The sequence below is a fragment of the Hypanus sabinus genome, chromosome 17, assembly GCF_030144855.1.
Source record: "Hypanus sabinus isolate sHypSab1 chromosome 17, sHypSab1.hap1, whole genome shotgun sequence".
NCBI lineage: Eukaryota > Metazoa > Chordata > Chondrichthyes > Myliobatiformes > Dasyatidae > Hypanus > Hypanus sabinus.
The window spans coordinates 44,316,081-44,388,169 of NC_082722.1; the positions used below are offsets into that span (position 1 = coordinate 44,316,081).

At 41.3% G+C, this 72,089-nt stretch overlaps 1 protein-coding gene across 1 annotated transcript; it reads left to right on the forward strand.

The window, feature by feature from the left end:
* The first annotated feature begins 18,466 nt into the window (after positions 1–18,466).
* vstm2b (V-set and transmembrane domain containing 2B) lies at positions 18,467–46,480 on the forward strand. Its single transcript, XM_059993402.1, has 9 exons — positions 18,467–18,484; positions 22,789–22,941; positions 23,786–23,886; positions 32,430–32,512; positions 33,127–33,314; positions 34,813–34,845; positions 35,552–35,918; positions 45,718–45,747; positions 46,473–46,480. The coding sequence occupies exons 1-9, from the start codon at positions 18,467–18,469 to the stop codon at positions 46,478–46,480; spliced, it is 981 nt and encodes a 326-aa protein (XP_059849385.1).
* Positions 46,481–72,089: the final 25,609 nt, after the last annotated feature.

The window sequence follows — 72,089 nt, forward strand, 5'->3', positions numbered from 1 at the left end:
GAAAGAGCTCAGGCAGAGTCTGAAGCTGAAGAAGTAGATTATGGGGTAAGGAGGTCCCAAAGAGTCAGGAAACCCCCAGACAGACTGGCCCATGTCACACCCAGGGAACAGAGTGTGGCACCAATCCCCTTGGTGAGCTATGTCACTGCCACTTACACCTGGGCTGGACATTATGCTTTGTATGAAGGGGTGACAAATTACCTCAACGTCATGAGGACATGACTAATTTTGGTGGGGGGGGAGGTAGAGTGTAACACCCTGGGAAAGGCTTCACTGCTAATGTAATGTCCTTTCTGCAGAAGCAGTGCTCGGGTTATGGTTAGAGATAGCGGGTGCTTTGGAATGTGAGCCGTCCAATCAGGGGAGTGGGTTTTTTGATGCGTGCCGAACACCGGTGTGAGCTGTGACCTTTGTTTGGTGGGAAGAGGCAAGTCGCTGAAGAGAACCACTCATAGGATTCAACCTGGTGGGGGACCGTGATTTGATGGAGCAAGGTGCCACAGTCGACTGAAGATCAGTGAATACGTATGACTTTTGGAAGAGTTGAGCTCCAACATGTGCACTTTTGACTGTTTAATAATAATGGGCCCTTTTTGTTTTTTTCTTTCTTTTCTTTACTAACCCTTAAGTTAAGATTCATAAATATAATTCCTTTCACAGTGTGCTGTCTGTTATTTCTTGCCACTGAGTTGTAACAGGGTAACAAATTACACAGCCTCCACAAAAACCGGGGTTTGGGGTGGAAGAGTCGTCTCAATCTCTCGGGCTTGGCAGGACAGGAGTGTGTCTTCCCTAGACTTACACAGCCAGGGAAACCAGGTGGGTTAATTGGTCATTGTAATTCATCCCATGATTAGAGTTAGTCGGAGTTGTGGGGTTACTGGGGTGGTATGGCTTGAAGGGACAGAATGGCCTACCTCGTGCTGTATCAAAGAAAGAAAGAAAGAAGCAGTTGACTCGGTTTAGGGTATGGCCCTAAGGATTTCCAGATTTCTGATATTGAAATGGTTGAGCTCTATCAAAGGCAAACATCTTCCTTTATGTGGAGTATGTTTTCTCCTTGATACTTGACTTCAGTTTCACTATAACTGCCTGGTGCTGCACCTGATCAAATTCTGCCAGGGGCAGTCACTCTCCCCTCACTTCTGGAATTTGGCACTTTGGTCCGAGTTTGGAATTAACTTTGGAATGGCCCTTGAAAACACTAAAACACAATATTGGTGAGTACACATTATTTGGACAGTCATTAGTTTGAATGAGTTATCCTACTTTGTGTGGGCAAAACAAATCTGGATAAGTTTACACATGTTTTTATCAATGCCAATATTGTGGCTACATAAAAACGGGTTGCCACAAGAAATGATGAGTTCTAAAGTACAAATTTGTAATACCACAGCACAGGTCATGCTATTGTTTAATTAGACATTAGCCTTGACTGTAAAGAATGAGAGGTCTGAGAGTAAGTGGTAATGCTGAATCCAAGAGAATATCGGCTTTAGGACTGTCAGGATAAAATAATTAATTGCTATTAGGGATGTGGTTCTGACTAATCCATTATCAAATCCTCTCAGGCAATGAAAACAAATAGAATTTATCAGAAGTAACCAATTGCTTGGCTTTTTGCAATTTTTCCATTATTGAATCCTCTGAACAAGGTTTCATTATTTGCTCTGTCTTGAACGAGGGTTGGTTATTGGCCTGCTGTAAGTATAACAGAGTCCTTGTTATCCCACAGATTGTGTACAGTACCAACTCAATTTTCTGCCCAAATATTTATTGAATGAGTACCTGGTTCATCATTAAGGGGTTTTTTTTAAGAATATTGTGATGGCCAATATTTTGGAGCACTCAGGATCAAGTGGGTTCATAACCTGGAAAACCAAACCTGAAGCACTCCCTTTCTCCCACATCCATTCTCCTCTCCTATAACATTCCTTCTTCAGCCTTTTAACTTTTCCACCCATCATCTCCCACCCTCTCAGGTCAAACCACTTCCCCCCCCTCACCCAACCTTCTTCCCCTTTCTTTCCAGTCCTAATGTAGGGTCTCAGCCCAAAACATTGGCTGTTTATTGCTCATCATAGATGCTGCCTGACCAGCATTTTATGTGTGGTACTCTGAAGCATTGGGTAGAGTGGGGTAGAGGGAGGTCGTTGTTTAATCATACTAGAAGGTGATCAAGAAGACTTTGAATTATGGCTATTTTCTTTTAATCTCATACGATTTACTAATGGAGAGAAAACCTTGGCATGAACACGACTGAACTGTTAGCGATTAACAATTAGTGTTGCTTTTGCCAGCACCATCCAGATCTCAAAAATTAAATATTAAAATAGAGTGAGATTGCCCTTTAAAAAAATTCATTACATCACATACCCAATCCTGACAGCTTTCTGAAAGTGTTGATGAATTTATTGTACAAAGTTTAAAAGCCTGAGTCAAGGCTTGATGCCAAAGGAAGAAAATGGAATTGTATCATTTGAAATTGATTTTTATTAAAGATGATGGATAGGTTTCTTACTTTAGGGGAGAACTACTATCAGTGTATGAAATATTGGAGTTAACAAACTAGAACCAAGGACTAAAACTACCATTCTGCAGAAATCCTATATTGTGTATAATAACTGTATAGACTTTGATGTCAAAAGCTGTTTAATACAACTGATGTCTAGCTTTTATCCTGTATAAAGAAATGTGAGGACAGCAAAAATCAGGCAGATATGCTGGAACATGTTGACATTAAGAGGGAAGAAGTGCTGAAACTTTTAAAGAACATTAGGATAGATAAGTTCCCCACAGCCAGGTGGGATATACAACAGCCTACAAGAGAGGAGACTGTGCTGGGAAAATGTAAAGTGATATGCTTTGGAAGGTCAAACCTGAGGGAGTGTACAGGGTTAATGCCAGGATTCATAGCTGTATGGAGAAACAGAGGGATCTTGGACTCCACATCCATAGATGACACAAAGTTGATAGGCTGGTTAAGAAGGCATGCGGTGCATTTGTTTTCATTAGCTGATGGACAAATTTCAAGAGCTGAGAGATAATGTTGCAGCTCCTTAAAACTCTGGTTAGACCACACTGTGTGTAGTGTGTTCACTTCTGGTCACCTAACTATAAGAAGGATGTGGAAGATTTAAAGAGGGTGCCGAGGAAACTTTCCAGGATGCTGCCTGGATTAGAGAGCATGACTTATCGGGAAAGGTTGTGCACCCTAAGGCCTTTCTCTTTGGAGAGAAGGAGGATGAGGAGCGGCTTGATAGGAGTGTATAAGAGGCTAAGAGTCTTTGATAGAGTGTAAAGCTACCGCCTTTTTCCAGGGTAAAAATGACAAGTACAAGAGGGCATAATTTTAAGGTGATTATTGGGGATGATGTCAGAGGTAGGTTTTTTTTCACACAGAGAATGTACAGCCAGGGGTGGTGGTAGGAAGGCAGATATGTTAGTGACATACTGTATAAGAGACTCTTAGGCACCTGGATGAAAGAAAAATGTGGGAGGAAGGGGTTTCACTGATCTTGGAGTAGGAGCACAACATCATGGTCCAAAGGACCTGTACTGTGCTGTACTGTTCTTTGTTCTTATGGGAATCAGTCTAATTTGATTATTTTTAACTTCCTAGAAAAACTCTGTAAGATTTGTTAGAAACAACTTACCACACAAAAAGCCATGCTGACCATCACTAATCAGTCCCTGTCTAACAAAATACTTATATATCTGGGCCTTAGAATACCTTCCAGTAACTTTCCCACTACTGATATCAGGCTCATTGGCCTATCATTTCCTGGCTAATTTGTAGAGCCTTTCTTAAACAATGGAACAACATTAGCTATCCTGCTCATCTGACTCCTCATTGTGGCTAAGGATGTTTTAAGTATCTCTGAGGGAACACACTGTCAGACCCTGGGGATTTACACCCCCCCCCCCCGCCTCATTTGCCTCAAGGCAGCAAACACCTCCTTCTCTGTAATCTGTACAGGGTCCATGATCTCACTGCTGCATTGGCTCCATAGTTATAGGCTTTGTCTATGACTCTCGAGTAAATACAGATGCAAAAAATCTAGTTAATACCTGCCCCAGCTCTTTCAACTCCACACGTAGACTATCACACTGACATTCCTGTGGGCCAATTATGCCCCTTGTGATCATTTTGCTCTTATTGTATCTGTAAAAGCCCTTAGGATTCTCCTTCACTCTGTCTGCTAGAGCAACCTCGTGTCTTCTTTTAGCCTTCCTGATTTTCTTCTTGTGTTCTCTTGCATGTTTATTCCTCAAGTACCTCGTGTTTTCCTTGCCTGCTATACACACCTTCTTTTTCTTAACCAGAGCCTCAATATCTCTTGAAAACCAAGGTTCCCTAAACTTGTTAACCTTGCCTTTTATTGTGAAAGGAACATGCATACTCCATACTCCTCAAAATTTCATAATTCTGCATGTTGATCCATGCCCTGCGCTCATCCATCGTTCCTACAAACGTTCCTTGCATTGCTCCGAATATTAGTCCCACCATGCTTGTCTTCTCAATTGCTGACTTAGTAACATATTTTTCCACAACCACCCCATGGTCTGTTCGGACTGTTTTAGTTCCCACCCCCTGAAAATCTAATTTAAATCCCCCGATAACCCCACTGTTCAGGTGCAAACCATCCCTTCTCTACACGTCCCACCTTCCCCGGAAGAGAGCTCAATGATCCAAAAATCGTGAAGCCATCCCTCCTGCACCAACTCTTTAGCCATGTGATAAACTGTGTGACCTTCCTATTTCTGGCCTCACTAGCACGTGGCACGGGTAGCAATCCTGACATCACAACCCTGGAGTTTGAGCGCTTTAGGTCAGATCAGATGTAGACTTGATAAGTTTAATAAAGAGCAGCATTTCAGCGGTGAACAGAATAAATTTGTGTAACACGCTGTAAGGATTCACTGCTAATGTAATGTTCACTGCTGAAGTAACAGTTTCTCTGTAGAAGTAATGTTTGGGTTATGGCTGGAGATAACAGAACTGTGGATGCATGTTAGCCAATCAGGATTTTGTTGTGATTCTGGAAGCAGTTGTTTTTGTGGGCTTTTGCAAGAGGGAGAGAGAGAGAGAGAGACAAAGAGCGAAGACACGAATGGAGAGGTTTGGCAGACAGCCGGATGGGGTGGACTCGGAGTGGAGGTCTGAAGGTCGGCAACGCTCAGAGGAGACTGAAGGTGGAAGAAGGACTACTGAATGAGCTCCAACTTTGTGCATAGACTGCATATTATTAAATCTTATGATTTGGGCCCTTTTTTTTTATATTTTGTTTCTCTAGTAACCATATAGTCAAAGTAAGAGCTACAAAGCTTAATCCTTTAATCGGGATACTGATTTGAAACAGGGCACACATTGTGCAACATCAACCCAAACTAGATTTCTTAAGTTTGGCCAGGCAGGGGTTATCACCCCCTGTAGTAAGCCACTAGGCGAAGCGATTGTTATATTTGTATTCCTGAACTACCACATAAGCAAAGCGAACTTTCTTCATAAATCTTCCAAGTGGTAAGGAGGGGAACTTACACTGAGGGTGCTGAAGATATAGAGCTTCATAAATTTTTGCACGATAATATGTCTACAAAGACAGCGTCAACTGCATGTGTGTGTGACAGAGAGATTCATGAGATGCCACAGGCACTATAGAGAGAATGAAAGAAATGTGTCACCTGTTACAGGAGCAACAGCACACAATGCAGTAAAATTAGCCCTTGTTTCAACATTTATGCAATTGGAAACATATCAGGGGCTTTTATTTGCATTACACCATTAATGAGATTACTGTATCCCAGCAATCTCACGCATTCCACTACTTATATTTACTGGATCCCTTTGGTATAGGACATGTTTAACTTACATCTATTCATGCATGACACTAATTATTTGATGAGGTATTTGGCTATTCAGGTTTAGCAATACACTGCCAGATATGGGGTGAGTTTCAATACAGTTTATCAACAGTGATTATTCACATAACATTAAATAAAAGCAGTAAAACAAGAAAGTAAGTAAATCAACCAGAAGCCCATCATCAAGTAGATTCAGTCTAGACTGTTTGATTAGTTATGGTGTCACAAAGAAGTTGATGTTTTTAAAAAATAAGTAAAAGTTATTACGAAGACAACACCTAAAAGATAAACTATATATCTGCATCAATTTTAATAAAAACCAAGCTGTACTAATAAATAGTTAAACCAACACCACATCTGAAGTCCATAAACAAATCTAAAGCTATCAGGAGCTTCTAAAAGGTCAACATTTGAAACTTGTACAGTGAAAGATGTAAAGTTAGTGATGCCTTGAAAGGTTATGACTAAACCATTTTCTGGGAACATTTTCTGCCACACCAATAACAATATTAAAAATCACCAACTTGCAATGCATCTGTCCCTAATGGCTTTCTCCAGCTGACAGAATGTGCTGACTTTAAAGTGTTGGCTGTACCCTATGATCGCAGGTTATCTTTGTGTCTAATAGAAACATCAACTACAGTGTTCCTTTTCTGCTGGATGACAATGACATCTTAACAGCAGCATCCAGGAAAGCTCAGCTCCTTGAAATCACTAAGGTTGGCAAGGGAAGCCTTCCTGTTTAACTCTGGTTGTGGCACTTCATCTTTGGCTGTTGAACAGACTGGTATCTGTCTGACACATGTCCTGTTCCCACATCTCACTGACACACATTCCCTACACCTTCTGCTTTTGTCAGATCTGGTGAGTACAATGCTATTTGACTAAGTATGTATTCGATCTTTAAACACAAGCTAATAATAAAATTAGATTGCCTAACCCTTTATCTAACTGCTTGATGGGGTACTGTTCTGAAAATCGCTAACCCTCACACCCTGAGGCATTCAGATCTCCATCTCAAGTTGCCTTGACAATTGCTTGTTTATGCTGATGTCAGATGCAGTAAACTCAAGCATGTCATCCTAGCTTTCAAACATGATTAATTCTTATACCTTAAGATCTAACAATCCAACTTGATTCTAGAAAATTTGAAAAGAAGAGATGGCAACTGTATTAAAACCATTTTATTCCTTTAGAATCATTATTGGGATCACAATTTTACCAGGAATTCAGACATCCCACCTCTCCTGGAAGTTCCAGGAGTCTCCTGCATATTGATGGCAGCTCCCTGATGCCCGCAAGTTATATACAATATCCTGGAAATCGATTTCTTTTGAGAGCAAGTGAGCTGGGGGGTGGGGGTGAGAGCGAGAGAGAGTGAGTGACAGACATAGCGAGAGATCAGTCTATCTTTGTGCTAAGTAGACCTATCAGTTTTCTCTGTGGGTGGGATTTACAGTCGACCTCTCTCTCTCTTTCATTGTCCTTCAGTCAGTTCAGTGTCCTGCAGCACCATGGCAGAGTGTTCCAAAAAATATATAAAACGTACTTCACCCCAGACTACACTAAAGAGTACCTAATAGGGGTCAAAAATAATGACAGTGTTGCTTGCTGCACTGTTTGCAACAGTGACTTTTCTATTGCCCATGGTGGGTTAAATGACTGTAAAAGACATGTTGAGGTGAGTTTAACAGGTGTCATTCATTCATTAGCATAGCTAATGTTATTTAAAGAAATGGAAAAGATATTTACATTAGCATTTCGCTATTAGCGACAAAATACTCAACATGGAACATATATGTGTGTGTGTGTGTGTGTGTAAATAGTTTCAATATGTGATCAAATAAATTGTTGTGTTCTTTCATAATCAAATGTCCTGTATACATACACCCTTGGAGGTCGACCGGGGGAGGGGGGGAGGGGGGGAATACGGGGTTATGAGGGGTGAGGGTGCTGGTGCTACCTCCCTGAAATGAGTTTTTGCAGGGTGGGATGTCTGAGAAACTGCTAAACCACCATCCCTCATCCTTGAGAACAAAAGTCACACAACAAGATAGGTGTAAAATATCATTAACATTATTTATAATTTTTGTCTATGTAATGTAATCTGACATACCTCAGTTAAATAATAAAAACATTGGAACAAAATAATGATTAAGTATATCAATTTATGGGTTGCCTTCAACCTAGCCTTGATAAATTCTTTGAACCCACCCTCCCTGCAGAGCAGCCTATCCATTGGCCAATGCTGGTGTTTAAATATTTTTTAAAGTATCTGGGATAATAAAACTGAGCTCTATGCCATTTCAAATCCATTTCTTGGCAGAGTTTTATCTTTAAAAACTGTATAAAAACCCAGTGTTTTATTGGCATTGACTTCAAGGTCAGTCTTACTACAAAATATTTCTCAGACCTTGAGATTTTTAGACATGTTCTTGTGAAAATCACTCACAAAGGCAGTATCAGCAATAGAAGCCAATGCAATACAGTAATATAATCGTCTTTCCCTAAATAAAAACCACAGCCATCTCAAATGAGTGAACATAGTAAAATGTCCATTATGATGTTAAATTTAATAATGGGGGGAAGCAGGGAGCAAGTTATCCCACTCATGATGGTGATGTGTCTCGTTTTGGCCTTAATGTTCTCTATAAAACTAGTCAGGGTGGAATTTCAGTCAGAGGTAAGAATGATAAAATGGATGTGTACACCTAGCCAGCCTAATGCTTTAATAAGTCGTCTATGGCTGATGAAGTAAAAGGCTTTGCCTAGATCTAAAAAAACAACTGCAAGGTCCAACTTGTTTTTCTTGGTCCATGTCATAAGATCTTTTAATATAGCAGTGTTTTAATTACAACTGAGTATGACTACTACAAATGTTTTTGGCGTATTTCAGTGTGATGGCATCAGCCAATCTTTGCCAGGACTTTTCTGAAACCCTTAATGCTATTGACCTGAATGATAATGAAGCTCCATTTATCAATATTTTCAGGTTTAATTGCATCGGGGGACTGGTGAATGAAGACTGTGCCACTGTTCTTAATATTAGACAGAATGCTGCCATATTTTACCCGAGGAATATAGAAACAGACTAAAACATTGAAGTCCACCTTAATAACCTCACCCAAAGACTTCCTGCCTACCATTCATTTTTTTCAAAGTTCAACGTTTGAATTTCAATTTATTATCAGAATACATACATGTCACCACATACAACCCTGAGATTCCATTTCTGCAGGCATACTTAGAAACAGTAAACATAAACTATGAACATCAGGAACTGTTAACTGTAAATAAACTGTGCAAATACAGATATAAATAAATAGCAATAAATAATGAGCATGAGCTAACAATGTAACAGAGTCCTTAGGACACACACAAAATGCTGGAGGAACTCAGCAGGCCAGACAACAACTATGGAAAAAATACAGTCGACATTTCAGGCCGAAACCCTTCGGCAGGACTGGAGGAAAAAAGCTGAGGAGTAAACTTAAAGGTGAAGGGAGGAGAGAGAGAAGCGCCAGGTGATAGGTGAAACTTGGAGGGAGAGGGATGAAGCAAAGAGCTAGGAAGTTGATTGGAAGACCGTGGAAGAAAGAAGGGGGGAGAAGCACCAGAGGGAGGTGATGGGCAGGCAAGGAGATAACATGAGAGATGGACAAGGGGATGGGAAGTAGTGAAGGGGGCAGGGTGAAGGCATTTTTGGAAGTTTGAGAAATCATGGTTCATGCCATCAGCTTGGAGGTTTCTCTTGTTTGTAACAGAGTCCTAAATGAGTGTAGCTATCCCCTTTTGTTCAAGAGCACGATGTTTGAGGGGTAGAAACTGTTCTTAGACCTGGTGGTGTGAGTCCTGAGGCACCTCTACCTTCTACCTGATGGCAGCAGCAAGTAAAGAGCCACATTTAGGTTGGAGGAACAACACCTTATATACCGGCTGGGTAGCCTCCAACCTGATGGTATGAACATTAACTTTTCTAACTTCCATTAATGCCCCTCCTCCCCTTCTTACCCCATCCCTGACATAGTTACTTGTTTGTTTTTTTCTCTCTCCCTGCCCATCACTCTGCCTGTTCTCCATCTCCCTCTGGTGCTCCCCCCCCCCCTTTCTTTCTGCCAAGGCCTCCCGTCCCATGATCCTTTCCCTTCTCCAACTCTGTATCACTTTCGCCAATCACCTTTCCAGCTCTTAGCTTCACCCCACCCCCTCTGGTCTTCTCCTATCATTTTGCATTTCCCCCTCCCCCCACTACTTTCAAATCTCTTAGTATCTTTCCCTTCAGTTAGTCCTGACGAAGGGTCTCGGGCTGAAACATCGACAGTGCTTCTCTTTATAGATGCTGCCTGGCCTGCTGTGTTCCACCAGCATTTTGTGTGTGTTGCTTGAATTTCCATCATCTGCAGATTTCCTCGTGTTTGCTTTGTAGATTCGAAATTGGCTTGTCCATAAGAAGGCAGTTAATGATAATAGATGGGGAATATTCTGCCTGAAGGTCAGTGACCAGTGGTGTTCCATAGGGATATGTTCGGACCCCTACTCTTTGTGATTTTTATAAATGACTTGGATGAGGAAAAGGAAAGATAGGTTACTAAGACACAAAGGTTGGTGATGCTGTGGATATTGTAGATGGTTGTTGTAGCGAACAAAAGGACATTGATTGGATACTGAGAAGTGGCAGATGGAGCTCAATCCAGAAAGGACTTTGGAAGGTCAAACATGAAGACAGAATGCAAGGATAATTGCAAGATTCTTACCAGTGTGGAGGGATAGAGAGATGTTGAGGTACACATTCCTCAAAGTTGCAGCCAAGTTGATAAGGTGATTAAGAAGATGTATGATGTGTTAGCTTTCATTAGTCAGGGGATTAAAGTCAAGAGCCTCAGGCTATTGCAGCTCTATAAAACTTAGGTTTGTCAGACATTATTTATATATAACATTTCTTTGTTTTCCTGTAAATGCCTGCAAGAAAATACCTCAAAGTAGTATATGGTGACAGTCAGCATATGTACTTTAATAATGAAAAAACTGATCAAAAAGGATGGATCTGTCCTTGGCTACAGCCCAGACTCTTCTGAGCTAGTGGTGGAGAGGAGGTCACTAAACAAACTGTTATCCATTATGAACAATCAGGCACATCCTTTCCATGACCTATTGAACAGAGCACCCTTTCGAACACACTCATTTAGCTCCACTGCCACCAGGATCATTACAGAAAATCCTTCCTACCAAATGCAATAAACATATACAACAGTTCATTCTGTGCGACAGGAGAACACACATCACAGTACAGTAGTCTCTGTTTGATTAATTTGTACACTATTACTTTATTACTTTATTGTCGCCAAACAATTGATACTAGAGCATACAATCATCATCAATCATCTTTATTGCACATTATTGAAAATTATTGTTCATTGGTAAATTATTATTGTGAATATTATTCCGTACTTTATTATTAGTTAAGTCTGCACACTGCTAAGGGTTTTTTTAATGTTGTTGCTGTAACGAAAGAATTTCCCACTCAGGATTCATAAAGTATTTATTATTATTGTTGTTGTTGCTATTATTATTATTATTATTAGAATTTGACTCTGGCTAGACACAGTTGGGTATTGTGTTCAATTCCAGTCACTTAACTAAAGAAACACTGCAAAAGCTTTGCAGAGGAGATTTACCAGGATGCTGCCTGGATTAGAAAGTACGTTTTATGAGGAGAGGATGAGCAAGCTGGAGCTTTTCCCTTTGGAACAAGGGAGGATACAAAGTGACTTGACAAAGATGTACAGTATAGGACGATCAGAGGCATATAGTCCGTGAGCCAGTAGGGTTGGCCGGTACCATTTAAGAGAAATAATGCTCATAGTGATTTTTGGCAAAGTATACATCTCTAGAGTTAGAAAATATGTGATAGCATTGCACCAGTGGTAGCTTAATGTGGGCTGTCATGCATTTTATTACACCACCATAAAATAAGCATTTCTGAAAAGTGGCCAATATAAAGTACAACATATATATTCAACCTAGTGGTATTTTGTCATCAGTGATCCCTCAACATTGAAATTTGTCGCAATGATAGCTGAGTTCAAGCACTTTTCATCAAATGTTGTTATAAAATTCTACATTGAAAAATAACCATGTCATTGGTGGCACTCGCAGTACAGTGCCCAACTTCAGTAGAGTGAATCATTTCATTTTTAGAAAAATATTTGTCTGTTGTTTATTTTGGAAAAGTCAATAAAAACCCTAGGACACATATAATCACATGGATTTGTAGAGAATTTATTCAGGAATTCAAATAAGTAATCACTTTTTGTATATATTCCATATTAACATCAGTACAGCAGAAAATGTTACCCCACCCCCCCAAAAGGTAAAAAATTTCATTTAGAGAGATTTCTGGAGTTTTATCAATGTCATGATATTTTCCACATTGTTGTATCAAATCAAAACAATCTTAAGCTTTTGTCATAGCGTATAGAATTACAGTACAATGATTCAAATGTGGGGTTCCACACGGCTATAACCTAGGCGCCATTTGGTTGTAAAATTAATATATTTAATCAAAGACTGCTTTCCATAATTTGTTTTCCACACTTTCATAACCTATTAATAATCATGATAATTTTCCAAGACTTCTACATCTTCCACATCTTCATCTGAACTTTCCACACTCTGAGGTGGTTGCCTGGTTCTCACAGTCTGCCAGTCTACACATGTCAGTACACCTGAGGCCATTTACAACACACATACATCTTGGGAGTGAACATTTTTTTGGACAGTTACAGGCCAGTAGATCCAAGACGGCATTGGGTGCTAGCTGGCCTTCCATCCAGTGCACCACCAACTGTTCAGCTTCCTCTTCTCTCTCCATCTTCCATCCTCTGCCTTCAGGGCTTGGCACTTGGGGGTCCTTCTCCAAACATCTTCTCCATATACCAGCCTGGTAGTTGGCTCACTGTGCATGTTTTGTTAAGCAGTCCTTGCATGATTGGAGTTGATGACTTTCGATTTCACCTTTTTTGGCAGAGAAAAATTGATACCTGAGCTCATTGACTTTTGTGGTCGATGCTTTTGGGGCATACAGGAGACATGTAAATGCCTGCAGTTTGTCCATCAGTTCTGGGGAGAGGTCCCATTCCTGACCCAACTCTAAGAATGTGTCCTGTTTCCCCGTTGCTGGTCAGAAGTTTTAGGGCACTTGTCTTCCCTTTGCCTGCAAAAGCACTTACAGTGCCACATCCTGTATATACATGCAACCTGATGAGAGCTTTACAAACCTCTGTGCCAACAGTGGCAGCAACCTTTCTGATGTCTACAAGCCTTGTACAGGTTCTAGTGCCACACTTCTGGAACAATGGGGCCTCAATCTTGTCACAAAAGACTAAAGACATGATAAAGACATCATTGCCTTTTGAGCAGATCACTTCAGACTGGTATCCCTCTCTTGTGGCATGGGCAGCATGGAGAAGTAGGCGGCCATCTGCTTCTTGTTGAAACTGAAGAACTGACACCTCCTCACTGTCTTGAGCTGTGATTCTGTAACATCTGTCATTCACAGTTGCATACAGAATCTTCTCCTGTAGCTTTGCTCTGTACTCCACCTTCCTCCATTCATGGACTATGAAGCTAATGAGATGATTTTTGTTACTAACTTTGGTCAGGAAGCTCCTTCACTGCCTCACCATCTGTGTGCCTGTGATACCTTACAACTCATGCCCAGTCTCTTCACCCCGTAGAGATCTTTCACTATTCTTGATAGAGTTCTCCTTGTATGTGTCGAACACAACATCTATTCTGCTACTCTGACTGTTCTCCCTCAGAGCCATACCCAGAACTGTTGTGGCAACATCTCTGAAAGTACCTTGATCACCTTTCACTCTTTGAACCGAATTCATTCCATCAACCACTGTAGCAGAGTTTCCTGGGAGTTGCTTTTCTACTTCTACATTTTTCTGCATGGTTGTGGCTAAAGTAGCTTTATTTGTCTTTCTCAACAATGCTTCTGGTGTGGACAGGGCGCAGGACGATGGTCCAAAGGGATGAGAAAGGATATCCTCCATACATAGACTGCACCCTTGTGCCATCACTATGATGCGTCCAAACAAAGACCTGTCTGCTTTCAAGATGATTGCCCTCCCATTTGATTTCACTTCTCTCTTCTTACACATATCACTGAATGTTTTCAGCTTGTCGGTTTTCATTGGGTCATGCAATTTCTTTGCTGATGGTCTTCCTCTAGTATCTCATCCTTGAAGGTTGCACAGCTTTGCACACTAATCTCAGATGCCTTCATCAGGTCGGAGGCAATGTCCTTGGGGGCTGCCTTTGCCATAGAGATGCTAATGAGGTCCCACTTCTCTGCAAATGGGTTGACCCATTCATATATGAGATGTATGAGGCAAACCACTGCTAAAACTGCTTCTTCATCTTTCTGGATTCTTGGCCGCTGTAGCTCCGCATGACGAAGCTCTGATTTGTTGCCTTGCACCATCTCCCTTAACTGTCCCAGGAATGCGCTGCGGTGCTCAGCCGTTATGTAGTAATGCTCGATAGCCCCAGTATTCAGGCTGAACCGTGATGTGCCTCTAGCAGTCCGTGTGTCTTTGTTCACTGTGGCTTCATTAGCCTGGTCCACAGGGATCTCCCCAAAGGGGTTGTTACTTGACAGCTGCACTGGGATTTGGCCTGTCTTGAAGGCCTCATACACAGAAGGATTCTTCTCTGGGAGGATCATCATTTGAGCAAAGTAAGGGGACAGGTACCTAGCAAAATTCATCTTATCATAGGCAAAGCACCATGGGATCATGTTTCTTATCGCATGGAGGTTACCATGCAAGTTACCACTGCTGCAATGCTATCACATATTTTCTAGCTCTAGGGGTGTGTACCTTGCCAAAAATCACTATAAGAATTGTTCCCCCCAGATGGTGTCAGTGGCCCAAATTTGGGGTCCTGGCTCATGGACTAGTAGTGAGAGCAGTCGGCTCCTTTTTTGTCAGGATAATCATGGCTCATATAAGAGGGCATAATTAAAGGTGATTGAAGGAAAGTATGGGCAGTGGGGGGTGGGTGCGGATTAGGTGTCAGAAATAGTTTTTTTACACAGGCAGTGGTAAGATCATGGAACACACTGCCAGCTTGATGGCAAAGGCAGATTTATTAGGGAGATTTAAGAGACTCTTAGATAGGCACATGGACGTCTCGACCCGAAATGTCGACAGTACTCTTTTCCACAGATGCTGCCTGGCCTGCTGAGTTCCTCCAGCATTTTGTGTATGTTGCATGGATTTCCAGCATCAGCAGACATTCTTGTGTTTGTGATGGAAATCAGAGATTATTGACAGGTCTGGCAGCCAGAGTCCTGGACCATTGATCTAACAGCATAAGTTTGAATTTCAACATGGAGGCTGGGGAATTTAAATTCAAATATTTTTTTTAAGTCTGGAATTTTGAAAGGAACCTAGCAGTTGCAATTGTTAAGTTGCCAGACTGTTACATAAACCCACTGGGAAAGGGCACCACCTTAGCATAGTGGTCAGCACAATTCTCTTACAGCATGGGTGTTGGAATTTTTAGTTAAATTCTGGCATCATATGTAAGGAGGTTACATGTTCTCCCCAGGACTGTGTGGGTTTCATTTGGGTGCTCCACTTTCCTCCCACAGTTCAAAGATGTAGCAGGTGTTAGGTTAATTGGTTAATGTAAATTGTCCTGTGATTAGGCTCGGGTTAAATCAGTGGGCTGCAGGGTGGTGCGGCTCATTGGGCCAAAAGGGCCTGTTCCACGCTGTATCTCTAAATAAAACAAAATAAAATCATTTTTACCTGGTCCAAGATATATGTGACTCCAGGCCAACCAGCAGATTGGACAACTGCATCCTCAGTTCAGGGGCAATTAAGGATGAATAATAACTGCCCTCAATGTCAATGATGTTGGTATCACGTCAACAAATAAATAAGCTGCATCTCCACCAGTTGTACGCATATTTCCAGCCTTCTCTTTTATTTCAGATTTCCAGAATGTACAGTGGTTCTGCATCACTAATTTACTTCACTTCTGTTCTTATCCATTCCCTTTCATTTGTACTTTCTCCAGCCTGACTGTCATCATCAAACTTTCACCGCCTCTCTGTATTCTCCTGGTCTCTATCCTGTGATGGAAACCCTTCTCCGCAAGTTACTGTGTAGACCCAGCAATTTAAAACTTCCGTGCCAGTTCTGTTGAAATGTCCTTGACCTGAAATGTCAAACCCATTTCTCTCTCCAAAACATTGCCTGATTTGCTGAGCTTTCCCCAGCATTTCTGCTTTTATTTCAATACCTGCAAAGCTTTGTTTATTGAATGAAAATAAAATTGTCAGTGGCAGAAGCCTCAGCAGGTGGTTGAAAGGAGAACCAGAACAAAAGTTAGCTGCAGTGAAGTGGTTACAGCAGGCAGAGGATCGGGAAGTGACGGCTGAAATCCAATGGTCCATTATTCTCTATTGGCCACATCACACAGTGACTATTTGCTTTTGTGGTTTGTGTTTTGTTAAAACCTGAACATTTTCCAATAAATTTACTTCCAATATCTAGCAGTCTCCTTGGTGCACAGGGGAAGCATTACACATTGCAATATTTATTAGAAATGAAAGGTCTTTACATGTTTCATTGCCTTGGTGTACTTGTTTAATCTATTTCTGCAATAGAGTTGCCCTTTGTGTTATGTGAACTCCTGCATCAATCGCAAACTACTGCAGATCCTGAAAAGCTGAAATCAAAACAAAATAATAATGTAAGTGCTCAGCAAATCAGGAAGCTGCTGTGGAGACAAAATAGCTGAGTTGTTTTTAGAACAATTCTTGTTAATTGTTCTTTGTATATTCTGCATATTCACTAAGTAAACATTATCTGAGGGAACTGCTCCAGCAAGCGATGGACAGTGTGTGACACGGGCATTTTGCTACTATTATTTGTAACTAATATGTCCAAGCGTACAATCTGTTTTGTTTACAGTGGTTCACTCATTTCAGACAGCTCCCACAGACCTTAATATAATCCATATAATAACACAGAAGAGGCATTGAAAAGTAATAACTGATTGCTGTCAGGGATCATCACACATTGCAATCCTTATTTCTGATTTACTACTGGCCTGCTTGAACATTGAATATGGGACATCCATAAATTTCCAAATGCTTCCTTTATTGTTACAAGCACAATTCTCCCAGCACATAGACATAGACATGACAACAATTAGAGCTAAAATTGTGATGAGAGAACTAGGTGAGGATGCTTAGGGCCCAAGTGCTGGAGTATCCGTGACTGGAATCAAAACACAATAGAGACTGAAACAAGGACAGGGTTCTGAACTAGTTGCTAGATGAGAATCCAAAGTAGAGCCGAGGATTGAGCCCCAAGCCTCAGTTCAAATGCTCTTTAAATATTAAAATCCTGTTGCCAAAACATGGCTGTCAATTAGTGGGATGGACCTAAATCTTTAAAGGAGCCACACTAGCTGTCCATATTCCAAAGAGTCAGAACATCTAAACCCTGGAAGCTGGCACAGTCAGGTTCATATCGTAACAGGATCCCTTCTCCTACAACCAAATCCTGACAACCCTGGCTGCTCAGAGTGATGATGATGGTAGAGTGGCTGCGAATCGAATCCAAGATGTCCCTTTCAGGAACTCAGCACTGTTCCTTGGGTCCAAATCCTTCCCAGTCCGTGACGAACAGCTGAAGACCCCAAACTGATTTGAATCCAGAATTCCTTTCACTGTAAAGACCTGTTCCCCATCGACAAACCTGGGTGGTGTCGAGACTGATGGTGGTGAGGCTAAAGGACTGGTGCTTACAGGATTTAATTTGGAAAGGTGGAAAGTGGAATTGATCTTGAGGGTCTTGGGGAGCTGCAAAGAGTAAGCCTTGGGTTTACTTTCCTGAGAACGTTGAAGGGTCCAATGAACTTGGGTGTTAATTTCCTGGACTCCACTTGGAGTGGCAAACTCTGAGTAGACAACCAAACCTGTTGAAAACTGGGCTCTGTCTTCTCTTGTGATTGGCCTCATTTCACCCTTTTAGCCCTAGTTCATTTTACCTTGCAGCACTGGGCAAGATCATTGGCTGCAGGAAAACGAACCTTGGCCTCCTACTCAGGGGAAGAGTGGCAGAGAATACCCAAATTGGAATTTGAACGGGGGCATCCCATGCACAGAATGCTGTAAAGTGTTGCGGCAACCTCTGCCCGCATCACCTGTCTGGTTTTGCTGAGGCCAGGCATCTGAGGGTTCATTCCATATACTGATTCATCCACTCCATCTGGCCATCGGACTGCAGGAAAAAACCCAGAGGAAGACTCATTGTAGCCCCGATCAGCATACAGAACACCTTCCAAAAACGTGACGTGAATTGTGGATCCCAGTCTGATACAATGTCCACTGGAACCCTGTGGGTCTTGAAAACTTGATGTAGGTCAACCTCAGCCATCTACACCACTGACAGTAGCTTGTCCAATGCAATGTATTTGAAAGCTTTTGAAAAATGATCTACAATTACCATGATGATGGCCTTCCCCTTGGAAGGCAGAAGAGCTGTGACAAGGTCCATGAATGTGTGCGCCGATGGTCTCTCCAGAACAGGTAGAGGGTGAGTGAGCCTTTGAAGTTGGGCATGAGGCTGTTTGTTCTGAGCGTACACCTCACATACCTGCACCTATTGTCAGACCTCATAGCCATTCCAGGCCACCAGTATCTTCTCTTAATTAACTCAAAGGTTCAAAGGTTCATTTATTAACAAAGTATACAACCCTGAAATTCTTCTTCTCCAGATAGCCATGAAACAAAGAAAGAAAAGAAAAGCAGCACAGTCTTCAACCCCTAAGTTCCCTCTCCATGCACAAAAAGAACAAACAAAAATGGAACAGGTACACCAACCCCCAAATCCACCTTCCTGCATAATAAAACAAACAAAATGAAATGGAGCAGACACATCAACATCCAAGTGTACACCCCCCCCCCACACAAAAAAATTGAGAAAGATCAAGCGAGAAACAGAGAATGAAAATAAGCTGTAAGATTGAGAAAAGTCTATAGTCCAAGTCCACATTCAAAATGCAAAATACCTGGGCAACATTCTCCGGGCACAGCAGCAAGCTCTCCCCTCTCCAGTAGTGTAGCAGAGTGATCCTCAACAATCAAAATGCAGACAGCCGGTGCCTACTTTCCACACCTATCTTGATGCTTCAATCTTCCTCATAGCTTTAACTGGCAAAATAGAGTCAAACATCAGCTTATGCCCCAATCTGCCATGAGGTTTACGTACACTGCCTCTGTCTCATGGAATCCTTTCAGAATTTGCAAAGCGCTGGAACACCCAAACGATCTCCAAACTTCCACATTCGCCTCGATGTTTCAATCTTCCTCATCGCTTTAATCAGCGAAATAGAGTCAAACATTGGCTCGTGCCCTGCAGCCATCCTGCCTCTGCCTCCAGGAATTCTCTCGGAGACTGCAGAGTGCTAGAACACCCAAACAATCTCCAGACAGCAAATCACAGACTCCAGCAGTTCCAGAATCACAGTCAAGATGAAAAACAAACATAAGAAACATAAAGAAGTGAAATATACAGGTTCATGATTTATCCTGAAGATGTCAACTGATACAGTGTTGTATGCAGAAGCCATCGTGACCGGAAGATGTCAAACACTCGAAGGGCCTGGCAACCCCTAGGTGAGCAGTCATTCAAATGTATGTCTTCAACGAATTTGGGACGAACTGATGACTCAGAAGTCAGTTCTTGAGAATCGCGCTTGTTCTTGGGACATGGGAATAAGTATGTCGATTCCCCAACTAATGAATGCTATCACCTAAGCTTTGCCCAAGACGCTGGCAGGCTGCTCCTCTCTTTCGAGTTCATCAAACTGATGAGACAAAACAATCGGTTTTTGATTCCTTGATCCCAGTTGACAGCTCAGAACAAAATTGAACTGGTTTAAGAAAAGAGACCACCTGGCCTACCTGGAATTCAGTCTTTTGGCTTCCTGAATATAAGCTAGGTTCTTGTGATCTGTCCATGCATTAAAAGTGTTCTTGGCCCCCTCATGTCAGTGATGTCATTCTTCCAATGCCAACTTAACCACAAGCAGCTCTCTATTTCCAATTCATCTGTCACCTCTTGCAGCGATAGCTGCTTGGAGAGGAGTACACACACATGCATTTTATTGTCTGAAGGTTGAGACACACTGCACTTACTCTGATATCTGAAGCATCCACCTCCAAGGTGAAGGGAAGGAAAAGATTAGCAGAAACCAAAATGGGAGCTTTCGTGAACCATTGTTTGAGTCCTACAAAGCAGCTTCCACTATGGTAATTCACACAAAAGGACCAATGGCTCTCCTAATTAGTGCTGTCAGCAGAGCCGCCACTGTGATGAAGTTCCTGATGAACTTTCTGTAAAAGTTGACAAATCCCAGGAATCATTGGACTTGTTTCGCACTGTATGATTGTGGCCAATCTCTGACTGCCTGTGCCTGAGTAGGGTCCATCCTGAGATTGCCATTAAAGATGATAAAACCCAAAAATGAAACAGTGGTTACATGAAATTCAGATTTCTCCAGCTTGACATAAAGTGCATGATCTAGAAACGTCTTTAAGATATCTCTGACGTGAGTAACTAGGCAGAGACTAGGTTCTAAAGGTCTAAGAGCCTTTCCGTTAGATGAGACTTGCTTAGCTGCAAGGGTTCCAGACTCCTTGGCCATTCCTCAACAGACCTGTTGATTTGTTCCTGAACTAGACACCCTCTCTCTCACTAGTTCCAGCATACCCCTAACTAGACAGGGTCAGGATTCACACTGTCCTGTTGACCGGAGCTGGTCTGTCTGCCCTTGGAGGCAAGACTGAGTCTCCCAAAGGCTCGAGGTTACCCTGAGCAAAAGTCTACCTCAGGATCAGGGGCATGCAGGGTGAATAGATGATATGAAAGCAAATGCTGTCTGCATGTTTCTCTATCTATCCTCATTCGCAAAACTGTTGCCTTCTGCAGGATCTGCCCGGACCAAAAGGTCGTTCATACAGGGTAGTTACAGGCATGGGCTGGCTTAACCCCTGCAGGGGTATGTTGAGTTGGCAGGCGGACTCCAAGACCACGAATTACCAGCTGCCCCAGAGCCCACAAAGGCATTCACCTCTCACTGGTTCTTGCCCCAGGAGATCACCACCCTCAGTGTGACACCAGAATTAGCGAATTAGTAGGGTTGGGAGCAGAGGCTGCTACCATCACAGTCCTCCCAACATTAGACAATCTTAGTAGTTTCCCTGACTGTTACAGCTTCAGATGTTCAGCCCACAGGTGACCTGCTTCCCTTCAGTAATAGCAGCAACCTCCACTCCGATGCTGGGACCTCTCAATGGCAGAGAGTCTAGTGCTGCCAATTAACATTGGCTCAACAGAATCTGGTGCAGGAAATGGTCTGGCCATTGTCCATGGTTGGGAAGTGGAACTGTGATGCATTGAGGCTGAGCTTGGGCTAACCCTCTTTGAGCTCCTGAGATTATCCCATTTACTCTCCTCCAGGCGATTATCAAGGCAGATGGACTGATCAGTCAGAGCCTCTAAGAGCTCTACTGGCTCTCCCAAGGCAAGAGCGTCCTTGAATTCATCTCAAGTCCATGGCAATACAGAGTCCAGCCACTCTCTTTGGCCAAAGTCAGAAACTCAATTGCAAAGTGGGCTGCCAACCGACTACCCTGACACACCTTCATCAGAAGGTCCACGGCTCTGTTTGCTCCACCCTCTTCATGGCATTCATGAATTCCTCCGAATCAGAGCAAATCTCCAACCTCCACTCCCAATGTGCAATGGCCCAGGCCGGTGTTCTCCTGCTCAGGAGAGAGATCATGAAGTCCACCTTTCTGTGCTCCATAGGAACCAGGACAGCTGGAGTTCAAACACCAACAAATAATAAGTGAGGAGGCCATGGCAAGAACCTGAGTCATGATTGAATCTCTTCAGGTCAGAAGATGGACCAACTCTGCAGAGCAACCAACAGACTCACCGGAGTGACTCTGGCTTCCTCCTAACGACATTTGGCACAAAGCAACCTGGAGGTCATGTAGCTCCTGGGATCTGTCTTGAAACTTTCTCACTGTGGCTGCCCACAGCTGGTGAGAGGTTCCAATACCCGGTTGGGTCCATGTAAGCCTCAATCGTACTGCGTTGAAAAACCAAGGCCAAGATGGTGAGAACTCAAGTTCTGGAGTATCCGAGACCAGAATCGAGACACTATATGAGACTAACAACATGTATTGTAATAAAAACAATAACAGTAAGAAAGATGTTCCAACTCTGAAAAGGATTACGTTACCAAGAACGTATTGGGCTCAGCCATGACTCCCTTCCAAGTCCATGAAGGATTATTAACCTTTGACTGGGATTCTAATGACAAGAAAGGCCAAAAGTTTACCTGACCCCAGTATATTCACAGTATGCGTAAATCCTAGTCCTGCCAAATGATACAATTCATGAATGAGGGGACATTCTGAGGGCCCTCAAGCTTACAACTTTTGCCACATACTGACATATTCAAGTCTTCCACACTGGGTCTAATTGGGTAGAGTGGCCTCAACTCACAGCACTCCTTAATTTTCCTTTATTTGTGCAGCTGCTTTGATGCTTAAGCAATGTCATATGGGTAGCAGTCATAAGCATGTTATGACTGACCGTTCTATTCTACTTGCTTTCAAACATTCAACCAAATTACAGATTTCAGTGCTGTGCTTCTATTTTACTGTGGAACCATCAATAAAATGGAATACTTAATTAGTTTTGAATGAGAAAACATGGTTTAGGTACAGTAGTTTAACTACAGTCGGGTGTTCTTAAAATTCTTAAAAGCTGATTTCAGGTATGATGTGCAGTATTTATATTTGGCTTTCTATTCTAGGTAATAAGGAATATCAACACGTATGCCAGGACAAAAACTATTGCCCAAGGCTTTCTGGACATAGCCTTATTTACTGCAAATGCATCACAAATGAAACATCTCCTGGAACAAGGTTCAGGAATTCGGTTTTACTATTTCCTTTTGGTTCTGTTGGTGCGTATACAAAATGCCTTTTACTTTGTGGTGTTGTTAATGTGGGCTCGGTTAGAAAGAATTGGATATAATGATATGAATAATGAAAATAATGCATGATTTTGATTATGCAACCACAACACATAAACTTAACACCACAACACAGAAAGCTGTACTTACTTAGAAGTATGTGCTATATTTGAGTTTTTGTAAACCAGCAGTATAGCTTCAAATTACACCTTTTCTAGCTGATCCAGTAAAATGTGGTCACTTGAGAAACAGGATTTTATTTTTGAAAGTAACCATCAAATGTGCCACATTGTTATAAAGGCAAAAACAATCCAGCACAATTCTCAAGGGAAAGGAAATTTCCAATCTTATCATCATGTGGCCTCTAAAATCCTCATCATCTCTGTGTTGCTAGAACACATCACTCAGTTATAAACTTATAAAGAGTGGCTGTTATTATCACCCATATGCCAAGGACCAATTTCAATAGCATTTAGTTTGGTTCTAATTATGTAAGTCATTTTACAACTAAAAGTCTCTATATCTATAACAGATTAATATAGTTTAGGTTCAACCATTCTATATTTGAATAAACTTTTTTTTTAAAACCAGCAGATAAGCAATTCATTTCCTTTTATACTGCTCAGTTATAAGAAATCTACAGACAGAAATCAATTATCTTGAAATACTGAAACCTGATAAAGTTTCAAGAATATTGCACTAGATGCGAGTGTGCATCAGTGAGGAACTCTTTTTACATCTAGATTGTTTAGAGAAATATCAAAGTAAACAAGGGGTGCTTTGCAACATCATATATTGCATGCTCTGTCCAATGTTAAAATCTCTTGTCTTACAGTGCATCTCCATCATACTTCAGTTGATTGTTGCAGCCCTGTTAATTTATAAAGGATCAAAGAACATAGAATGTGATGATCCTGAGCGCCGGCTCAGTGACAGGTATATTGGTTCTTGCCGTATATACAGAGCTTGCTTCTTGAAGATTTATCTTGTCTTTCACTTTGTACCTCTTATGTTAACATTTAACTTGACACAGTCAAGAATTCCTTGTATCACAAGCAAAGCTGAATAAGAGTGTGAAGATGGAACTGCTTTTGTGCTTGTGGCAACTGAGTTAATTTACCCAAAGTCAGCAATATCAGCATGAAAGATCATGTGTTTTCAATGGCAGGTAAAATCAAGCACAAATCAAATCACCATGATCTTTTGCAATGACATTTTAATGATCTGCAATTTTTTATGTATTAGATAATTTCAGAACACAGGCTACTGTGTCAAACTTTTGTTTTTCTTCTTCCTACCCACCCAATACAGACATTGAAATAGTAGTAATAACTTTTATTTTTACTACCCCTTTAAGAGTATTAGGGTGAGACTTCCACAGCAGCTCCTACTGAAAATAGCAATCAATAAACAGCAGTTAGATGTCGAGCCAAAAATGTCATACAGTACAAGTACATTGACAGGTAACAGTTTGGAATTGATGCTGCAGTATCACCACAACCAAAAGAACGATTTTTGATTCCAAATCAGAATCAGAATCAGGTTTATTATCACTAACATATGCTGTGAAATGTGTTCCTTTACTGCACTAGTATTGTACGATACATAAAATATACTACCTATTAGCTCAGTGAACATTTTGTTAAGTACACCTGTTCACCTGCATGGTAATACTAATACTAATCAGCCAATCATGTGGCAGCAACTTAATGCATGAAAGCATGCAGACACAATGAAGAGGTGTATTGGGGTAGAAATGTGATCTGACAAAAAAACATCCAGCGAGTGGCAGTTCTGTGGGCAAAAATACCTTGTTAATGACAGAGGTTTGAGGAAAATGACCACACTGGTTCAAACTAATAGGAAGACAACAGACACTCAAACAACCACATGTCACAAGAAGAGTGTGAGGAAGAGCATCTCTGAATGCACAACACATCAAACCTTAACTGTATGGGCTTCATTAGCAGAAGACCATGAACATACATTCAGTGGTAACTTTGTGACAATGTTATTTGAGTTTCTGTCAGCTTGAATTATTCTGGCCATTCTCCTCAGACCTCTCTCAGTAACAAGGTGCTTTCACTCACAGACTGCTATTCAATTGAATTTTTTTTTTGTCTGTTTTGTCACCATTCTCTGCAAGCTCTAGATACTGTTCTGTGTAAAAATGTGCAAGCTCTAGATACTGTTCTGTGTAAAAAAGTGTAAAAATCTAATAAAATGGCCACTGAGTGTCTCTATAAATCTAATGGCAAAGGGGAAGAAGCTGCTCCTAAAACATTGAGTGTATGTCTTCAGGCTCTTGTACCTCCTTTCTGATGGTAGTAATGAGAAGAAGGCATGTCATGGGTGCTGAGGGTCCTTAATGATAGGGCACTGAAAGCCTGTGCCAACCAACTGGAGGAAGAGTTTAAGGATAACTTCAATTCCTCATTGCTGCAGTTGGAGGCTACTATCTGCTTCAAAGGAGTATCGATCATTTAGGTTCCCAAAAAAGAGCAGATTGAGCTGCCTCAACGACTATCACCCATTTGCACTCACATCTATCATGGCAAAGTGCTTTCAGAGGTAGATCATGGCTAGAATTAACTCCTGTCTAAGCAAGGATCTGGACCTGCTGTGATTTGCCTACCACAATAATAGGTCCACAGCAGATGCACTCTCACTAACTCTACTCCCAGCCTTGGACCACCTAGACAACAGCAATCCTATGTCAAACTGCTATTTATTGATTACAGCTCGATGTTCATCACCAATATCCTTTATATTCACAACCTTTGAAAAATTAACTGTAAAACAATTGTTTAAAACCTGCTCTTCATGTATCTGAAGTATTTTAACAGATTTCATAACATTAATCAAAACGTCAGCTTTTAATTCTGACCCTTTTTCTTTAATATACAATTTTCTGTCAGAAAGACCTGCCAAGATCATTTTCTGGTTACCTAGGTAATGAGTAAAACCTCAGTGTTTGTACACGAAGTCCATAAGGTTGCAAACACTGATTAAAAAGAATGGTTAACTTTTTCCCACCACTCTCACCAAAAACACAAATTACCTTTAAAATCAAAAGGATTAAATTGGTCATTGACCACAAAAAAAACAGTGAATTAAGTTGAATTCAAAGGCTACTACTTAGCAGGATTGAGGGAGGGAATTATTCTTTGTGAAAGGAAAAGTAAAAAGTTTTTTTTGAGATAGCAGTGGTGCTTTTCTGAAGTGACTGAAAGCTATTGATGGAAGTTCTTAAACATCAGCTGTGGTAGATTGCTATAACAGTAATAGAGTACAGAGCATTAATAAAAACCATAAGTCATTGCCTGAGCAATTCAATACGTAGCAAGCCAAATTGCACAAAATGGATTGAACGTTAACAAAAAAACCCCTAAAGCAATTACCTAGATAACTCCAATTTAAATGTATAATATCTAAATTTAAAATGTACTAAAATACTAAATTAAAACTTCATTGAAAAATTAGATCATGTAATGCATTGTATATTGTAGAAGTGCCAAAGCATTGAACCACATTGTGCCATATAGAGAGGTGGGTGGGGAGGGAGAGAGAAGGGGTGGGCAATTTTAAGAAGATTTTCCCAAACGCAAAGAAACAAGCCAAAAATGGCATTTGGCACAAGTCCATTTTAAAAATGAAGATTAACTTCCACCTTTATCGTTTTTCAGTACTTCATTCATGCATGATTTAAGTTTGGCAATAATGGAAAATGGCATGTACTGTATAATAGCACTGCATAATTATCACCTCATATAATAAACATTCTGTTTTAAGAAGGGGGGGTGGATTTCAGCTATCAGACAAATTTCAGATATACTTGTATAACATACCTTGGAAAATTCAATATTGGACATGGTGCAAAGAATGCTAAATCGCCCAATCTCAATTATATCAAAAACAGTCACCACCTTATTTCACACCAGCAAATCCATGGGATCCTATTCAAATAAAATGCATATGCATCAGTCTATGCATTCATCCAGAAAGTGATCTGTATTGTGCAGCAGCTGTTTAACTTTGACAAAACATCACTAATCATTTCATATTAATATTTTCACACCATAATAATCTTAATTTCATTGTGATTTTTAGTTAAGGAGAAATCCTGCAATATCACTTAGCGTTTTAATGTCTTGCTTTTGCCATGCAAATGTTTTAACTGTGGTCTCAGAATAAAGCTGCTGTTTCACTCCAGGGTGTTAGTAAAACAATTGCTGTGTTAATGGAGTCCAGAGTAAGAAATCTTGCAAGTGGATACACTAGATGTTCTCTGAATTGAACAGAAAATTAAATTATGTATTATATAAAGCTGATTGGGACTCTGCATTTAAATTAGATGTTTGAGTTAATATTTCTGGTGTTACTTTTAACTGTTCTTGAGACTTTGTGCGTAGCCAGTTTATAACATTGCTTAATTACATTTGTTTATATAGAGGAGGGGACACAACTTGGGTTTCACAATTGGCTTCTTCAGTTTAGTTCATTATATAAGAATGAAGATTTCTTCTTTGAGGTCTTCTTACCAAAGACACGCTGATTTGTGAGGAATTTTTTCACAAGGTCGTAGCTTCTTAAATTTGAAGTTAGCAATACTTAAAAATATTATCATACATCCTTTGAGCATTGAAACAAGCATTTCTTAAGTATTCATAGAATAACCGTGACAAATATCAGACAACTGACTGAGAAGTGTTTTTTCCTGCCTCTCATTCTTTGGTAAATATATGCAACAACCCTCAAAGCAGTCTGGCAGGGTTCCCCATGAATCTTTCAGCTGGCAGTAATTTATTTACAAGTCAAGCTGCTTCACTTTCTGACATTTCCCATCCTGAATGCAGGAAATTAGATGATAGTCTAGGAGCACCATCTCCAACCATATATACGTACATATACTTCTGATTGACTTGCTGTCACTGCAGGCCTCCTTCAGAAAACTCCTGCTAATCCAGGAGGTAATAACAATTTAACAATTAAAACCCTAAAAAAGATTCCGTACAACATAACGTCCAAGGCACATTTGCCCACATTTTGCAATTTTGCCTGGCCACTAGGCATTCCCAGAAACAATATTCTTCACCTACTTTCCTTCAACGATTGTCTTGAATCTTAAGAATTCTGTTTGGTGAACATGGGGATTCAGGTTTTCCATATTTCTGACTGGTCCATGTGAGTGACCCTTTTGATTTAACAATCGTGTTTTTCAATCTGTAGGTTATAGCCAAAGCACAAGCCTGCAGTGATTACATTGAGGTTGTTTAAACACATTGTTCAAAGGTTCTTACACAAATCCTCTGTTTGTTATTTTTTATTACTAAATGAGCTCCTTGAAAATTGAGAATTAACTTTTAACAAAATAAGTAAAATGAAATGTAGGGAATATTTCAAATTTACTTGCATTATAATCTGTTTGTCTTTGAGGGATTTTTTCCCAAAATACTTACAATGGTATAACAGGGCCAAAGCATGGCTTGGTCAAATGTGGGAGAATTGAACAACTTGGCAAAAATGAGGCTGAACTGAGAAGTATTAACCATCCTATTCCAAAAGGATGATTGACAAATACAAACTTGTAATCATAAAGAAGGCAAGACAGCGGCTATACTTTGTTAGGAGTTTGAAGCAATTTGGCATGTCAGCAAATACACTCTAAAACTTCTATAGTTGTACCGTGGAGAGCATTCTGACAGGCTGCATCACTGTCTGGTATGGAGGGGCTACTGCACAGGACAGAAGAAAGCTGCAGAAGGTTGTAAATCTAGTCAGCTCCATCTTGGGCAGTAGCCTACAAAGTACCCAGGACACCTTTAGGGAGCGGTGTCTCAGAAAGGCAGCGTCCATTATTAAGGGCTTCCAGCACTTAGTGCATGTACTTTTCTCACTATTACCAATAGGTAGGAGATACAGAAGCCTAAAGGCATACACTCAGCGATTCAGGAGCAGCCTCTTCCCCTCTGCTATCTGATTCCTAAATTGACTTTGAAGCATTCGACACTATTTCACTTTTTTAATATACAGTATTTCTGTTTTTGCACATTTTTAATAATCTATTCAATATATGTAATTGAATTACTTGTTTATTTATTATTGTTTTATTTTATTTTTTATTATTTTTTTCTCGCTCTCTCTGCTAGATTATGCATTACATTGAACTGCTGCTGCTAAATTAACAAATTTCACGTCACATACCTGTGATAATGAACCTGATTCTGATTCTGCAGTGGCAGGGGTTCCTGAGGCAAAATGGAAGCGGTCATCTAAAGACGACCTGCACGTGATTTGGTGGGGGGAGGAAAAACAACAGGGGGAAGGAGTCTGAAACCAAACCACCAACATTAGTGTACACAACTGTCCAATATTTACGAAATGAATGCTGATCTCAGTAAAAGAATACAGTGGTGGCACCATTCCATATTGCATACGCTTGCCTGAGACCTGCCGCAAGCTAACAGCCAATAGGAAATCGATTAGAGGATGTCAGCTCTGTGTACTTGTTTCCAAATCGTTTTCTCTTCGGTTTCAGAGTACACCTGCTGAATAACATAGTAACTGGGTTGATCCTGGTGATTACAGCCGTCAATGTCTTCATCACCTCATTCTGGTTCAGTCCTCCCCACCCCGCGTCAGATGAACTGCACTGAAATCAATTTGGCGCCCACACAAAAAAATGTTGACTGGCCACTACACGCTGAAACTGCTTCTGAAAATAAACTGAATCTGTACAAACAAACGACTCCATCAACTCATTCTTTATTGTGTATTCTCTGATCACTAGATGTCGGTTTTCCTTTTGCCACCTCTGTGATTTGGTTTTCACACAGAACGGAGAGCAGGCATCACCGCGCCCTTGCTAACAAAATAAAATGTTTTTTAGTACGAATGCCGTCAAGATTGGAGATCTGGCTGATCATTGCAATTATCTTTTGACTCGCAGATGTGGGAACATAAAAGATGTTCACGTTAAATCACCAGGCTGAACCATTCTCAAAGTTCACCGCTAAAAGGGCACTAATTTACAGCCTACTCGTTTAAAGCTACATTTTGCGGGATTAATACGCTGCCTTCAGAGAGAATTGTTCTTTAACCATCAAAGCATCGGGGATCGTTTGCTGATAGGGTAGTTTACTGTTTCTTCTGCTACGGATGATATTTGTCAATATATCACCAACTCTCCTGAGTTTAGTCTGGATTCTAAGCCGAGCGCGTGGATAGTGCGCTTCCAAAAAGGAAAAGGCACACTCTAAGCAAAAAAAATACTGCACATGCGGGAAATTTGATCTTAAAATATGCTGTATAGTAGGTAGGGTGTCGGGCAATATTGATCTCCACCACCTTTCCAAATCACGACCCTGATAGGCCACACCGCGTTTCCCTCCACAATTGCCGACGAGTCCACTAACCGGTGCTTTCTGCTGCTTTAATATTAACTGAGTTATATTCATCTGCCTGGTTTGAAATGCAACGCAACAGTCAGAATGTCAGCCGCTGAGTTTCGATATCAATGCAATTGAAAATCCGCAAAAAGAGATTACCCCTCGGGGATTATCAAGACTCTGAACTCGCTGGCATGTAACTATAACATACTATTAGTATTACCGGGCAAGAAAGGGAAACAGATCAGCTTATTTCGTGATGCTTTGTAGTAAAATTCGTATTGCATTAAGAAACCGCATCGCTTCGCAGCGTATCGCCCAGGTCTCGGGGTTCTGACCGCTCCGGGGAGCTCTGACTACCAAGCCGCTGTGTGAAATGCATTCCCCTGAGCTGGAGCGGCGAGGTGCGACGCTGCGCCACGCGTGGACGCGGACCCTAGCCTCGCATAAAAGAATATTAGCGTGTGCGCCCGAATGTGAACAAGGGATTAACGCAAACTAGTAGCAGGATTAAAGGCAACAGGAGCGGTTTCCAATGGAACGCTCTCTTGCTTTTCCATGCAGAAACTTCTCGCTGGCGTTCCAATAAGTAGATGAAAGTGAAATTTATGAACTTGAATAATAGTAGCCTGCCAGGCACAGTCCTTGATTATTGGATATCCGCTATCGCGCTATGCCAGCGGGGTTTGACATCTATAAGGCAGAAAGTTGGGTTAACACTCGCGCTCTAGAAGTAGCGTCCGGCACGAGTGGGGGTGGGGTTCGTGCCGATCGATATTAATAACGGGGCACACTCTTAAACCGTGTGATATGGGACTTCATGAGACACAGGATAGGGTATAAAAAAGTACATAACACACAAAGCACTGATAACAAATTGCATGGAACATGCCTTGCAGTAAAATGACAAATAAGATCCCTTAATTGGTAAGATGATTTTATCAGGATGATGCATTTTATGTTTGGCCACACTCAGCCGCACAGCACCGTTCAGAACTCCACCAGGGAGACAATGGACACAATCTTGCGTGTCAATAGAAGGCAGAGGTCCAGCGTTCTCCCCCGTCTCCACACTTTGACTGCGGATTGAAGAGAATTTCGGGTCGTGGGCTATTTTTGTACAGATTAAAATCGCCTTTTAACACAATCTTCAAAGCCAAAAATCTAATTGAAATTCGCCTTTCTAATCCTTAGCAGCTAAAATTCTTCTCCGTTTAAAAGCTCCGGGCAGATCCACCGATCTTATTCATTATCCCCTGGGCTGTCTGATTAGGATTCCCATAGCATCACAAGTCAGGACGCACCTTCACCAACATCTGTGTGCTCATATTCCCCCGTGACGGGCGGATGTGGAGCTGAATCTGCGCGAATGGCGCAGCCGAGGATTTACTACTCGGGATGTTTTGAGCTCCTTTGCCTCTCGATTACGTGAGACGTCAGTTGTGTTCATTGCCCCGATAGGTTCAGGAGGGTGCTGTGGAAGCCGGTCGAGCTTGTGTGTATGTGCGTAAGTGTGTTTTCCTCCCTCGCCCTGCCTGTTGGGTGGGATGTCGGTGCCCCTTGTTTTGTGTCGTGAGCGCCAGGTGCAAACATATTATTACTCTCTGGAAATGCCCGGGAGACTCCGTCGCCTTTCCAGCCGCTAATCTACAAAATCACAAGCGGAGAAAGAAAAGGCAAGGAGGCGCGTGTCTCTTAGAACCCCAAAGGATCGGCGAGGGCTTCCCGGTACCAGAGATTTGATTCACATGGGGATGGGGGTCAGCGTGTCTAATCTGGAATCACTCCCTGCAACCAGATCCAGCTTCTTTTATTGGGAAAATTACTTGTGTTTCTAACCGTACCTAATTCGAATATAAATTCAAGCAAGACGTGTTTGTGAATTTGGGAGGCATCGCGGTCAGATACCAGGAGTGCACAGAAGGACGGGCTCCGATCAACTTGTCGATCGTGCTGTCCGTTCTCCGTGACACAACGCCGAGCCGAGTGCTCCACGTTTGTAACCTTGGAGAGCGAAGCTGCGATGGGATTGCAGCGCTCCAGAGGGCTCAAGATCTAACACCACTAACGATTGTCCTGAACATTAACAAGTCTCTATGAAATGGAAAATCGAGGGATCACCAGTATTCTCTATTACCTGATGCTAAACGCGCCGCTTTTGCTCTGTGTTAACGGTGAGTTGTATTTTGCGATTTATGTCAGTGTCTTCGTTTTGTAGCGCTTTGCAAGTCTCGTTGTCTTTAACAATCTATGGCAAATTAGCCACGGATGAGTATGTGCTGGAGACCTCTAATTGCATGTGTGCACTCTATAAATTATGGAATTATTAATTTCAATATATCGTTACCCACCTTTGGATGTAACTTCAAAATCTATTAATATTTCTAGTTTTCTTGGTCGCACGATGTCCTATTCGAAACTACCTAATAGCTGATACAGCAAAATATTTCACCTACATGCAATTACTTTAATAACGTTTAAATTTTCTTTTAAATTGCAATGGGAGAAATTGGGTGATTCGGGCAATGTGAGGGCTTGCGCGTTTTTAAAACTGCACAATATTGTGGTTTCTTAAATGCCTGTAAACAGTGGACTTGAGAAATGATAGACCTGCAGTGGTTCGGAGACTGTTGTACCTGTTGTAGTCCAAGTTAAATTATGACTTGGGTGAAATCGTAGAAAGAGGAGAAATGCAATCTTGGTGTTTCACTGAAGTCAGGCGAAGCCTCACCAGTTATGTTTGTTAGCCATCGGTCTAAAATTAGTTTTTTTTCTTTTCTCCTGGCAGCAAAATTTCTTGAAGTCCCCCAGGATGTGATTGCGAAAGAGGGGGATGATATTGAGATGTCTTGTGCCTTCCGGGCCAGCGGGACCACCTCGTACTCTCTGGAGATCCAGTGGTGGTATCTAAAGGAGGCAGCCAGAGAGCTGGCACATGGGCTAACACTCGGCGCCCAGGCCAGTAACAGGGCCAAGGTGAGGGAATTGGACACGGGCCTTGGGGCGTTGGTGCTGCGCCGGCGGATGTGCCTTAAATCCCGCGTCCGCTTGGTGCAACCGTCAATCACGGGAAGCACGATGGGATGGTTGGAGGGAAATCAACTACAGCCTGTGCCCTATCCCTCAACAACAATGAGAGGAGATGTGTCCGAGAAAGCTAGTGGTACAATTATTTTAAAAACAACAAAGTCCAGGGCATGGGCAACCCAGTGGCGCTGAAATAGGCAAAACCAGTGCCGTCCCAGCCTGTGTCCAGTCTGGGTCGTCATGGAGACCCCTAATGACAATGTGTAGCATGGCCCTTGACAAAAACTAGGTTGCATAATTAGTATCTGTGTCAGGTTTCGAGTCCAAGATAATATTGAGGGGAAAGTAATCAATAATTTGGAGCAGTACGTTTGACAATAGCGCAAAATCAATGCAGGGGCGAGTTTTAAGGCGAAACTTCCAAAAAAAAACTTGGACCCAGTTCTAGTTTGAGGCCGGAATGTAAGGTTTTTAGGAAGTCTGGTGCTTAATCTGGGAGAAAACTAGAGATGAAATCGTTTTTTTTTCTCGGACAATACCTTGCGTTAAACTGGGGGACTCTAGGACATGGACAGGAGGAGCTGCAATTCCCGGCAGCTGGGGAGCTGGGAAAATCAGGGCAGCAACGCCAGGAAAGGTGTGAATGAACAGGGGGTGTCGGGGGAGGGGGAGGTCGCCTGCGAAGGTGAGAATACACCGAGGAATATCGGGAGAGTCCGATTATGACTATCACCAGTTTAAAATGTTCGGCCGGTTTTGATCCCGACCGCATTCCTACTGAATACATCGACACGACAGTGACCTGACGCACTAAGTTGCCAGAAGCAAACCAAGTATGGCCACGGAAATTAGATCTTCCCTGCTTCGGCCCAGATCCGTAAAGAGGAACGGGGATGAATCCTGGGGAAAGGGTGTTGCAATGGAATGCGCGGGATACGGACGGATCTGTGTCGCGGCTCTTTGAGCTATTGTGCACTTCTGTGCAATCGGAAGCGAGTCGCATTTACAGTCCCGAAAAGCTGCCGGTCTGTATCACGTCCTTAGCTTTGATATATTGTTGGATACTAATTTATAATTCTGTGAATACAGTATTACGTGTCAAGAAATTGATGGCGTCAGTTCCTAATTTGAAGGCAGATTAATAAGATTCCAGCTGTGATCTGAATCAGTTGAGTTAATTGCATTATAATTGCTGACGCTATACTAATCTAACTCCAGACGTGGCACTAACGTCGGACAGAACAAAACAAACCCGAAGTTAAATACTTTCATTCATGGCACACCGCAATTTACAGTGTAGAACTCGAGACCAGGAAATGACACTACATGCACCCCGGCTTCTGAAAGTCTGTTCCCTCGGCTAATGTCTGGCAGGAAGAACTGAAACTCATAATAGAAAAATATTCTCTCTCGAAGAAATGTGATGCATATTATTTTCTTGTTTTAGGTTACGTTAAATAAAGATGCCACCAAAATAAGCGTAAGTGTTATTTTCCTCTATGTGTTATTAATAAACGAAAATGTTTTATTGGTCACTCTGAATTTAAAAAAAACCCGACTTCTACACGAGGAATAACGTGTTCTGCACCAGGAATAGAGAGCTCCATTGACAAAGATCACATGTTGCTGTGTACTTCGTGGTCAATATAAAATTGAATAGCTTGATCGACTATTTTGCAGAATTTCGTTTAAAATGCCGCCTGAGAAAAATAGCTACGATTTATTTTATTTAAACTTTAATTCTAGCTTCTAATTCTTTAATCGCCTTTGTTATTTTCTAAATTAAATACGTTTGGCATATCTTTACTGTCAATATTTCGCCAATCCAAAAGCAAAATACTGCAGATGCTGGAAGACTGAAATAAAAACATGAAATGCTGGCAACACCAAGTGTCCACATTAGTAGTATTATATTGTCGCCGATATTGGCTGCTTTTATTAATATCGTTCCATTAATTATTCGGTGTTGTGGAAATAAAACGTCACGGCAATGTTTCAATTCGGATTATTAATAGCGTTAGTCTGGTAGTTTTAAGTGTTCGTTTACTTTATTGACCGCGAGTCTTTCTCATTCTTCCTGCTGACTGGTATAGAAGTCGGTGGCAAATCAATAATTTCCCGGTTAGTGCCTTTGATTTCAAGTGTTTGGAGCGCCTCACGTGTTGCGGCCCTTTCTTTGTCTACAGACTGTCCGGGTAATGGGAAATGATATTTCGCATAAACTACGCCTCTCCAGTGTGAAGAAGGAAGACGAGGGGGTTTATGAATGCAGAGTCACCGACTTTATTGACGACGAAACTCAGGAACATAAAGCCCAGGCGACTTTACGGGTGACAGCCCGCTACAGTGCGGAGATGCAAGCGGCCGAAGCGGTCTCGCACATTCAGAGTAATGGGCGCCGCAGGAGCAGCGTGCGCTCCACGCCAGCGACCGGCACAGACAAGCAGCGAGTCGCGGAAACTGCCAGCGACGGAGCGGCAACCTCCTCAATCACCCCCGCCTCAGTTACTCCACCCCCGGGCAATGCAGCCATGATTGGACAGCACAACTCCGGTAAGTGGAGTTAGATTGCCATCGTGTGGGGACTTTAATGGGTTGCAAAGAGCAGGTCTAAGCAACGTCGCCTAATAACTGATGTTGTTATATGTATACAGTACTGTATAGCCTTTACTTTTCTCGATTACTCCCGACTATAGTCTTTCTACAGTGCCTTGGTTTCCCAGGATCGACTAGAATAATGACAGTGCTTTAAAAACAAAGCATGTTCTGAAAAATGTGTTAAGGATCCGGGGGGTTCTCCAAAACTTAACAGCCGGCGAAGACCTTTCAAAGCATTGCTGTAACGTAATGTAAATTAACAATCAAATAAGTCATCAACAATGATACTATGACCAGACAGCTTGATGTCGAACTGTTGGAAACGATAGTGCCACGAGATCTTAGAGCCACCGGAGGGCAGAGTAAACCGGGGTTTAATACCTCTGGTGCAAAACAGACGGCGGGATGGAAATTTAAAGCACGAGATTCTGCAGGTGCGAGAGATTTTCCGTCGATTGAAAAAAAGTTCAAAGTTCAAAGTAAATTTATTTTCAAAGTACATATATATTAGCATAAACAGCCCTGAGATTCGTTTTCTTGCGGGCATTCACAGTAAATGCAAGAAACACGATAGAATCAATGAAAGACCGCGCCCAACAGGACGGACAACCAACGTGCAAAAGACAACAAATTGTACAAATACAAAAATAAAGAAAACATAATAAGCAATAAATATCGAAAACATGAGAAGAGTCCTTGAAGTAATAGGTTGTGGGAACAGTTCAGTGACGGGGTGAGTGAAGTTATAACTGTTCCTGAGAGAGGTAATAAGTGTTCCTGAACTTGGTGGTGTGGGTCCTGAACCTTCCTCATGACAGCAGCAATAAGGGAGCATAGCACGGATGGTGGGGGTCCTTGATGATGGAAGCTGCTTTCCTGCAACAGCGCTCCCATGTAGAGGTGCTCACTGGGGAGAGGAATTCACCCGTGATGGACTGGGCTGTATCCACTACTTTATGTAGGCTTTTCTGTTCAAGGGAATTTGAGTTTCCTTACCAGGCCTTGATGCAGTTAGTCAATATATTTACAAGATGCTGGAGGAACTCAGCAGGTCAGGCAGCTTCTAAGAAAATGAATAAGCGGATGATGTTTCAAGCTGAGGCCCTTTTTAAATTCTACACCACACATCTATAGAAGTTTGTCAAAGTTTTAGACAGCATGTTAAATCTTCCCAAACTTCTACGAAAGTAGAGGCACTGCTGTGTTTTTTCATGCTGGGCCGAGGACAGATCCTCTGAAATGAGAACACTGAGGAACTACAAGTTGCTGACCCTCTCCACCTCTGATCCCCTGAAAAGAACTGGCTCATGGACCTCTGTTTTTCTCCTTCTGAAATCAATAATCAGCTCCTTGATGTTGCTGACATTGAGCACGAGGTTGTTGTTGTGGCGCCACTCAGCCAAATGTTCAATCTCCCTCCTATATGCTGATTCATCACCACCTTTGATTTGGTTAACACCAATGAAATTAAATATGAACTTAAATTTGGTCAGCAAACGTCAATATGGCATTGGAGCTGTGCTAGCCTCACAGTCATACATATAAAGCAAGTAAAGCAGGAAGCTAAGCACACAACCTTCTGGTGCACTTGTGCTGATGGAGACTGTGGAGGAGATGTTGCTGATCTGAACTGCCTAGGTCTTGAAGCCTATTGATTAGTTTTGAGGGGATGATAGTACTGAATGCCGAGCTGTAGTCAATGAAGAGCATCCTGATCTATGCAGCTTCGCTGTCCAGATGTTGCAAGGCTGAGTGAAAGCCAATGCAATGGCACCTGGTTGTGACAGTCAGCAAATTGGAGCAGATCTATGTCGCTTCTCTTACCACATTCTTCTTAGCCACTGGGATAAATGAAGCCTGCTTGAAGTAGGTGGGTGCCTCAGATTGATGACGCAAGGGGTTAAAGGTATCAGTGGATACCCCAACCAATTGACCTGCATTGGTCTTTAGTATTCAGCCAGGTCACCCTTTCTGGGCCAGATGTTTTCCATGGGTTCACCTTCCTGAAGGATTCTCCTGAATGGTCTGAATATGAAGTATTTGTGCTCTATGTTCATTGGATCTCCTTCCAAAACACAGAAATCACGTCAGCCACAATATTCTGACTTGGATAAGAACACCATCTTTGAACTAAACCTGATACCTCACTGCTCATTTGGAAGCTTGCCACTGATTGTATGAGAGTTAGAATTACATTCATAAAATGTGTAGCTTCCACTTATAATACACATTTCTCACAATTCCCTGCTGCTCCACAATGGCACTAATTAAATGGCATATTTTATGACATATTTAAGAAAACATTGCTTCTAACACAGCTCCTCCTGCAGTCTAACAAATTTAGAGAAGTAAGTAATCTCTGCAGCCAGAATATACGATGAATGCAGGAAGAAATAAGGGTTGGAAAAAGAGAGAATTTCTCCATTGTTTTCAGTGCATTGGCAGTGTTTACATGACACAAAAAAATCCAGGTGCATGAAATACTTTTGCCAGATTTCGGCAATTCACACATCATCCTGGAATACAATCACTCTCTTTGAGTCCATGTTTAATCCACATGTGCGTATTGGCAAAATGTGAAGTGCCTGAGGGCTCATTTGCTTTGCAATTGCTAATGGACTCATGTCAGTTAGTTGAGAGATTTTAAGACTAATTGTGGGTTACTGGTAAGATTGGCATTTACTACATATGCCCAGAAGTTAAGTCAACCAATCCACAAAATGAAGACGCCACCATGTGGTTGGTTGTGCTTTGCAGTGGTTAATATCATTGTGTAAGTAACTGGCCAATTCAGAGTTAATCACTGGGAGAGGTCTGAGATCACATAAAAGGTAGTCCAGATAATGATGCCATTTCCTTACTTAGAGAACATGCTTAAACCAGTTTGCCTGATACAGCAATCTAAAGACATTTTGAGAGGACAAGTTTCGCTTCCAGATTCTTTTGAACTGGATTCATATTTTTCACCTGGTGGTACATTCCTCTGTATTTGATTGGAACATGTTACTCGATCACAGAGCAGAAACAGAGTCACTACCTATTATTATGGTGTTGTTGGGCCTGTCACAGAGAATAGGAAGGAAAAGTCAGGCTTAAGCAATGACTTTTTTATTTTTACAGCTGATTAATAATTTCTAAAGCTTTTGTGGGGGTCTGGGTAGAATTGTGAACAAAAATACTTGCACTTGCTTGTACAAACACTGGCATGTTCTGATTGCCTATCTTAGAGAGCAGGTAGGTCAAATGATGTGGAAATACCATTGCCCCAGTGTCCTGGAAATGAAGGAGGCAGAAGACAAGCACAGGACAGAGCTGAGAGAGAAAAAAAATCAGGCATCAATTCTAGAAGAGGATACACTACCATCCATCTCACCAATGCCCTGGTCTTCACCAATCCTGTCCCTATAGAATATACAGAAAGCCTTGTGAGAGCTTTTCTTGTGGGTCCTGCATAAATAGAGTGCACTTCAGCAAAGAACTAATGGGGTATTTTTTTTCTGCTTTGTTGGTCTTCCACTGGCACCAAAGGCAAGCACAATTCTTCATCTCCCATGATGCATGAGGCTGCAATGGAGGATCAACATGGCTTCACCAGCCATGGATTTATCAGATCACTGATGCTCTTCACAGGAGAACTGGTCAATTCATCATTCTTGGCAGTTTTAACAAAGCAAGGCAGCAGCATGGGAAAGCTTTGTGGCTCTGTATGAATGCCTCTTCAAAATACGGTCTTCTCAGTGGCATCGACATTTATGTGAGAATTCCTATGTAACTCCCAGTTATATCAAGAAGACAAGATCTGCATGTGACAACAATCAGAAGATCCTATCTTCTGAAGTTTGGTATACAGGAAGTGAGAGGATGTCATTCCATTCCCAACTCAGCCCAGACTGAACTTACTGAGAGAAACCATTGCTGGTGAAACGCAGCAGGCCAAGCAGCATCGATAGGAAGAAGTACAGTTGACATTTCGAGCCAAGACACTCCGTCCTGAGAAGCTTTACAGAAGGCACTTCTGGGAGGGCCATCTGAGTACTGAAAAGGTGGATTGTTCAGGCAGCAAAAATCACAAGAGATACCACAATGTACCACATCTGATGTTGGAAGTGCTTATACACCTGAATGGGCTGACTCTAGCATAGATGATGAGAAGGATCTCTTTGGAAATAGAAGTACAATGGAAGAAAACCCACAATGACTATTTGAAACTGCAGCCTAATCTGGTGGGAAGAGAAGTTGCCTTTGTCTACCACCCACCCATATGATAGAATATAAGTTCTTTTAACTCTGCATGCTGTATCAACTATCGGAGTAAAAATTCCTCGTTAATGGAATATATCCATTCCAGCATTAATGACTTTCATGAATAGCAAAGTACATGCCAATATATAGTCTGTTTGAGGAAAGTGATTAAAACACACACAATTGTCCAAATCTTTCCTACACTGTACATCACCTGCATTTCTTTCTACACCAATTTTCAGGAAATTCTGGCAGACAACTCAGGGCAGATTCTTAACTTCTCATTTTGAACATTCAATCTTATTTTGTACATACAGATGGGTGTATCTCTGAACAGTTATCTGGGGTGTAATTTGGTGCTTCCAGCATGTTCCCTGGATATGATTTCATTGGGAAGGAATTTGATCACATCCTACTATGGTACACTAAGTGGTTCGGCCCACTTTATTTGCTGTATTGTCATCATTCACACCTGACAAATGAAGAAAACCGCAGACGGGAATCGGAAACAAAAATTAAAATCCCAATAGAACTCAACTGTTAGTCACCATTGCGGCAGGAGAAATCAATCAACATCTCAGGGCAGCAATCCTTCCTTCGAACTGGGTGAAGGGTTTGCAGCTTTCAAAGAGCAGGGGAAGGAATGAGAAAAATGTTAGGCCGAGACAGATCAGGTGATAAGGAGCAGAATGTTTACACCTTCCTCCTGTGTGATTGCTTGACGTGGTGGATTTGTAGTAATGAAGAGCAGAGAACAAGAACATATGCACATCACCTTCTTGATAGGTGGAAAGACTTGGAAGGCTGCAGCAATGTGGAACGCAAGAATTAAAGTATAAGTACTCAGTAAAGAGGTACAAGTAAGTGCCATCATCTTTGTCACCTGCTGCAATGGGAAATGAATGCTTCGACATGAACTCTTATTTAAGCCAGGTGGAGTACTTAAAAAGAGGATGAGACAGACGCTTCCTTCTGCGGCAACCGTCTGGTATTTGATCTTGAAAGAAGATATAGTAAGGGTAAGCTTTGGCTGTTAAGCAGTCTGTGAAAAATTCTGTGGAAGAGTTAGCAGAAAACCATGGCAACATGAGGCCATTAATGTGGAGACTGGGACAAGTACGTAAGTATTGCAGTGGGAAATGGGTTTTCAAAGTGCTTTCTAGATGCTGAGTTGCAGCCTTTCTTAATCAAAGAAAGACCTGGGCTGATTGTATGAGGTCTGTCCTGCAGGTATTCTTTTAAGTAGGTTCACGTTGGACAATAATTGGTAATTCATTTATTGTCATGTGGACCAAGATACAGTGAAAAGCTTGTTTTGCATTCCATTCATTGAGATCATTTCATCAAGCTAGTACAAGGGGAAAGCAATAACAGAGTGCAGAATATCACGTGACAGCTACAGAGAAAGTGAGAAAGTGATGGACAATAAGGTACAAGGGCCATGATAACGAGAGGTCAAAATTTCTATCTTACCATACAAGAGGTCTGTTTAATGGAAGGACGAAAGCTGTCCTTGAGCCTGGTCCTGCATTTTTTCAAGCTTCTGTATCTTCTGACTTGAAAATACACACCACCGGGCTCATTAAAGGAAGCCTAGTGCCTAACACGTTATGTCGCCCACTGTGGCAGCACTGTACAGTCATGAAGTTGAGCAAATTGGCATATAGTTCAAGTGCTTCTGGCTTCTGAATTGATGTATTCTGCACATTGGACAGCATGTGTGAAGAAAGAAACTGTTGTTGTTTCAGGGCAATGACCCATCACTAGCTCTGTTAAAAGTTTAATATTTGCATAAATAGCATAATGAAATTTAAAATAATATGCATATTGCTATAGTACACTTGTTACTTATCAGCACATGAAAATTGATTATAAATTGCTTGGTAACATAATTGGTTATCAAATATAAAACCTCATAGAATTTAACGGATTCATGAAAGCTGGAAAAATCTGTCTTTGAACAGTTGTTATGTTAGTCTCAGAATGATGGAGTTATAGTCATTTATAATATAAGGGAATTTTTACAGTGCAGGGATGGCACATACATAAATGTTGTTGGCATATAGCATGTAGTGCCACCCCTCAATTCTTTAAATCCCACCCATCATAAAAAGATACATAATGATTACTACGACTGCCAAATTATTATTTTCAACCAAGAGCAATGAGATGTTTTCACAGGAAACATCTCACAGCAACTTGGGCACTAGCTAGATGGTTATGAAAACACATAACGTAGAAACATAGAAAACCTACAGTGCAATACAGGCCCTTTGGCCCAGGATGCTGTGCCGAACATGTACTTACTTTAGAAATTACGTAGGGTTACTCATAGCCCTCTACTTTTCTAAGCTCCATGTACCTATCCAGGGTATCTTGAAAGACCCTATCGTATCTGCCTCCACCACTGTCACCAGCAACCCATTCCATGCACTCACCACCCTCTGCGTAAAAAACTTACCCTTGACATTTCCTCTGTACCTACTTCCAAGCACCTTTACACTGCGCCCTCTTGTGTTAGCCATTTCAGCCCTGGGAAAAAGCCTCTGACTATCCACATGATCAATGCCTCTCATCATCTTATACACCTCTATCAGGTCACCTCTCATCCTCCATCGCTCCAAGGAGAAAAGGCCAAGTTTACTCAACCTGTTCTCATAAAGTGTGCTCCCCAATCCATAACGCTGGATGATCTGTTTTGAAATCCTCACAGAGCTGCTGTACACATTACTATCTGGATTGTAATGGTTATAATAACACTACTATTTAGAAGTGATGTTATTTTTCAATGATCTTTTTAAAAGATTAATAGTAATAATTTTCAAACAGGTTTTCTAAATTTTCATTTATTTCAATCCGTGTTATGCTTTTATTAATTGTACCACAATGAATTAATGTAAGTAAGCAACAGGACTGATCCTTTTCCCTTGTAAAAGTCCATAATTATTGTTACTAATTCATTAATCAATTCTCAAAATTACCATGGCTTGTAAAAGAATGTTTTAGAAGATTATCAGCAATTTATCATCTACCCTAGTATATGGTGTTCATGCAGCAAAATACGGACTTTAAGTATACTCTACTTGTTAAGTTTTGGTCCACAGCCCTGCAGTTATTTCCTAAGCGGTGTTGTCACAACTACTCTCAGTCCTTTATCACCAGATGTACATAGTTACTTCTTTTCTGGCAAATGCTACCAATAGTCCCCCTTAAGAGCATAGATGTATTGAGGTTATGTGATGTGTGGCCTCATGCGGTCATGGTTGACCGTGGGTACTGCGCCTCTGGTAGTCACTGGTTTGTCGAGCAGCATCGACTGTGGCTATTGAGGCCAATCCTGGAACGGCAGGCTCTGCCACAGTTGCTGCATGTGTAGGGTGTCGTGGAATTGTTGTCCGCTGAGCTCTCCGTTTAGCTCTCCGCTCCTCAAACTGACTCAGGATCGCTCTTTCGCCTTGCTCAAGGTGTTGCTGAAGAGTGCCTCGCCATTTGTTGCGGTCGTCTGCCGTATCCTCCCAGCACTCTGTGTTGATTTTAAGGCTTTCATGTCGCGTTTGCAGAGGTCCTTGAAGCGAAGCTGGGGTCTACCAACGTTCCCCTTGCCTGTTGCTAGTTCTCCGTAGAGGATGTCCTTGGTCCAGCCAGCGCAGTCTGCGTTGTCTTAAGAGAGTGAACATTGTGGGAAGTCCAGCACAGGAGAGGACCTCAGGGTTTGGGACTTTTTCTCTCCAGGTGATGCCGAGGATGTGGCGAAGGCTGCGCAGGTGAAAACTACAGAGTTTTCTCTCCTGTTTGAAGTAGATGGTCTAAGTCTCGCTACCATACAGGAGGGTGCTGATAACGCATGCATTGTACAAGGCAGTCTTAGTCTTTGTAGCGAGTTTCGGATTCTCCCAGACCCCACGAGGAGAGTCGAGCAGAGGTCAATGCTGCTTTGCCGATACACCTATGGATTTCAGCATCGGGGGGGGGGGGGAAGTGTTGCTAATGGCCAACCCTGAGTACGTGAACTAGTGGACCACTTTCAGATTGTAATTGTCAATCGTAATGACTGGTATCTCCACTACATTCTGGGTAAGGACATTTGTTTCCTTTCGGCTGATGGTAAGTCCGAAGTGCTTGCATGCCTTAGAGAAGTGGTCCATGAGAGTTTGTAGTTGCTGTTTGGTGTGCGAGGTTATAGCAGTGTCATCGGCAAAGAGCATGTCACGTATTAAGATCTTTCGACCTTTATTCTTGCTCTCAGGCGCGCAGGGTTGAACAGCCGCCCATCAGACCTGGTGTGCATGTAGATGCCTTCTGTCAATGTCCCAAACACGTGCTTCAATAGCAGAGAGAAGGAGATGCAGAATAATGTTGGGGCCAACACACATCCTTTTGGACTCCACTACAAATAGCGAAGGGTTCTGATGAGCTGCCATCATACTGAACAGTAGCCCTTGTGTCGTCATGGAATGACTTGATTTTACTTTGGAATTTCGGGGGATGGCCAAAATTGAGGAGAATCTTGATGCGAGCTATACTATTGTGCTAGTTCAGGCTTGGAACTGGATCTCGGTTGCTTCCAATTTGGAAATATATTTATCAGCGAAGTTAGTGATGCTTTTAGATGCCGGTACATAAAACTCATTCACAAAATTTTATTGATAACTAGAAATTTGGTACATTGATGGAAAAGACTTCTGTTTTATGAAGTTGACAAGAAACATAATGTGAACTCAGATTCTTTTATATTTGGCTACAGTTAGTCTTGATCATGTTTTAGTTCCTCAACATTTTCCTTTATAGTGTCTCTATCACCATCCATAGATAAGGATCAGATTTGGTCATGTGAATGCTGCACTAGTGCCAAACAAATCAAGCAAATGTGAATGCAGAACCTTTCACTGAATTGGAAAATGGTTGGGTCTTCTACTGGAGTCTTGTTATGGAGTCAACTTTCAGCTGACTTATTTCAAGGCTATTTTCACTGGAAATTGTGAAGTGATTGCTTTCTGTAGTTGATTTAAAGGTAGTACAATAGGTTAGTGATGGTGCCTTTCATCTGGAACTCAGGTTTGAAACCACTCAATTTGTTGGCATGAAAGTCTTTTCTCCTTGTGTTTCCAATGGTTGCCCACCAAGCTATTCACAATCCAACACAAAAAGTCATTAAACTGGCAATTACATTTAAACATTTCAGAATGTTGGCAAAGAAATATGTTGATGCACTAGAATTTCTGTTTAGGCTTAAATCAGATAATTTCTCACATGAGCTGTGGGAGTTGATGTTAAATTGTTTCAAGGAAAAGTTTAACTGTATTCTATAGCCATCTAGTTTCAGTATTATCTAGTTTCATGATAGGAAAGTTTGCCAAAGGGTGAGGAAGGGCATTCACATTTTTGAAAATTGTACTCCAAGTGGACAGTATCGAGTACCTAAACCGCATGAGAAAGAGAAGCAATGTAACTCTGAAATAGACTACAAACCCAATTACATTTAACCATTGTCATATATTTGATTTTCATATAGGTGGAAAGCCAACACAGACACTAACATCAGGTAAGGTGAATAATAAAAAACTGACTACTTTTAAAATACAATTGCATGAGATTAAAACTTTGCATCCAGTAAAGCCGAATTCTTTCCATGCTCTTTTTTTGTTTCTTGTTTTAAAATATTTGTTGTATTGATGCATTTCCAAAAGTTGCTAGCTATAGTTTCAACAAAGCAAGTTTATTGAGCAAATTGTGTTCTTGAGGCCATCAGCATGAAGGCACATTTGCACGTTTGTACTTACATGTTTCTTTCTTGTAATTATGGAGCTTTATTCTTTTTCAGTCACTGGAGGATTTGTTTTACATTTTGAAAATTACATTCACCTTGAGTTATATTAGAGTAATTTTCTCAAATTGTCTGCTTTTCAGGCACTTTTCTGCTGTTTTTCCATAGCCACACATTCACCTTCAGGAATGTTGGCTTTTCTATTAGGAAGTGTCTTTCGACATCCAATCTTTTCTAAATAAAATGCCATGCTTGGCATCTATAGGTCCAACTATGAGTTGCCAAAATTCTTCACAATAGGCTCGCCAAAACCAGACAGTTTAGCAATTGTTGAAATCTCAACAGTGAAATATAAAAACATGATACTGAAAATTAAGGTCAAATTTCTTCCTTCCTATCCCTCCTGATTAACTAGAAAGACATTTTGTAGAGAGATGATATGATATGATTAGGTCTGAAGCTTAGTTGTGATTATGTGCCAACATCTCTTGTGTTTCTTTTAGATTCTTGATTCTATTACTCATGCTTTACGAGTTTCTCAAGAGCAACCCATGCATTTTCTGTGGAAGTAGAAACAAATGGTCTTGTTCGAAAGGTTAAAAAGTTAATTTATTCATATATTGTAATTGGTGACAGTGATTTATGTCAAAGGTTGTCATATTTCACTTTGTTATGTGAGATAGTGGAATTCTTACCAATTTGTTGGGAATCACATGCCACACTTCCATTACATCTTCACGTGAGAAAATATTTCTTTTATAACAGTTTTCTTGACTTCAGCACATATCGAAGCACTTTACAGCCAACAAAGTACTTTTGATTTTATTTGATTCGACTATAATTCCCTAATTGTCATTAAGAAGATGGCAATGTGTTATCTACTTGAACCATCACTTTCGAGTGTTGCTGATTAGGGAGCCAGTGGTGATGATTCGACAGCAATAAATCTTATGCCTGGAGGGTGTGTAATTTGGAGGGGCATCTGTAGGGAATGGTGTCCCAATATAACTCTCACCCTTGGTGATTTCTGGGTGATAAGGGTCACATGTTTGGGAGATACTGTCAGAATAGCCAAGATGAGCAACCGCAATGCATTTGTAAATGGGACACACTGCAGCCATTGGATCAAACCTTCCCATTGAGAGTATTCCATCACTGCCCTGACATTTGGCTTGAAAATAATTTGGAGTTTCAGGAGGTGAGTCATGCTGTCGAATTTATCTGACTGTTTCCAATAAATTTCTCATCTATGCTAAAGCTTAGGATGTTAATGCTGAGAACATATTAGAGGAAGGTCGCTAAAGATGATCATTGCTAGCACTCTCATAGCACAAATGTCACTTCTTTTGTATCAAGCATGCGTGAATGCGTCTAGGTCTTGCAGCATGCAAGCATGGGCTGCCTCAGTTTTTGAAGAGAGAACAGAGGTGGATCCCTTAAAAACCATGGAATGGAACTTGAATTCTCATTGACAGGAGAATGGACCTTGTTTGAATCTGTGTAGAAGAGTTTGTGAACTCTGGAAAAGTATGAAGAGATATATTTTGATCAGAAGAATAAGGAGAGACATCACCTGCTGCGTAGTGCCGATAACAAGGAAGCGTAAGGAAGAAGTGGGCTCAGATGATTTATGGTGCAAAGGGAATGTAAAAGAATGAGAACAGATTTTGTTGAAACCTACAAAATTCTTGTACATCAGTGCAGACTGGATGCAAATAATAGGAATGGCTTTCTCTGCTAAGTCAACTGAAGCCCATAACCATCCTGCAAATTTCCTCTCAATCTTTGTAGCTACAAGAAGAAAAATATGAAACTCTTGCAGACACGTTTACAGCTAAAATCAATACTTTCTGAAACCTTTATAGTTAAAACACCTTCTGAATCCTTTCTAGGAACGTTAGATTGATACAGAAGTGAGTACAGTTCTCCATTTTGATCCTGCCTTTATATTCAAATCCTCTATTTATGAAGCCTAGGATCCAATGTCTTACTAACTATATTCTCAGCTTGTTTTTTCTCTCAGGTTTGAGCACATACACCCTATGTTTCTTCCTTTCTGCATATCCTTTATTCTGTGAACTATCATTTAATATAATACCTTTTTCCATTCCGTCTATCATAATGTATTACTTTCAAATTCCCAGTATTAAATTTCATCTGCCATGACAGCCCAATCTACCTCCAGTTAATAATAGTTGTCCTTACTAATTATAAGGTCTAGGATTTTGGTGTCTCTGGTAAATTTTGTGATTTTGAACCATGTATTTACATTTCAGTCACTATTGGTCGAGTCACTATTCATTGAAATAAAGGCCATAAGACATGGGAGCACAATTAGACCATTTGATCCATTGAGTTTGCTCCACCTTGGCTGATTTATTATACCCTCAATCCCATTCTCTTAGTAACGCTCTTACTAATCAAGAACCTATACCCTGTGACTTGGCCTCCACTGGTGCCTGTGACTTTGCGTTCCACTGATTCACCACCCTCAGGCAAAAGAAATTCCTCCTCATCATTCTAAATGTATCCTCCGGTTCTAGACTCCTCCATTATAGTAAGCCCCCTCTGCATGTCTAGTCTATCTGGGCCTTTCAATATTCAATAGGCTTCAATGAGCTCTCCCATCACTCTACTAAACTCCATCGAGTACATTCCGCGGGCCATTAATGCTCCTCATGCGTTAACCATTTCATTCACAGTATCATTCTTGTGAACCTCCTCTGGACCCTCTCCAATGTCAGCACATCTTTTCATAGATATCGGGCCCAAAACTACTCACAATACTCGACAAGTATGGTCAAACCAATGCCTTATAAAACCTTAGCATTACACCTTGGTTTTATATTCTAGTCCTCTCAAAATAAGTGCTAACATTGTATTTCCCTTCCTTACTACCATCTCAACTTGCAAGCTAACTATCAGGGAATCCTGCATGAAGACTCCCAAGTCCCTTTGCACCTCTGACTTCTAAATTTATTGCACATTCAGAAAATAGTCCTCACCTTCTACCAGGACGTGTGGCTGAACACTTCAATGCACTATATTCCATCTGCCACTTATTTGACCATTCGCATAACCTGTCCATGTCCTTGTGCAGACCTTTCTTTCTCAACATTACTTGTCCTTGCACCTACTTTTGTATTGTCTACAAACGTGGCCACAGAAGTCATAAATTCCAGCATCCAAATTATTGACAATTGATGTGAAAAGAAGCAGTCTCAACACTGACCCCATTGGAACGTCAGTAGTCAATGACAACCAGCCAGAGCAGAGCCCTTTATTTCCAATTTTTGCCTCCTGCTAGTCAGCCAGTTTTTTTTATCCATGCTACTATCTTTCCTGCATTAGCATGGGATCTTATCCTGTTCAGCAGCCTCATGTGCAGCACGTTGTCAAAGGCCTTCTGAAAATCCAAGTAAACAACATCCACTGACTGATTTAATTTAATCATCTAATTTGAGTGAAAAGGAAACTCGCCCAGGGAAGTGCACTGCTGAATAAACCTGTAAATTTTTGGGATTATCACAACAATGCCTTAACAGATTAAGTCAAAGTTTACATGTGCAAAAGAATTCGGATTCTGTGTATAATGCAAATGTAGGCAAGGAACAATCCATCATAGGAAAAGATTTTCCAACGCCAACATGTTTGAAATGATCTCATTAGCATAGCATGAGAAAATCTGTTGTAACGCTATCAAGTGTTGGAACAAGATGAAGTTTAGATTAAGTTACATTGAATAATAATGAAGTTTGCATCGATAAATGCCAAGAACAATCATGGTTATGAGACCATGATCGCCAATGTCGTACGACGCGGCACATAATGATGCTGGTGATGACATCAATAAAATCTAAATTCCACAAGTAAGCTTAATAACTAAATGTAATATCAGAAAAATTGGAATTTAGCATAAAGCTAAAGATGCGGTGCAAATTAAAAACCATTCTGATTAAAGACCAAAATATTACAAATAAACTGTCAAAACAGACTAACAATATAGTTTTATTCTGACATTTTGTATAGAACATTGACAATTACAATTATTACAATTTTATACTAAGTGGACAGCCAGCATAATCTGAGATTTAGCTGCCACTTTATAAATATAATCACTTCCAAATCAGACATTTAATATCATGATTGTTAGATACATAATGAACACCAAACTTATGTTGAACTATCAGAAACATTAGTTGGGCTTCACTATTATATAATTTAATCAAAGCATACGGGGGCATATCTTCTTAATTTTATGCCTTAATTAAAAATAATCTGAAAGAACTGCTGGATTTTCTGTGCACATGTTCAGAATTTTATCAAATAATTTTTGAAAGGTTTAATGCTTGACATTAACAATTCTGATTCATGCCACAAGATGTCCTTGCAGGGAAAGAAGGCTGATTGCCTACTTGATATGTGATGTTGTTATTTCATTGTTTCTATTATATTTGTCTTCCTGGAATGTGAGCAGCACTGGAAATGCAGTATCCATTGTCCATCTCTAGCAGCACCAGATTTGAGTGACAGGTTCCTTTCCCTGAGGGAACTGTGAGGGGATAGGTCGTTGTTCCATGGATTGGCGCCCAACAGGAATGGCTGTCACTCTTTCTTTCTGGTTGGAAAGTGGCTGGATCAATACAACGGCGTACTGATTGCTAAGCTAACCACGTTTTGTCTGCCTGCTGGCCAGCAAAGCTGGTCCCTCACCATGCCACTGAGAGGTGGATTCTCCGAGCCATTAAACTGGTGGGCAGACCCTGCCATTTAGTGATTCAGCTCCACTAAATCTTGTGATAGAAACACTCCAACAGCTGAGTGAAACGTTGCTATGAGTCTACAGATCAATCTGAGCCAATTAGATTTGATATACGAGAAGGGTACACGTTTGGGGGAGTTGTGCTTTCTTTGTGGGGTGAGGAGTGAACCTGGTGAATATTGCCCAAATAATTATTTGTCCTAAATACCAGCTTTAAGTAGACAAGGATATTTGGAGCAAACAACTTAACAAAGACAAAGTTAACTGATTTTTAAATGAAAATTGTGAGAATCAGGATCCAAGTCAAATTTATTATCGCTGACAAATGTTGTGAAAGCTGCTATTTTATGGCAGCAAATCAGTGAAAGATATAGAAATTAAATAACTAGTGCAAAAAATTAATAATGAGGTAGTGTTCATGGACCATTCAGAAATTGGATGGCAGAGGAGAAGAAGCTGTCCTTCAAACTTTGAGTGTTGGTCTTCAGTCTCCTGTATCTTCTCCCTAATGTTGGTAGTGAGAAGACGGCATATCCCAGATGGCGTGGGTCTTTATTGGTGGAGAAGCGTCATTAATGATGGGTGCCAACATCTTGGGGGACTACATTTTGAAGATGTCCTCCATGGCAGGGAGTGTTGTGCCTATGATGGAACTGGCAGAGTCTACAATCTTCTGCAGTCTCTTGTGGTCCTGTGTGTTGGAGGCCGCAGCCAGTCAAAATGCTTTCTACTGTACCCTTTCCACTATTAACCCTCATAAAGACTGCTGCGTGTTCTCTAGACTTCCCCTTACTGAAGTCCACAGTCAGTTCCTTGGTCTTGCTGATGTTGAGTGTCAGTTGTTCACTCATTCATTCTCTCTCGCTCCTTCACACCTCCTTGTCACCATCAATGTCCTGCCAACAACAGTGGTATCATTGGCAAATTCATAGATCACAAAATCATGAGTGAGTAGAGAGAGTGATGAGCAAAGCACACATCCTTAAGGTATGCTTGTGTGATTGCCAGTGAGGACATGATGTTATTACAAATCGGCACTGACTGTCGTCTCCCAATGAGGAAGCTGAGGATCTCATTGCAAAGAGAGTAACAGAGGCCCAAGGATTGAAACTTGTTGATTAGTATGGATTATGGATTATGGCATTGAATTTTGAGCTGTAATCAATATCAAGCAACTTGATGTGTGTTTTGTTATGTCTAAGTGCTTCAAAGCTGTGTGGAGAGCCATGAGATTGCATCCTCTGTAGACCAGTGGAGAGAGGAAGGCAAATTGCAGTGGGTCCAGGTCCCTACTCCGACAGAAGTTAATTCTAGTCATGGCCAAGCTCCCAAAGCGCTCACCAGAGTGCTATTGGGCATTAGTCTTTGAGTCAGCTCACCCTGCTCTTCTTGGACACTGGTATGATTGACACCCTTTTGAACTCTAGCTGCAGCAATGAGAGGTTGACAACGTCCTTGAACACTCCAGCCAGTTGGTCAGCACAAATTTTCAGGGCTCTGCCAGATACACCATCAGAGCCTGACACCTTGCGAGAATCCCCTTGAAGGATGTCCGGATGTTGGCCTCTGAGATCACAGGGTCACCAGAAGTTGTGGGGATTTACAAAAGCGTAGTGCCTTCTTGCATAAAAGGCATTGAGCTGATTGGGGAGTGAAACAACACTCCCATTTACAAACGTTTGTAAGTTTTAAGAAGTCTTACAATCTTTCATTTCCTCCCAGACAATTAGCATGGAAATCCTGGTGATGTAATTTACCTGGGAATTGGAGGAAACATTGTTATTGGTGCATACAAGGACTAGTCACATCCCATATGCTGATGAATGCAGAGTGGTGCCAGGACTGCAAGCTCAGCTTGTCAAATCCAGTCAAGCACTCGACAGGTTTGGTATGGACAGTGAGCAAAACATGTTGTGGCCCCAAACTATCGGGATGCATGGATAGACGTGCAGGTGGGCTGAATACATTTAGAGAAAACACAAAATCGTAGAGAATACACAATAAATGTTGAGGGGGGAACGTCAGGTTGTGAAAGCATGTGATCATAGATATATGGGAATTAGCAGGACAGGATGGGTAAGCTCGTTTAAACGATATTAGAGATGTTTTACTGATTAAGATAGATAATTTAAGAGGTAACTTGCTGATCAATAATAAGGGCTCAGATAGAGGGCTATGTTCGGTTTCAGACATCCAAGAGAACGGACAGAAGGTTCAGAGCATTCTAATGACGATTTAGAGTTGTTTAATTAGAAAAATAAAATTAAGTGACTGGGTTTGCTTTCCTTATAGGAGGCAGTTGTGACATTCAGTGGACTGGTGGTGTTGGTAGTGGTGGTGGTGGCATTTTCAGGCATGTACATTTATGCAATGTATCTAAAATAATGGTGAAAATAATCTGTTTTCCTTAACTATGACACTAATAACCAGAAAGCAACATCACAAACCTTCTCGTTAGCTGCAACCTTACCAACCCATCCTTCCACTCTCTTCTAAATAATCTCTAAAATCACAAACAGCAGGGACCTCAGAACAGCTCGCTGCCGAGCACCACTGACTTGCAGATAGAATACACCCCTTCTACTGCTCTGTGGGGAAGTTATTTCCGAATCCATGCAACCAAGTTTCCTTGGATCCTATGCTTCCTTGCTTTGAGAATGAGCCTACCATGCGGAACCTTGTTGAACGCTTTACTAAAATTCATATACACCACATCCACTGCTCCACCTTCATCAACTTATTTTGTCATCTGCTCAGATAAGTCAACCAGGCTCATGAGGCAAGTCCTGCCACTCACAAAGCTATGCTGACAATCCCTAATCAGACTATGCTTCTCCAAATGCTCATAAATCCTCTCTCTAAGAACCCTCTTCAAATATTTGCCAACAACTGCAGCAAGACTTATGGGTTTATAACTTCATGGAATATCCCTATTATCTTCTTTCGCCATCCTCCAATCTTCTGGTACTTATCCTGTGGCCAGTGAGGATGCAAAGATCGTACCTGTCATAACAATCTTTTCCCTCAATTTTTCTAGTTAACTGGGGTACCTCCCATCTGCTTCCAGGAACTTAACTTTCCTAATATTTTTCAAAAATTCCAGAACACCCCCTTTCTTAACCTCAATATTTTCCAGCATATTAACCTGTTCTGGTCTGACTTCATTTTCGTCAATGTCCCTCTCACTGGTGGAAACTGAAACAAAGTATTCCCCAGGGACCTCCTTTACCTCCTCTGACTCCGGGCATGTTTCCCCATTTATTTTTCATCAGTTCTACCTTCACTCTAGTCATCCTCCTGTAATTCACATATGTGCGGATGCCTTGGGAGTTTCCTTATTACTACTCACAAAGGCGTTTTATGTGCCTTCTTTAGCTCTTTCCTGCCTACCTTGTAACTCTCAAGAGCCCTGTCTGATATTTGCTTAAGCATCTTTCCTTCTTCTTCTTGACTAACATTCCGCCTATTCCCCAAACATTTCTGAATAAGATTTTTTTCTTTTTAATTCTGTTGATTGATGTGTGAATACAGTACAAAGCACTTTGTGGCCAATGGGGTAATTATCTGTAGTATTTGGATGCCAGTTACTAATGGTGTTCCACAGGAATCAGTATTGCTGTTTGTAATGTTGATTTGAATGTGGTTATAGGAGTAAGTTCAGAGATTCCATGGGAATTAGTGGAATTTTTAATTTCATGGAGGGTAGTCATAGGCTAGAGGGTGATATTGAAGTGTTGGTGAAAGGGGTTGAGAAATGGCACCTGAGCTGATGCATTTGGGAATACGAATGAGGCCAGAGCATGTACTGTACCATGAATGGTTGTGTCCTAAGCAGTAGTGATGAACGGAGGGATATAGGTACACAAGGTGGCAGTGAGATAGATAGTGTGGTTACAAAGGCATATGGGATGCTGGCCTTCATTAGTGGGAGCACTGAACACAAGAGCAGGGAGGTTATTCTCCTCCGTAAAATATTGGTCACAACGCAGCTGGAGAAGTGTGTGCAGTTCTAGTCATCGCTCTGCAGGAAAGATGTGATGGTGTTGGAGATGGTAAAAAAGAACTTCTCCGGACTTTTGCATGGATGCAGGAGAGGCTAGAAAGGCTGGGTCTGCTTTCTACATAGTTGAGGAGGATAAAAGGAGACGTGGTTAAGGTATATAAAAATTTAAGGGTACAGAGGTAGGTAAAGCTAGAAGACCTATATATTTAGGAGAAGACATAAGAGATTTCAGGCAGATCTGAGGGGCTGTTTTTCATCCAGAGAGTTGTTAGTAGCTGGAATACACTTTGCAAGGAGCATAGTCATTGACAGCATTTAACAAGCATCTAGATGAGCTAGGTGAATCAATAGGCACAGAAAGCTACATGCCAAGTGCTGGGAGGTATGATTAAATTGAATCAGCATGGACATTGTGGGTAAAATGGCCTGTTGCCATGTATGACTCTTCCATTTGGGCAACAGGGTTAAAACTGACCAAGATAATATTCCATTCCCATACCACCATTTTGTTTCAGAGTCGTCTAGAACAGCAGTTGGCTCGATCAAAAGTATTGTGGTTAATTTCTCAAAAATATCATTTGATTTGGAAATTATGTGTTTACTTTAACATTCTCAACAATTAGATTTTTGGAGGAAAAGAGGAAGAAATAGAACAAGAAAATTGAAGTCTCTGATGCATGAATGTTTAACGGCGCTCAATTTGCTAATGCAGCTTATAAACGTAAAAAGCAAGTTTGTAATATTTCCTGATTTGATTAGAGAAAAAGGTCATGTACATCAGTCTACATCAAATAATTTCAATATCGTATTTGATGATTTATAAAAGCTTTTTATTAATGAAACGACTATCATGTTTCATTGGAGCTACTGGGAGTTTAAAGAATTGATCTATTGTAATTACAATTGCCATTGTTTTACAATTAAAATTAACCTGTTATGGATGCACATTGCTGCAATTTTATTACTGTACAATAAAAATAAGAATTAGAATCAGATTTATTATTATGGGCATATGTCATGAAATTTGCTGTCTGCGGCAGCAGTACATTGCAATAAATAATAATAGAGAAAATGTGACTTACAGTAAGTATATATACTGAATATTAAATAGTTAAATAAGAAGTGCAAAAATAGAAATGAAAAAGTAGTGAGGTAGTGTTAAGGATTCAATGTCACTACCTCACTTGCTATTGAAGAAGGTGGAGCAGTGGAAATTGGATTGCAGAGGAAAAGAAGTCGTTCCTGAATTGTTGAGTGTGTGCCTCCAGGTTTCTGTACCTCCTCCCTGATGGTAGCAATGAGAACAAGACATGACCTAGGTGATGGATCCTGCCTTTTTGAAACATCGATCCTTGAAGATAACCTGTTCACCTTCTTTTATCCAAAAATGTTTACTTCACATACATTGACATGTAGCTTATTATTTGTAGTAGTAAATAATAAATGAACAAGTCAAGAGTTTTACTTTTTAAAAACAAATAGCTGATGAAAGAATGAGAAATAAAGAAGATACATAAATGGCCATCCTATCCATCCAGTGATGCTTGGAGCATTTTGCCATTTACAAGGTTCTGTTTACAGTATATGAAAGCAGCAGTTGCTGTTTCCGCTGTGGCTGCTATTCCAAAAAAGGGTTTGTTTGTGAGAATTTCTTTTGAAGTTTCTCCTATTTGTTTATGACACAAATGAAAAGAAGTCATTTGTGCCAATGAGTCAGTGGCACCTCTCAGAGCATTTCCATCACTACCATTTCACTGTAACCCACTTTCTCCTGCATGCCAATTGACTTAGCTGCTTTACAACTAAATGACTCACAGGATAATTTTTGTAGTTAACTTTTTTTTGTATAGTAGCAAAAAACAGCAATAATACATGTAGACCACGTAAATTGTAATTACAATAGCACAATTCTTAACTCTCCCAGTATCACCAATGGAACATGATAGTTACTTCAATAATTAAAAGCTTTTATAAACGATCAACTACCATAGTGAAATTATTTGTTGTAGGTTAGTGTACATGGTCTTTAATCAAATCAATAAATATTATCAACTTGCTTTTTACATTTATAAGATGCATTAGCAATATGAGTGCACTTAAATTTCACCGAGTCATGCACCAGAGTTTAATTTTTTTGTTATATGTCTTCCTACATAAAAATCTAATCTCGGAGAATGTTAAAGGAAATGCACAATTTTAAAATCAAACAACTATTTGAGAAATAGTTCTGAAGGAGTGAACTCCTGTTCCAAACTAACCTGAAATAAAATGGAGTTTTATCATCCTGGACAATTTTAAATCTGTTATCTACAATGAATTGAATCACACAGTAGTAACCAAATTGGATTACACAGTGACAGAGCAGTTAGTAACAGAAACTCAGGTTTGATCCTGATCTGAAGGGCTATTTATGAGGAGTTTTCAAATTGTCCCTGTGATTGTGCAGGTTTTAACCCTCATCCCAAAGACATGCTGATTGGTGAATTAATTAGCACATAGTCACTGGGAAAATCATTTGCTCAAACAACCCTCCAGATCAGGACCAAATAGTTTGTTTAATTCTTTAGTGGAAATTTACCTTTTAGTGTAAGTTAACCGCAAAAATAATTAGAAGGTAGTTTCTGAGTGTGTGAGAAAGAATCCATGGGGAAATTAGGAGAGATAGAACAGAACTAAAGAGATTGCATTCTTTGGAGCTGATATGAAACCAATGGATTGAATGGCCTCCTGTACTGGTTTTATAAAGTTGGAGTCTCCACTATAGCTTTGTATGTACACAGCAGACTCCAATAGACTGCAAGACATGCAGTGTGCTGAATGATAAGTTTTGTCCAGAAAGTATTACCTGCATTATCTGCTCCTTTTCACAATTGAACTTCGAAATTTAAGTGTCGCTCTCATCTGAAGGCAGAAATTGCAATCCACGTCAGAAAAGATCGGAAGTGAGAGTGAGGGTGCCACTGACCAGCTCAAACTGCCACAAACTGTAAATGGTCATAACTCACACACACAAAAATAGTGAGTGCTTCAATTTGAAACAGAGTGCTATGAGAAAATGACAAGTTACCGATGAACAAACAATGTTAGTCCCCTCTCCAACAAGTTTATGTCTGGGACAGAGAACAATAAAACTTGTCTGACAACCAAATTGTTGAAATGTACTCTAATTGTCATACTTTCTTTCTGTCTCAACAGAGAAATTATTTAAACCTACTCTGTTAACAAATACACAGACCCATAGAAAATATTCATTCTGTCCTGAGTCCCCTAAATAGCCTTTTTTCATATTAGTGATGGTTGCATTAATCTCAGTTGTTGTCCATTTTAAATGTCAGACAGAATGACATTTATATGTAGGTGAACTTTATGTTGTCTACTCATTTTAATACAATATTTGAGACACAGCAAAACACTTACTGTAATTGGGCAGATATAAATTCAATCGTGTTCGGATTCATTCATTACAGAGAAATATTCTGTCATATTTGGGGCAACATGCAGTCATAGTCGGATTGATGATAATGATTTTATTTGTTCTTAGATCGATATTAATTCAATAAAAAGGAGCCATTGCACAATTTAATTCTACAGAAATCATTTACTGTAATCTCTGCTGCATATAGCTTTAGTCAATTTATCAAAAGAATGCCACATAAGCTATTAGTTACAATTATAAGCAAACATGCAGGGCACTGTCATAAAACATTATGCCAATAAATATGGAGGAATAGAAATCTTTGCCATTCTGTGGCCATGGAAAAAATGATTACAAGTGAATTTCAATGTAGATGCACAGGTGAGGGATACTGATAACATCATGAACCTTAAGTGCATGACTCGTGCAATTTATGTCACAAATCTGCAATTTTGGTGACTCTTTTGAACCAATTTAGTGCTCTTTTTATTTTATAGAGACATGAACTCAATTCTGTTACTTTACCCGGAGGCCTATTATTTGTGATTCAGGGAAAATGATTTGTACTTATTTTATATACATTTCTATTGGAGAGGCTATGAGGTTCTGTTACTTGTAAAAGCAATTTGCAGTTGCTCTTGTTACTTTCTATATTTATAGCTTTAATTATTTAATGTCAGCATTTGCGTGAATTAATCAGATTTTCTTGTCAGTGAGGGTGAGACTTGATTTAAATGTCTGTGGGGGAGTCCTACAAAAGTCTTTGGAAAATCTATAAATTCACTTAGCACAATTGCCAAATGTGTTTTGGAGCAGGAACTTTGCTTTCACTGCATTTCATACCTCCTTCTCTTTATTTTAGTCTTCTATCAAATTCCATCTTCTTCAGCCCTTAACCTCTTCCACCTATCACCTCCTAGCTCCTCACATTCTCACATCATTACCTTTTACTCCTCCCCACCACCTACCTTCCCCTTCACCTACACTCACCTATCACCTGCCAGCTTGAACACTTGCCTCTCACTCCACCATTTTATTTTATTTTCTGTTCTCTTCCATTACAGACTTGATGAAGGGTCTCGGCTGAAATATCAACTGTGTATTTCCCTCCATAGATGCTGTCCGACCTGCTGAATTCCTCCAGCATTCTGAGTGCATTGCTCTAGGTTTCAAGCATCTGCAGAATCTCTTGTGTCTTTTTAAAAAAAGCTGTAATAATCAAGATAAGTAGGAAAGTGCTGTTTAAATAGATAATTAATCCTGTGGTGATTGCAATCAGAGGCATAATGATGAGTCTATGGAAGATTGAGATATGCAAATGGTAGCAGTAGGAGATGGATGGAGAGGAGAAGATTGCAGTGTACTTCACATCTGACTCTGAAATACACCACTGAAGGTTGTGAGTAGTTGAAAGGAAACACTGCTGTGGCTAGTGGTTTCCTCAGAGATCAGCATTTATGCTACAAAGTATTTGTACCACTAAAGTCCCAGGGAATGATCATCTCCAAAAACAGAGCACCTTTCCAGCTATTCTTGACTTTAAGTGACATTACCATCACCACTGACCAGGAAACTCATCTGGACCAATCACAATTACAGCACACCATGTACTTCCCTGTGGGGTGTGACTCACATCCTGATCTCTTAAGAGTGTGAGTGTAGTTCCAACAACAATCAAGTAGCTCCACATCATTCAGGCAAAGCTGCCAACTTGACTGGTACCCAGTTTAGCACCACGAGCAATCATTCTTTCTTGCACAGTAGATGCAGTGTGTATCATTAACAAGGTGCTTGGCTGCTCAACAACTCCTTCTATCATCCTGATTTGGAAATATTTTGCCATTCCTTCATCCTCACTGGATCTAAATCCAGGGATATCTTACCCAACTACAATTTGGGAATGGCATGCAGCAGTTCAAGAAGGCAGCTCACCACGATCTTAAGAATGGGCGATAAATTCAGGCCTTCATTTATTATTAGAGTACAGACATGTCACCACATTCAACCGGGAGATTCTTTCAGATGCCTAACTAGAAACGTCAGTCTGAGAAGCATGCAACATAAAAGGGTTTGAGGAGAAGAACTCCTCTGGATTCGATCAACCACCTAAAGTGCACACGTGCCATTGTAGTGTTCAGATGATCCTCTGCCTCAGAGAAATGTTGTGAGAAACATTTTAAAAGTTTCTGGGAGCTAGCATCCAGGTGCAAAATTATCTGGGATGTTGGGCTCCCACAGAATGTAACTGACACAGCAGCAATCTGTGTATATTGAGCACAAAGAAAGACCATAGGTTTGTTCGCCACCTGCACATTAACTGAGTTGAATCTCTTCAGGCTAACAAATATTTTTTGCCCGTAATTACCACGTATGTGGATTCAGCGACAGTTGGCACCTGTGGAAAGCCAGACACTAATCTTTCTGAATGATGGAACTACCGGGCAATGGTGACAAAATTGCTAACTATGGCAAACACGACAGAGGTCTGTGGTCTTTTAACTGTTAGCATCCCTGCAAGTACAGTATGTTCAGCGCAATGATTCTGAGTTGAAAACAATGGGGATGGTTCTGACTTTTGCAGCCACTGCTGGAGCTAGCCCCGTCTGAGAACAGTGTTCGAACCAGTAGGCTGCCGTCAGCCACCTCCTCTCTATGCTCTGAAGCTTTTTCATATCTAGTATCAGCCGTGTTCAATGCTGACTAAACTTAACCTTTGATTCTGGTGTTTAATATGGCCTCCTGTGAAGGGCTGTGAGAGCCAGGCAGTCAAGGGTCATTCTGCACGCACTCTGTTTTGCTTGTCAGCTTGGCTCTTATCTGAGATCTAATCAAAGACCATCTAGTTGCAGCACATTCAAATTCTGTGAAGTAACTCCTCTTTGAAAAGAGCTGCAAGCAAGCAGTCTTCCACAAGCTGACATGAAAGCTGCAACCAGGAGTTGCAATTGCCTTTTGGCATTTGTCTGAGATCTGTTCAGTCAATACATTTGTTACCTTGCCTTTGTCTGCACACAGAGCAATGCGATCACGGTATGCCATTAGAATTTCGGATTTCTTCAGTACATATGAATTTCTTATTTCTTCTTCGGTACTTATGAATTTTGGTAAATTTACGTACGTTTCCTCTTTTCCTGCTGAGTTGGATTAAGTTCTGTGAAACCCAGCAATGATGTATGATATCTGCAGAATCTGGGAATTCAGATGCAGACAGCAGTACCCTAAGATAGGTAGGTACAGAAGAGATGTCGGATAAGTTTTTATGCAGAGAATGGTGAGTGTGGAATGGGCTGCCGGTGATGGTGGTGGAGACAGATATGATAGGGTCTTTTAAGAGATTCCTGGATGGCTACATGGAGCTTAGAAAAATAGAGGGCTAAGGGTAAGCCTAGGTAGTTCTAAGGTAGGGACATGTTCAGCACAGCTTTGTGGGCCGAAGGGCCTGTATTGTGCTGTATGTTTTCTATGTTTCTATGTTTCTGTATCCCATTCATCTTGATTCCTAATAATTTGTTATGGGGTTTGCTCCTTGTTTTACTAGTTATTCTAAAGGAAGGTCATGAATTTCATGTTAGTGCTGCAATTTTTGTCAGTGCACAGTGCTGGCACCATTGGTGTGTGGTTGACACCAGATATATGTCAATAGTACAAAGTCGAATAGTTACAGTCCAAACTTTTGATGTGTGGGAATAGCGCAAGAAGTGATTGCTCCCACATTAAGCTGTGTATAATGGCTTGCCTACATGTTTGGCATGTAGAACAGGAGCACAATGGTCCCATTGTTGGGCCTAAACATATCCAGAACTTTGCTTCCATCTGAGATAAAAGAAAGTAATGACTAAGAATATTTTTAAGAACATAAGAGATAGGAGCAGGAGTAGGCCAATCGGCCCCTCAAGCCTGCTCCGCCATTCAACAAGATCATGGCTGATCCAATCTTAACTCTAGTTTTCACCGAATCCCACAAGGCAACAGTGCCAACCAACAGGGCACTATGCTGCCCATTTTATTTTATTATTCATCCCGACCAAACCCACGTGATCACCCGGGGAAAAAAAAACAATTTGCCAATTGAGGAGAAAAAATCTGGAAAATTCCTCTCTGACCCATCCAGGCTATCGAAAACTGGTCCAGGAGATCACATGGCTGATCTAAACCTAGCCTCATGTCCACTTACCTGCTCGCTCACCGTATCCCCTAATGCCATTTTTATCCAGGAAAATGTCTATCTCTGTTTTGAATTTATTGAGTGTAGTAGCTTCCACAGCTCTCTGGGGCAGTAAATTCCACAGCCCCACTACCCTCTGAGTGAAGAAATTTCTCCTCATCTCAGTCCTGGAACGGCATCCCCTTATTTTAAGATTATGCCTCCTAGTCCTAGTTTCACCCATCATTGGGAACATTCTCCCCGCATCCACCCGATCAAGCCCCTTCACAATCTTATATGTTTCAATAAGATCGCCTCTCATTCTTCGGAACTCCAATGAGTAGAGTCCCAATCTACTCAACCTCTCATCATACATCAACCCACCCATCCCCGGAATTAACCTAGTGAACCTTCTCTGCACTGCCTCGAGAGCCAGTATGTCCTTTCTTAAATATGGACACCAGAACTGCACGCAGTACTCCAGGTGTGGTCTCACCAATACCCAGTACAACTGCAGTAAGACCTCCCTGTTCTTATACTCCATCCCCCTAGCAATAAAAGCCAGCATTCCATTGGCCTTCTTGACCACCTGCTGCACTTGCATACTAACTTTTTGTGTTACCTGCACCAGGACCCCCAGATCCCTTTGCACAGAAGCACTTTCCAGTTTCTCTTCATTTAGATAATAACTTGCTCTATTATTTTTCCTGCCAAAGTGCAAGACCTCACACTTGTCAGTATTATATTTCATCTGCCAAATGTCTGCCCAATCACTCAGCCTATGTCCCCCTGCAGGGTTTCAATGAACATTATAAACTTCTTCAGATTTGCTTAATTGCCAGTCTGTGCTGATCTCAGCTGGGAATGTCCTGCAGGCTTGGGGACAGGAAATTTGTAAAGGTAGCTGTTTAGGGTTAGGATCAAACATTCCCTCCTGCACAGGTGAAGGCAGAAAACAGTGTTTTATCTCACATGGTTGAATCTCTTGCTAGCACTCATTTGCCATTGTTTGTAAATACACGCAGGCATTTAGCAAGATGCTGGAGAGCAAACAGCACCAGTGAGATCGAGGCAGTAAACAGTGGTAGAAAAATTAGCAGTGAGCAATCCAAATTCTGACAGCTGGAAATTGAAGCAGTCATGAAGGAACACCTCAGTTTGTATTCTGAGGCCAACTGAGTGATGATCTGTACTGGTCTGCTCTCTGTGGAGGAAGTGTACTGCTTCAAGGTCCAGATGGGAACAGGGCAGGGGGCGATGATCTAATCATAAAGCTCTGATTGCAGTGGAATGAACAATGTTTACATTGGCAATTAAGTCAAATATTGACCCCAATGTTCACAACCAGTTTGAAGCAATGGAGCCACCATTTAGAAAGAAGACCACATGGTTCCAGAAACATATCAAAAACCTCTATCACCAGGAACACAAGAGCATCATCACCAACATCTTCACCCAGGTAGCAAATAATTTTCTATATTTTCACTGGCTATAAATCTGTGCCAGGTGCACCAAGATGCAGCTCCTGAGATACCATGTTAGGGATCTGGAGGTGCAGCTCGATGATCTACAGCTTATTAGGGAGAATGAGCGGGAGATAGAGAGGAGCTGCAAGGAGTTAGTCACCCTGAGGCTGCAGGAGTTTGATAAGTGGGTGACTGTCAGGGAAGAGAAGGGAAGAGCTCAGATAGTAGTGAGCACCCCTGTGGCCATCCTCTTCAGTAATCATTATCTCATTTTGATGCTGTTGAGGGGGTGACCTGACAGAGGACGACCACAGCGATCGGATCTCTGACACTGAGCCTGGTTCTGTGGTGCAGAAGGGAAAGAGGAAGATGAGGAATGCGGTAGTCATAGGGGATTCCATAGTGAGGGGAACAGACAGGAGGTTCTATCAGCCCGATAGAGATACCGGCATGGTGTGTTGCCTCCCAGGTGCCAGAATACATGCTGTCTCAGATCGGGTGCAGAGTATTCTGAAGGGCGAGGGTGAACAGCCAGAAGACTTGGTACACGTCGGTTCCAATGACACAGGTAGAAAAAGGAGGGAGGTCCTGAAGGGAGAATTCAAGGAGTTGGGTAGGAAGTTGAAAAGCAGGACTTCCAGGGTAGTAATCTCAGGACTGCTGCCTGTGCCTCGTACTAACAAGCACAAGAATAGCACGATCAGGCATATTAATGTGTGGCTGAGAGACTGGTGCAGGGGGCAGGGCTTCAGATTCACGGATCTTTGGAGCCTCCTGGGGGAGGTTAGACCTGTACCAAAAGTATGGGTTACACCTGAACCCAAAGGGGTTCAATATCCTAGCAGCCAGGTTTAATAGAGCTGTTACGGAGGGTTTAAACTAATTTGGCAAGGGGATGGGAACTGGAGTGATGAGGTTGAGGAAGAGGGAAACAGAAATAAATCAAAGATAGCGTGCAACAGAGATGATAGAAAGAACAGGCAGGAGATGAGGCTTAATCACAGCCAATGGGATGAGTTACAGGGCAATAGAGGTGTGGTGCAGTTAAAACAGAAAGCAACAAATACTGGTCTGAAAGTGTTATATTTGAATGCACCTAGCATAAGAAATAAAATGGATGATCTTGAAATTCAGCTACAGATTGGCAAGTATGACATTGTAGCTATTTCTGAAACTTGGCTAAAGGATGGCTACCATTGGGAGCTAAACGTCCAAGGATATACGGTGCATCAGAAAGATAGGTTAGGAGGTAGAGGGGGTGGTTTGGCTCTGGGTATAAGAAATAATATTAAATCATTAGAAAGGGAAAACATAGGATTGGAAGGTGTAGAGTCTCTATGGGTTGAGTTAAGAAATGCGAGGATAAAAAGACCCTAATGGCAGTTGTATACAGACCTCCAAACAGCAGCCAGGATGTAGGAGATAGAAAAGGCATGTCAAAAAGGCAATGTCATGACAATCGTTGGGGATTTTAACAAGTGAATTGAGAAAACCAGGTCAATACTGGACCTCAAGAGGGAGAATTTGTAGAATGTCTAAGGGATGGCTTTTTAGAACAGCTTGTTGTTGAGCCCACTAGGGGATCGGCTGTGCTGGATTGGGTGTTGTGCAATGATCCGGAGGTGATAAGAGAGCTTAAGGTTAAAAACCCTTAGGGAACAGTGATCACAATATGATCGAGTTCACTTTGAAATTTGAGAAGGAGAAACTAAAATACAATATGTCAGTATTTCAATGGAATAAAGGAAATTACAATGGTTTGAGAGGGGAACTGGCCAAAGTTGACTGGAAAGAGACACTAGCAGGAAGGACAGCAGAGCCACAATGGCTGGAGTTTCTGTGAAAAATGAGGGAAATGCAAGACAGATATATTCCAAATAATAAGATATTTTCGAATGTAAGAAGGACACTACCGTAGCTGACAAGTGAAATCAGAGCCAAAATAAAAGCAAAAGAGAGGGCATACGAGGAAGCCAAAACTAGTGTGAAGATAGAGGATTAGGAAGCTTTTAAAAGCTTGCAGAAGGAAACTAAGAAAGTCATTAGGAAGGAAAAGATGAATTATGAAAGGAAGCTGGCAATGAATAACAAAGAAGATACTAAAAACTGCTTCAAGAATATAAAGGATAAGAGAGTTGAGGGTAGATATAGGACCAATAGAAAATGACACTGGCGATATTGTAATGAGAGATGCAGAGATGTCAAAGGAACTGAATGTGTATTTTGCATCAGCCTTCATAGTGGAAGACATCTGCAAGATACTGGACATTCAGGAAAGAGAAGTATGTTCAGTGAAAATTAAGCCCAGGAAACTTAATCGTCTGGGGGTGGATAAATCTCCTGGACGTGATGGAATGCACCCTCGGGTTCTGAAGGAAGTAACTCGAGAGACAGCGGAGGCATTTACAAAGGCATCTTTCAAGAATCGGTAGATTCTGGCATTGAACCGGATGACTGGAAAACTGCAAATATTACTCCACTACTTAAGAAGGGTGGGAAGCAGCAGAAAGTAAACTATCGACCTGTTAACCTGACATCAGTGGTTGGGAAGTTGTTGGAATCGATTATTAGGGATGAGATTACAGAGTACCTGGAGGCTCATGACAAGATAGGCCAAAGCCAGCATGGTTTCCTGAAAGGAAATTCCTGCCTGACAAACCTAACCTACTGCAATTTTTTGAGGGAATTACAAGCAGGGTAGACAATGGAGATGCAGTAGATGTGGTGGACTTGGATTTTCAGAAGGCCTTTGTCAGCATGCTGCACATGAGGCTGTTTAGCCCATGGGATTACAGAGAAGTTACTAGCTGGTTGGCAGAAAACAGAGACTGGGAATAAAGGGATCCTATTCTGACTGGTTTCCAGTTACAAGTGGAGTTCCACAGGGGTCGGTGTTGGGACGCTGCTTTTTACGATGCATGTCAATGATTTGGACTATGGTATTAATGGATTTGTGGCTAAATTTGCCAATGATACAAAGAATAGGTGGTGGAGCGGGTAGTGTTGAGGAAACAGAGAGCCTGCAGAGAGACTTAGATAGTTTAGGGAAATGGGCAAAGAAGTGGCAATTGAAATACAATGTTGGAAAGTGTATGGTCATGCACTTTGGTGGAAGAAATAAACGGGCAGACTATTATTTAGGTGGGGAGAGAATTCAAAATGCAGAGATGCAAAGGGACTTTGGAGTCCTTGTGCAAGATACCCTAAAGGTTAACTTCCAGGTTGAGTTGGTTGTGAAGAAGGCGAGTGCAATGTTGGCATTCATTTCTAGAGGTGTAGAATATAAGAGCAGGGGTGTGATGTTTAGGCTCTGTAAGGCTCTTCTGAGCCCACACTTGGAGTGCTGTGTGCAGTTTTGAGCTCCTTATTTTAGCAAGGAAAAAAACTGAGATTGGAGAGGGTTCAGAGAAGATTCATGAGAATGATTCCAGGAATGAAAGGGTTACTGAATGAGGAACATCTGGCAGCTCTTGGGCTGTATTCCCTGGAGTTCAGAAGAATGAGAGGGGATCTCAGAAACATTCTGGAATCCTCAGGTTCTGTCAGCTGCATAAGTCTGGGGAAGACAGTATCTGGCCCCACCAGACAAATGAGATTGAGGTGCTAAACCTCCTGTTTGGGTGGATACTGCATGATGTGTTCCCCTGTTACAAATCAGTACCACAAAATAACAGAGTACACCATATGCAATTAAACAATTTAGCTTTATAATTCTTAATTTAACTAAAGGGTTAGTAAAGTAAAACAAAAACCTTTCCCAGGGTGTTACAATTCTGAAAGTTAAAATGCCTGAACAGATTAGATATGGCAAAGTTATTTCCCTTGGTAGGGGAGTCTAGGACAAGAGGGCACGACTTCAGGATTGAAGGACATCCTTTTAGAACAGAGGTGCGGAGAAATTACTTTAGTCGGAGGGTGGTAAATCTGTGGAATTTGTTGCCATGAGCAGCTGTGAAGGCCAAGTCATTGGATATATCTAAAGCAGAGATAGCTTCTTGATTAGCCAGGGCATCAAAGGGTATGGGGAGAAGGCAGGGGAGTGGGGATGACTGGAATAATTGAGTCAGCCCAGGATTAAATGGCAGAGCAGACTCAATGGCCTACTTCTGGTCTTATTGTCTTAACTTGGAATTTCCAGTCTAACAGAACGGTGGCTGTTTCTTCATCAAGATCTTACTTCCACCTTCTCAAGTTAAAATTGGACAATGAATGTTTGCCTTGAATTTTAAAACAGCATTTATTTTTCAGCTGGTGAATTTTACAAGCACATCAGACATAATGTGTTTCTCAGTGTTGTGGATTTTATGAAACTGGGAATGGAGTACCATGAAGCAATATGTTAAAACCACATTGTTAAGGAATGCATGTTCTATCGCCTGGTGGCATTAACATCAACCATTATGGAATGCTTTGAGTGGCTGGTCATGGAGCTCATTAAAGTTTTTCTCCCGATTACACTGGACCCTTTCCAGTTTGCTTATCACTCAAATCAATCCACTCATAATGCAATAGCCTCTGCCCTCCACTCTGTCTTGTCCCACCTGGAAAATGGGGTTTCATATACCAGACTGCTATTTATAGACTTCAGTTCAACTTTCAACACCATCGTACACCAGAAACTGGTGCGGAAACTGTCCTTGCAGGGTCGCAACACCTCCCTCTGCAACTTGTGTACTGGACTTCTTAGCAGTAAAGCCACAGTCAGTCCATGTGGGCAGCAACATCTCTCATCCCATTACATTGAACACTGGCATTCTCCAGGGCCGTGTGCTCAGCCTGCTGCTGTTCACACTGCTGACGCATGACTGTGTCACATGATCCAGCTCAGATCATGTCATCGGGTTTGCGGATGACACGTCGGTGGTTGGTTTTATCAAGAACGCTGAAGAGACGGAGTATAGAGAGGAAGTGGAGCAGCTGGTGGATTGGCGTGAGAAGAACAACCTAAGCCTTAATGTGGAGAAGACAAAGGAAATCATTGTGGACTTCAAAAAGGTGCGGACAAACCGTCCCCCTCTGCAGGTGTATGGCTCCTCTGTAGAAAGAGTTAAGAGCACCAAGCTCCTGGGAGTTCACATCACGAATGATAGTCCCACCTGGTCCCTTAATATCACCTTCCTGAACAAGAAGGTACAGCAGTGCCTCCACTTCCTAAGAAGATTGAGGCAAGTAAGGCTCTCCATCCCCTCCATTTTAACTGCGTTTTACAGAAGTACCATTGAGAGCGTCCTGACAAGTTACATCTCCATCTGATCTGGAAGCAGTCGAGCTTCGGACTGGAAGTCCCTACAAAGGACCGTGAGAACAGCTGAGAGGATCATAGTGGTCACCTTACCATCCATAAGGGACATTTATCAGGAGCATTGCATACACAGAGCCCTTAGTATTCCTTCCATCCATCCAGCATCCTTTGACATTTCTACCATCAGGCAGGAGACTACAATGTCCGTGTAAAATCAGATTGGTCAGGATGGGAAACAGTTTCTTCCCCATGGCCATCTGTTCGAACCTTACAATATTTAAAATCAATGCACCTTAGTTATTTATGTGTGATTCATACCTTCATAAGTTTTCATGTATTATCCATACCATTGTGCTTTACACCCTGGTTCATTTCCATATACGTTATGTGATTATGTACATTATATACATGTATAGAGTTACATGACAATAAACTTGATTTGATGCATGTAATTCTCTGCTTAAATTGTTTAGAAGACAAATTTTTAAAATTCAGTACTTTCACCTACAAAAAATATATCAAAAATTTAAGGAATACTTTGTGAGTACTAAGTCAATCAATATTAACACAATTCATAATGATTATAAGAAACAAATTAAATCATAATGCATTATGCTGTTGAATATTTACTTAATATTTTCAAGTTTGGAGTCATTATGCATCGTCACTTCATTTCAACCTTCAGCAACTTTAGTTACTTTTCCTGAAACTTCCACCATATTCATCTTTCTTACTTCTTCATCATGATTGTTTTATTTACTTATCGTGAGAGAATGGCAAGACCAATATCTATTGCCCTTTCTTAATTGTTCGATCTACGTGGTTCTCTGTTCATTTTACAGGATAGGAATAAGATAACTACAAATGAAGTACTGAAATTTATAAAACAAATCAATATTGGTCCCAGAATTTGCACAGCACTTATGATGACCTACAAAAAGTGTTTTGCCCAGTGCCCTAGCAGGAACTTTCAGAGAGAAGCTGACTTATGCACCAGGCCATGTGACTAAAGGCCTTTGCGTGGATTGTTGAAAGGTCTAGAGAGGGAACATGCCTTGCCACAAAATAGCTCAAAGTAGCTGAGAGACTTTTACAGTTATACAAACACAGAAAACCTACAGCACAATACAGGCTCTTCAGCCCACAGAGCTGTGCTGAACATGTCCTTACCTTTGAAATTACTTAGGATTACCCATAACCCTCTATTTTTCTGAGCTCCATGTACCTGTCCAGGAGTCTCTTAAAAGGCCCTATCATATCTGCCTTCACCATCATTGCTGGCAGCCCATTCCATGCACTCACCACTCTCTGCATAAAAAACTTATCCCTGACATCTCCTCTGTACCTACTTCCAAGCACTTTAAAACTGTGCCCTCTTGTTCTAGCCATTTCTAGCCCTGGGAAAAGCCTCTGACTATCCACATGATTAATGTCTCTCATTATTTTATACACGTCTATCAGGTGACTTCTCATCCTCTGTTGCTCCAAGGAAAAAAGGCTGAGTTCATTCAACCTATTCTCATAAGGCATGCTTCCCAATCCAGGCAACATCTTGTAAATCTCCTCTGCACCCTTTCTGTGGTTTCTATAACTTTCCTACAGTGAGGCGACCAGAACTGAGCATAGTACTCCAAGTGGGGTCTGACCAGGGTGCTATATAGCTACAAGATTACCTCTCAACCCCTAAACTCAATCCCACGATTGATGAAGGCCAAAGCACCATACGCTTTCTTAACCGAAGAGTCAACCTGCACAGCAGCTTTGAGTGTCCTGTGGACTCGGACCCCAAGATCCCTCTGATCCTCCACACTGCCAACAGTCTTACCATTAATACTATATTCTGCCATCATATTTGGCCTACCAAAAGGAACCACCTCACACATATCTAGGTTGAACTCCATCTGCCACTTCTCAGCCCAGTTTTATATCCTATCAATGTCCTGCTGCAACCTCTGACAGCCCTCCACAATATCCACAACACCCCCAACCTTTGTGTTATCAGAAAATTTACTAACCCATCCCTCCACTTCCTCATCCAGATCATTTATAAAAACCATGAAGAGTAGGGGTCCCAGAACAGATCCCTGAGGCACTCCACTGGTGACCGACATCCATGCAGAATATGACCCGTCTACAACCACTCTTTGCCTTCTGTGGGCAAGCCAGTTCTGGATCCACAAAGCAACATCCTCTTGGATCCCGTGCTTCCTTACTTTCTCAATAAGCCTTGCATGGGTTACCTTATCAAATGCCTTGCTGAAATCCATATATGCTACATCTACTACTTTACCTTCATCAATATGTTTAGTCACATCCTCAAAAAATTCAGTTTGGGTTCGTAAGGCACAACCTGCCTTTCACAAAGCCATGCTGACTGTTTCTGCTCATATTATGCCTCTCCAAATATTCATAAATCCTGCCTCTCAGGATCTCCTCCATCAACTTACCAACCACTGAGGTAAGACTCACTGGTCTATAACTTCCTGGGCTTTCTCCACTCCCTTTCTTGAATAAAGGAACAACATACGCAACCTTCCAATCCTCCGGAACCTTTCCTGTATCCATTGATGATGCAAAGATCCTCACCAGAGGCTCAACAATCTCCTCCCTCACCTCCCACAGTAGCCTGAGGTACATTTTATCTGGTCCCAGTGACTTATCCAGTTTGATTCTTTCTCAAAGCTTCAGGACATCCTCTTTCTTAATGTCTACATGCTCAAGCTTTTCAGCCTGCTATAAGTCATCCCTACAATCGCCAAGATCCTTTTCCGTAGCGAATACTGAAGCAAAGTACTCATTAAGTACCTTTGCTATCTCCTCCGGTTCCATACACACATTTCCACTGTCACACTTGATTGGTCCTATTCTCTCACGCCTATCCTCTTGCTCATCACATACCTGTAGAATATCTTGGGGTTTTCCTTAATCCTGTCCACCAAGGCCCTCTCATGGCCCCTTCTGACTCTCCTAATTTCTTCTTTAATTCCTTCCTGCTAACCTTATAATCTTCTAGATCTCTAACATTACCTAATTTTTGAACCTTTTGTAAGCTCTTCTTTTCTTCATGACTAGATTTACAACAGCCTTA

Bases quoted from the DNA above. Each gene is read 5' to 3' on its own strand.
- vstm2b (XM_059993402.1), top strand. The intron at 33,315-34,812 runs GTGAGGGAATTG...TTCTTGTTTTAG, and splicing joins AGGCCAGTAACAGGGCCAAG to GTTACGTTAAATAAAGATGC. The intron at 35,919-45,717 runs GTAAGTGGAGTT...ATTTTCATATAG, and splicing joins GATTGGACAGCACAACTCCG to GTGGAAAGCCAACACAGACA.